This window comes from Siniperca chuatsi, linkage group LG16 (assembly GCF_020085105.1).
Source record: "Siniperca chuatsi isolate FFG_IHB_CAS linkage group LG16, ASM2008510v1, whole genome shotgun sequence".
Lineage (NCBI taxonomy): Eukaryota > Metazoa > Chordata > Actinopteri > Centrarchiformes > Sinipercidae > Siniperca > Siniperca chuatsi.
In genome coordinates, this window is record NC_058057.1 from 26,829,243 (window position 1) to 26,890,190 (window position 60,948).

At 41.0% G+C, this 60,948-nt stretch overlaps 3 protein-coding genes and 1 long non-coding RNA gene across 7 annotated transcripts; 2 read left to right on the forward strand and 2 right to left on the reverse strand.

Moving 5' to 3' along the window:
- Positions 1-2,972: 2,972 nt before the first annotated feature.
- snx14 (sorting nexin 14) lies at positions 2,973-28,212 on the reverse strand. Of its 3 annotated transcripts, none has more exons than XR_006375034.1 (30): positions 28,016-28,212; positions 27,688-27,828; positions 26,085-26,205; positions 25,834-25,907; positions 24,579-24,657; positions 24,268-24,311; positions 24,095-24,182; positions 23,755-23,839; positions 23,088-23,244; positions 22,785-22,860; positions 22,359-22,403; positions 22,071-22,151; positions 21,732-21,846; positions 21,244-21,399; positions 20,203-20,327; positions 19,456-19,514; positions 18,962-18,988; positions 17,251-17,383; positions 16,557-16,743; positions 14,548-14,631; positions 14,303-14,403; positions 13,581-13,692; positions 11,570-11,610; positions 9,848-9,967; positions 8,395-8,518; positions 6,343-6,507; positions 5,834-5,929; positions 5,319-5,410; positions 3,839-4,887; positions 2,973-3,793 (listed from the first exon to the last, which is right to left on the reverse strand). XR_006375034.1 is itself a non-coding variant. In XM_044170133.1 (30 exons), the coding sequence occupies exons 1-30, from the start codon at positions 28,033-28,035 to the stop codon at positions 3,210-3,212; spliced, it is 2,832 nt and encodes a 943-aa protein (XP_044026068.1). In that variant the 5' UTR covers positions 28,036-28,212; the 3' UTR covers positions 2,973-3,209. The 3 variants fall into 3 exon arrangements, 2 of the variants coding, with proteins under 2 accessions (XP_044026068.1, XP_044026069.1); XM_044170133.1 differs by having other exon boundaries at positions 2,973-3,236; positions 4,831-4,887; XM_044170134.1 differs by lacking the exon at positions 18,962-18,988 and having other exon boundaries at positions 2,973-3,236; positions 4,831-4,887.
- Positions 28,164-32,396, forward strand: LOC122863561. Its single transcript, XR_006375035.1, has 2 exons — positions 28,164-28,298; positions 28,521-32,396. It is a non-coding gene; the product is annotated as an uncharacterized LOC122863561 (long non-coding RNA).
- On the reverse strand, positions 30,039-42,917 carry LOC122863557 (heterogeneous nuclear ribonucleoprotein Q). 2 transcript variants are annotated; one of them, XM_044170136.1, is made up of 11 exons: positions 42,731-42,914; positions 41,841-42,000; positions 39,365-39,483; positions 39,007-39,228; positions 38,186-38,362; positions 37,672-37,807; positions 37,329-37,534; positions 36,921-37,070; positions 35,028-35,149; positions 34,514-34,895; positions 30,039-32,759 (listed from the first exon to the last, which is right to left on the reverse strand). In XM_044170136.1, the coding sequence occupies exons 1-11, from the start codon at positions 42,731-42,733 to the stop codon at positions 32,718-32,720; spliced, it is 1,719 nt and encodes a 572-aa protein (XP_044026071.1). In that variant the 5' UTR covers positions 42,734-42,914; the 3' UTR covers positions 30,039-32,717. The 2 variants fall into 2 exon arrangements, with proteins under 2 accessions (XP_044026071.1, XP_044026070.1); XM_044170135.1 differs by lacking the exon at positions 30,039-32,759 and having other exon boundaries at positions 33,666-34,895; positions 42,731-42,917.
- A 1,625-nt stretch (positions 42,918-44,542) lies between these two features.
- Positions 44,543-60,533, forward strand: bub1 (BUB1 mitotic checkpoint serine/threonine kinase). Its single transcript, XM_044169734.1, is given in 25 exon segments — positions 44,543-44,745; positions 44,913-44,972; positions 45,807-45,948; positions 46,065-46,261; positions 46,951-46,991; positions 47,095-47,168; positions 47,258-47,307; positions 48,162-48,346; positions 49,139-49,257; positions 50,170-50,630; positions 51,473-51,513; positions 51,601-51,720; positions 52,057-52,167; positions 52,475-52,556; positions 52,830-52,908; positions 54,189-54,366; positions 54,520-54,586; positions 55,457-55,976; positions 55,978-56,275; positions 56,844-56,944; positions 57,526-57,687; positions 57,809-57,966; positions 58,147-58,324; positions 58,613-58,719; positions 60,100-60,533. Coding segments are annotated over 25 exon segments (3,753 nt in total). The 5' UTR covers positions 44,543-44,722; the 3' UTR covers positions 60,299-60,533.
- The last annotated feature ends 415 nt before the right edge of the window (positions 60,534-60,948 follow it).

The following is a 60,948-nucleotide window of genomic DNA, read 5'->3' on the forward strand; positions in this document are numbered from 1 at the left end:
CATCGGTTTATTGTTACAATGTTACACTGCGCTGAGTCCATGTTATTGTAGTTTCTGTTAGATTTATTTTCAGTGATATAAAACTGTCAGTAGAGATATTTGCCATTCAATATTATGAACCAAATGCTGCTTAATGTTTGAGCAGACACAGATTTTAGTTCACATGAAGCTGCTGTTCAAACTTGAACCTTACCTTTAGCGGTACAAACAGTATAGGTTCAGGGTTTAGACAGTCGTACACCTTGACTCATAGACTTTGTTATTCTTCCTGGTTCTTGTTTTTTTATTTTTATCAAACCTTTGTTGCTTGTACAGATGAAATTTTTAGTACAAAGCACTTGAAAACTGAAAACCCCGGGTTTAAGTTACGAGCGGTCCGAACCCGAAATTGCGATGCGTAAAAGCGAAACATTTGTGTTCATCAGTTTTGCAAGGAACAATGCACAAATAGTCCGCTTCTTTGTGTTTCTCTTTCATTGCTTTTCGCGCATCTGTTAAACGGTGATGACGCTGAAAGACAGCATTTTCAGATGTCCGTGGGACAATTTGAGACCCTTGTGGAGATGCTAGGTCCTCACTAGTCCCAGTTTGTGCCTCTCATGTGTCAGCATTACATTCAAGTCACAGCGCTAAGCATCTGTTTTTGAAACGGCCTGACAAACAGGACTCTGGAAATACCTTCAAAACAGCAGTAAGTGTTAACAACCTTCTGGGTTTTCCATTAAAGTGACAACAAACAGTGTTTCCAAGTGGTGGTATTATTATTGTTGGCGCAAAGACCAACTGATTGCTTTCCGTTTTCCTCAGAGCCTAGCGACTACCAACAACACAGGACACACTGCATTTGTTTCCACATTTCCATGAGGAAACAAGACAGAAGGAAGAAGCATGTTCACTGAAGAGGTAAAGTGAAAGTTGACCTAATAACAGCCTGGCTACTGTCCAGAGCAAGAAACAATCGTAAAAATCCCAATTTGAACTAGAAACCCCGATCTCAGTGCCGATAAAGGCAGAGTGAAACACCCTGTAGTATTAATAAGTAGGCAGGTTTTGTTACTTATTGATCAGTTATTCCCGGTTGTTGGCTACCAATAGCTACTGGGGAAAACAAAAACACTCTCCTGTTGTGTAATGGGCTGACAGAACTGCATAGAGAAAACGAGGCTTTTAGCTGCTAAGTTGAAACGCAGATGTTGTCGTTATTTTATAGCCATTACATTGTGCAGTTAACATTTACTTCATAATGAGTTAAAGCAAAAAACTTTTATCGATGGGTGTATATTTTTAGGAAGCTTTGCTCTGTGACGTAATGGCAACACCTGAGGAGTCGGACCCAAAAGCAGCGACTAAGATCGTGTTTTTATTCGTTTACAGGAACACTAAATGTCACTAACGCTCATTTCTGGCAACACAACTGTCGCACAGAATTACGTCTTTGGTGTGCAAGAACAGAAACACTATCGTTTATTACAACGTGGGTTTTATCTTAATGGCTCGGACCATTGGTTCTATCAGTAATAGTTAATATCTGCGAGCACAACTACAGTAAGTACAGTAGATCAAGGTCGAAGCAGGGAGTGGGTCTGTAATGTTTGTTTCCAACATGGACCTGTTTTTAGGGATGCCACTGAAATTACTTTGAGTACTAGTTATGATAACACAGATGGCTACGACAATAAAACCCAAGTTGTAATAAACTCTAGTTTTCCTGTAATTTCATGCTTGATCTTGCATGTTAATTTGTACTTCAAATGAAAGTTAGTATTTGAGTGGTGAGGAATAATCGTCTTTCTGTATCTGACCCTGAACCTCTGAACTTTCTGTGGAGAGAGGAGAGGATTTCCCTGCAGGCATCAATCAAGAATCTCACTGAAGCTGAACCATAACATCCAGAGTTTTTTAACCGCAGCTCCTCTCCGAACAAGGCCTCCTCTGTGTGAGGGATCTCCCAAACAGCGCTCGCTGCACGTTAATGCTCGAGAACTCCTTATTAGTCAATTCACGGAGAACCAGCTGGAACCAGCCTGCACCAACATGAGCTGCCAAGTACTGGAAAACAACCACGAGGACTCAAGGTCAAAACTGTCTGCTTTCATTTAGTGCAGTTCTGAGAAGAGACGGGGACACAGTCAGTTTTTCATTTGTAGCTTTTTATTGTTTCATATTTAGTTGCTCAACGAAAAGAGCTTCCAGTTTAACCACAGTCTTGAGTTTAGAGCCTCGCCCACAGGAGTGTTGACAGTGATTTACTCATTCACTTTAAAAGTATCCGTTCACCCAAATTACATGTTTTCTCCCTTAACTCTGGTAGTATCTATCCAGGTTTTCAGATATCTCTGAGATTTCTGCACCATGTCTGCCCAGAAACAGTTTCCCTGTTACTCTGGATAATCCTAAGTTCAAAGATTCGTAGTCACATCACAACGGTAAGTGAACGCATCACAGTTCAAACGCACTCTTTGGAATTAGGAGTGCCATGTTTTTGTGAGTAACCATGGACCTTTTGTTCCGCTGCAGGTTTAAGAAAAATAGATCTGTGAAACAATGCTCGTCTCTAACGCTTTCTTCTTCTTCTTGTTTTACAGTTTCGAAGTCCCTAACACTACTGCAGCTTCAGAATTGACAGGTGAGATATTTCCATTAACAGGTGTCATGAAGTTTGCACAACGAACTGTGAGGCTCAGTCTCAGATGGGCGGACGTGTGATGTCCTCATAACCAGATCCAGAAGTTTTTCTAAGTTTCATGCCAAAGCAAGAGAATAGCTGGCCAGCATCTGCTCTTGCAAAATGATTCTTGGCATCAAAGTGAGTTTAGCATTTCGCTGCAACAGTGTGATTTCAAAAAAGTAGTAAGCCAGGTAATGATGTTAAACCTGAACCTAGAGTTGACCTGTGACCCTACATTTAAACAAATGAAAACAAATAATGTAATCCTCGAACGCTGACAGAAACGATACTAGAAATATTAGGATAGATTTCAAACATGTTTAATAACACTTTTGGATTTTCCAAAGAAATGTGCAAATATTGTCAGTGGTGGAAAGATGATGATGATAAACAACATTATCTGTAGTGACATCAATAAATATATATCTTTTTATTAGTGCATTTATATACATTGGAATGTAAAAATGTTCCCAGCAGATCTGGAAATAGTGGAGTATTGCACTTCCATAACCCAGGATGTCAGAGACGTACATCGTCTGCTTCACACGACGGTCGCTTCCGTCGCTCCCTGCCGAGGAGGAAACGTCAACATCAAACACCGGCTTCACTTTGGTGAGTTAATCTGACGATGTGCACAGCAGCATTTCAGAGAGTAGTTAAACTGTCTCTAGTCTTAATCAGAGCAAAAATGCAAGTAATTCACTGGTTCCAGCTTTTCAAAAAGTGAGCGTTTGCTCGAATCGGCTGAAGACGAGGACAGCTGGCTTGGTTTATTTTCATTGTGGCCTTTCACACACGCTGCGGACGCTTGAATGTTGTGTGAACGCAAAACTAAAAATAGAAACTGTGAAAAGCCTCGTCTTGAACACAAAGTGAAACCAGAGCTGGGCGGTTCGCTCGTTGCTGTGAAGGTTTTAGTCGACTGAACTGAAATAGGAATCTTAAGTTGAGCTTCAACCGCAGAAGTGTTTCATTATCACAGTTGAGACAGCACACGAAACATTTCTTCTGTCCTGATCAACGTTTTGTCTTTCTCAGAGTTAGATGATCACGTCTGTATTTAGCTGAAGTCGGGTTGTGGTTAACCTGGCTCTGTCCAAACTTCATAAATACACGTACCAACACCTCTTAAGCTCACTAATTAACACGTTACATCTTGTTTATTTAAACCGTCCACAAACAGAAATGTAACAAGAGTCTACAGCGGTGCTTTGAGCTAAATGCTAACAGGAATAATGCTTACCATCGTATTTTAGTGTGTTAGCATGCACATATTTGCTAATTAGCAGTAAGCACAAAGTACAGCTGAGGCTGATGGGAATGTCATTAGTTCTGCTGGTACTTGGACAAATTAAAACATTGTCCTGATGATGGCGCTAGATGAAAAGTCAGAGGATCACCGAAGTTATGAATGTCCGAGCCACTAGGATTGCTAAAAACAACAATTTGTGTGAGGTTGCCAAAACCTGAACTCATTCACCATATCTGGCAACGCAGCATGTTAATACAGATCGATACAATGTTGTTCAAGCACGTAACTCTCTTACATTTCTGTTTGTGCTCCGACGAAACAAGTGAGATATTAATCAGTGAGTTTTAGAGGAGCTGGTAGGTGTATTTTTCGAATTATGGGGAAAGGCAGGCTAGCTGTTTCCACCCGCTTCCAGTCTTTATGCTAAGCTAGGCTAACCACAGCCTGAGTCTAAAGAAAGAAAGCGAATGAGCGGATTTCAGCTGTTTTTTACCTGAAATCCACAGACCTCAGTTACCAAGTTAGTTACACTTCGATAGCAGCAGGTGGATTTAGGGATTCAGCTTATTCTTGTGCTATGAACTCCAGAAATAAAAGCACAAAAACAGACTGAACGTACCGTACAGTCTCAAACAACGGGCAGGGCCTTTAATTACCTCGACTGCAGAGAGCGACAGGCCTGATTTATACTACATTCAGCCATGTTACTGAATTTATTCCTCTGTTTCACATTAAAAGCCTTTCCTTGCTGGGATGAGTTTGTACTCACAACATGATTAATCTCCCGTGTCAGATATTGTCGTACTCTCCTGCCCTTTTTAAGAGCTCATGGTAAACGTTCCCAAACAACACAGCGAGCTGAATCTCTTCCTGTATTATTTCTTTACATTCTCCGCCGTCACTCGCTTACCACGCTGAGTTCAGGGAAAAGCTCCTGCACGGCGATGTCCAGCAGGACGTACGTCATCTGAGGAGACACAACAGCAAAAACAATGTTTGGCTTTATTCAGATAGATTTTTGATCCTAATTTTGCCAGTTTTAAACTTATTTTATTTGGGCAAAGTTCTTGTACGGCTGCTTGTGTTCAGACAACATAAAATTTTCTGGAAAAAGCTGTTTATATTTCTCAAAGAAAGGTGTGTAATCAGCACCAGCCCTGCCTTCAGCAATCATTTTAAGGCCGTAACCTCATGATGCGTCATTAAGTAAATATACCTGTGTATCAGTACAAAAACAAGGCGTGAGGACGGCCGAGAGACACTAGAGGTGTGGAGGTTTTTGAGTGTTGCTGTGGTTCAAGGTAGAATTGAATGTCCTTCTCGCTGATTGACAGGTGGTAACGCGGCAGAAGGCAGAGGAGAAGACCGCTGGCCGATGTGAGCGTTTTTTCTGTTTACCTGCTTGTTGAGGAGAGGCTGCTGGAACCCGTCGAAGAGGAGTCTGATGCCTTCGTATTTCGCCTCCTCGCCGATGCACTTTCCCACAAAGTCTGAAATCAAAAACACACACGCACACTTTGTAATGCAGTGAGCCTTTGTAACATGAAACAATTCATGGCCTGTCTAAAGTCTTGGCAGAGCATGTTTGGATGTAAAGTTTTCACATTCCTGAGTATAGTAGTAAGGAGCGGTATTGTTTGGTGCGTTTGGACGAACACAGACATCCCAGTGTTTTCATGCAAGATGCACCTAAAGCACATGATTGGAATATTTCAGTGCAGAAACAGTTTAAACTGAAAATTGTCTTCTCGTTGATGTTGGTTACCGTCTGTGGCAACCACATGCTTTGACATCTGTTTCAGCTTACAGGATAACACAAGCAAGATGTGTTTTCTGATAAACACAAGGCTGCAAACAATCTTAAATTTCCTGTGACGTTTTGACATGGCGAGGTGGTTGATGTGAAAACTGACCTGGTAAATACTTCATCATCTCCTCAAACGTCTGCTTGGCTCTGACTTGTTTGTCCTCTGCGGTTCGCTCCTCGCTGTTCTCACAGAAGACGGCGTCTGCGGGAATAAATCACAACTTTAATACATCAAGCAGTCAGTTCAGAGCGATTTATATTTCTCTCTTTTGCTGCCATCTATTGTTCTTTCTGTCTCTGCAGTTCAAAGACAGAAGACGAGAAAACAACTGCACAGACTTTAACATTCAAACGTGGATGCTGTTAGCAAGGCAGGAATCTAACTTTTTCACTTCATGCTACATCTCAAAGTCTGCTGTCCGCTTGAATATACTTCACCAGAAAACGTTCATTATAATATTTTATAACTATTAGAGCCATACACAGGAGGATTGCCAAATAATGTGTGTCTAAACAAACGTGTATTTAGTGAGCATCAGTTTTTACATGTGGTGCATTTCTTTCTAAAACAACAGGACGTACTCGTGGTCTACGAGAGGAAACGCAGACACACACCTCTGAGCTGCGTGATGAGGGAGACCGTGTGGTGCTCCTGGAGGACCTGCTCCAGTTTGGACAGCATGTACTGGTCCATGTAGGCTTCGAAGGTGTTCTTGAACAGGATCCTCCCTGCGGCCAGGACGTGGTGCAGCCAGTTGGGCACGTGGAACACCACCCGACCTGTCAGTCAAAACACCAAGACAGACTGAAGAGGATGTTTGTTGAGTAGTTTGTGTTATTTTGTACTGAGCTGTGTCTCTATCTGAGGCAACAGTTTCCCGTAAACATGTAATATAACTGCCGTACATATTTCTGTCGTTTTAACATGTTTTTGTTATGTTTGTTTAAATTAATTCATGCATATTGAGTGCTTATGTTAAGTAGGAACTAAAGTACATATGCGTTACACACGGACATTTTTGAAAGGTGCAACAGGAAAAAACAGACTTTTGGTGAGAAGTTAATATCTCTGCATAAGACGGTGTAGTCCCTCATTCGTCCAGGAGTGTTCTATCGTAGAAAAGGTTTCAGTCGTAGTCATCTGGACTCTGTTTTCAGAATCAAGACGTTTCGGCTCCCATCCAGAAGTCATTCTCAATTGTGAACAAATGGGACGGGAACTGGAAATTTAAGCTACTCTGTGCTACTTAAGCCCCGCCCTCAGGAGGGAATCTGCCTGAGTATCTGTTAATAGCTAGTTTCACCTGAAACTGACCTAATTGTTTCAAGATGGCCTGATTACTGATCACTGGGCCATCTTGAAACTATTATTAAATTTCCAGTTCCCGTCCCATTTCTTCACAATTGAGAACGACTTCCGGATGGGAGCCGAAACGTCTTGATTCTGAAAACAGTGTCCAGACGACTACGACTGAAACCTTTTCTACAATATCTCTGCATGTGGATTTAAAGTTATAAAGAAGTTGCAAAGAAGAAAAGATGTTTTTCATTTTTGTATTTTGATCAGGGTATTTCAAGAACTCCTTCCCTCTTGGTTATATGCAGCCAGCGAGGTATGTGAAGTATGTTTGTGTATTTGTATAGAGTTTATTGCAATATATGTGTTTATGTTTTACATTGTCATACTGTAGTTTGACGGTGAACGTGATAGCGGAGAAAAGAATGATAAAGGCAATAAATCTATCAGTATCCAGAATCATGGCGTTGTTTATTTCCTGTTGCACCTTTTCAAAAATGTCCGTGTGTAACGCATATGTACTTTAGTTCCTACTTAACATATGCATGAATTAATTTAAACAAACATAACAAAAACATGTTAAAACGGCAAAAATAATATGTATGGAAATTATAGAACATATTAGTTGAAAGAAATATGTACAGCTCTTGCTTGATGATTGCTCTATTTTGAGACACTGGATGTTTTTTAATAAGTGAAAGCTAAAGTATTTTAAAGGATGATTGCAGAAATGTGCCCACTGAAGTTCACTGATTTGTACATCAGAGCAATCGAGACCCTTCAGTGTCTTTATCAGCACGTGTGGAAACATCTGTAAGAACAGTGTTTATCTTTGTTGTTTAACTTCTAACTTGCAGCTCTTTTGATTTCAATTTTCAAGCCTTTTCTTCTGCTATTTAACTGTTGGTGTGTTTGTTACTTAATCTGTATGTGATTTCATTTAATTTTCCTCTTTATTGTGGTTTTAAATTATGTTCTAATACATTTATTTTTCAAAAGTAAATCATGGACTCACTCTGTGTTTTATAAAGGCACTGTACAAATAAACTCGCCTTGCCTCATCACAGCTGTGAAATTCTGATTTAGTTACTTGGTAGTCCTTTCATCTGGGGTTACGGTGGTTGGTTGTTTCACTACCTCTTTTACAGAAACAGCACTCACAAATGTAGTTAATAAACCTGCGTCTTCCTGTGCAGCTAAAGAGAAGTAACTTCAAAGGTTGGATCCTGTCCAGAAACAAGGCCCGTTAACTCAGATGTTGATGACATTTAGTTGTTATTGTTCAGCAGTTTCATATTGTGTCAAACCCGCAGGGCGGTACAGAGGGTCAGTACGCTCCTCAGCTGTTCGACTTGGTGGCCATCACTTACCGACGTACATCATGTAGTCATACATGCCGTCGACAGTGACCATGTCCAAGAAGCAGTTGTGGTTGTGTCTCCACTCCGAACTCTCCGACAGGTTTGCGTTGTTCTTGAACAGGTCGTTGAAGAGCTGCGAAGTGAATCATCAGCGAGCGGCGTGAACATTAGAGTTACACAACACTGGAAGTGAATCACAAAACCGAACAGGATGATCTGTGGAGTCACACGGAGTTAACATACATTCAACTTCATGAAAAAATGTAGCATCGAGTTGTGGCATGAATGTCTGTGATAATTTTGTATTATGTGTTTTAACACCTTCATATATTTCATATGTTTCCCCCCTTAAGCAGCTTTTAGCTTATTAAAATGATCTTGTTCCACTGACTGGGCAGATAATATACTTATTCTGTATCTTTTTTTTTTGAAGTTACATGATAATAAGTGTTAAATTTAGCAAATCCAAGACATTTTTTACTGCTGCATCATTCCATCAAAATGAAATATTCTAAATGTCTTTTGCAGGTTTTAAATAAAGTTCTGTGGTTTTAAATAATGTTTGGTTTCGTTCTGGTCAGCATTTTAGGAGCTGGTTCACTTTATTATTTTCCAGTAATTATTTAGCTGTAATTTAATTATCAACACAGACAGTTGCAAACTACTTAAATATCTTTATGAATGTCAGTGAGGCTGCTTTTACTCTACTTTTTTTTGTCTCGGTCTCATGAAGTTTATCTTTGCTTAATTGTATGATTTGACTGACTGTAACAAGTGATCTGTCGAGTTAATAAAATCCTTTTCTACTTCTTCGGTTGTCACGCTGTGCGCTGAGCTGAAGAGAACTAAATAAAGGCAGCGAGATACACTTTTAAAATGCAACGCGTCTCTCTGGACTGGACGTGAAAACGGGATTAAAATCACCCAACTAAAGCGGACGTAAACAGAGGTTTGAACAGTCTCTATAGTGCTAACAATTGTAGTTTCCTGCCCGGCACATTATGGTTTATCGTACTGTGGAGGTGGGCAGAGGGAGAGGTGATTGTCGCAGCTGAAACTGGTTGATTAATTATGCTCTCCCTGGGACACACACACGAACCTGTGCGTGGACTCTGCTGATGCTGGGTGATAAGTTGTGTAAAAATGAAACAACAAAGCGTTGTCTCAGAGGGAAGGGAAGGGTTAGCACGATTTCGCTACACATACAAACAGACAGACCTCCCCGAGGACAGAGGAAGCGCTTTTCCTCTCGAACCTGATAAAATGGGACTTTTTAAACTCTCTGTAGACTGACAGGACAGCTCAAAGCTTCAATTTACTTTTGATAAAGTGTTGAAGTTAATTTGTTTACCCCTTGAATCTGACAGAGTGCCAGAGAGCCTGAGGACTTTGGGGATTTACCAGCAGCAATGACACGAGACAGATGTTTAGTTTGTGCTGAGCAGAACTTATTCTGTTTTACCTTCTTGTTGTTCTCGGTGGAGGGGCTGAGGATGGTCAACTCCGGTCTGCTGGGTTTGGGTTTGGGCGACTCGCAGGAGTTGAAGAAGGACTGGATGAAAGGCTCCAGGTTCTGTCCTTTCTGGAAAACACACGTCAGTAAATTTCACAGTGTTTAATATCATCAGCGTCATGTTGAACTGTGTTCCACTTTAGATGATCCTGCTAGGGTTGAATGCTGGTAACTGAGATCCAGGCGTTTCCCGGGAAAAATACCTGCGGGATGTGTGCTTGTGTATGTGTGTGCACGCCTGTGTGTTCAGATACTGAGATAATGACACCTTCTCCAAATCTCATTAGCCACATAACTGTCAAGCTATGTCCTGACCTTAAAATGGCGTTATTATCGTGTATAAATGCATCAACTTCAACAGACCAGCAGGTCGGTTCAGTATTCTTTTCAGGGGTGTTAACTGTCATGTGTTTTGCGTGAACTGCCGGCACCGTCTCTCGCCAAATAAGAGAAAGCCGCTCCTTGATGAAAAATGTAGTTATAGAGGTTACATAAGCTTCTCCTGCACACAGGACAACATCTCAGCACCAACACTGGTCCAGTACCATTACAGGGAGCGCAAAAGGCACGCGCACACTTTTCCAAAATCACAAAACAATTCAATTCATGTTGAGTTTTGCATCTTTCATTTAATTCTGCATCGATTACAGCTTGAAATATCCATTAAAGTACAACTTTAAATGAGTCTCTAGCAGGCCAATTACGTCGTTTACACGTCACTGAATTAAACGGGTGTTGTCCAGACTCGACAGGTACTGATGTTCTGTTCGATTCCCCCGAAATGTTTGCGTGTAGGATTCTTTCCTACGGGTTTATTGAATACCTGTAGCCATCACACAGCAGCAGGATCAATACGTGCGTGTCCAAATTCAGAGAGGCGCTGTGCACATTTTACGAGTGCGTCGTGTGAGAAGAGTGTGACACATTTTTAGGACGTAATCATTTTAAAATCACAGCCTTATTGTTCCTTATTTCTCCTGGACTGTATTATTATGTAGGAAGCTCCAGCAGCACTTACTTACTGAACAGCACTGAGAGAATAAAGACACCCCAGGCGCCTGTAGGTTTGCTGATTATTTATCTTGTACTGAGGTCCTCAGATTAAAAGGAAGTCTCCACCCGTGCCCCCATTCCTCCCTGCACACCCTGTTATACACATCATCCACAGTGACCTTGTGCTGGGAAAACAACTGCTTCATTCAAGAACAAGCAGAGAGTTCCCTTTCTGCAACAATGTTGTAGTTTTTGGCTCACAAAGGCTTCACCAGCAGTCACATAAACTCCTTCAATGCAGCGTGACACGTTTGCTGGTTTAACTGAGATTAACTCTTACAAAGAAATGTCTTACTTACTTACATAAAGCCGTGGTATTAAAAAAAAGGTCTGTTTTCCATGGAACCGGAGGAGTTACTGATATTAGCCAATACCTTTAAAGGAGTAGTTCAACAGTTTGGAGAATACGCTTAATCGCTTTTATGCCGAGAGTTAGATGAGAAGACCAATACCACTCATGTCTGTACTGTAAATATGAAGCTATAGCAGGCAGCTTGTTAGCTTAGCTTAGCATAAAGACTGGAAACTGGAGAATATACTGTAGATAGGTAGGTGTACATGGAAATAAGGACAAATATCTACATTATTAATAATCATTTCAGCTCAGGAGGGACTCACCTCTTTCATCAGCTTCCCTGGTACGGACTTGAATATTTTTCCTGTAAAACAAAAGACTAAAGTTAACAAATCGACTGAACAGGGAAAGGTTCAGATTACTAAAAGAAAAATGGTGATATTTAGAAAAGGCAGAAGGAAGGAGCAGGCAAATCAGATGTTTAAGACACACTGTCCAAGTTGCAAGCGATCAGATCGATCTGTGTGCCCGGCGGTGACGACGTAGGCGGCACTAACTACGTACGCTGGTGACGCGGCTTTCCAACACGGAAGCATGAGAAACGGAGCTCCATCATCTCACCCTCCAAACAGTCGGGCTGTCCTCCGTCGCAGCAGTCAAACTCAGAGACGGAGGAGTTCGGCGCCCAGCTTGGATTCTGCTCAAGCACTCTGATGCACTTCCGTCACTCTGAGTTTGACGTCGTCGTCATGTGAGTGACGCAAAAGAAATCCGATTGGAATCGCACACTTATTTTATACTTATACCCACCTGGTACTTAATGTATTTTCTGACCTGTTTTTATAGTGTTTTTATAGTGTATTGTATTATATTGTTTGCTAGTACTTTCTCCTGTGTGCACTGACGTAAAGGCGAGCTGCTGTAACAAAGAGCTTCTGATTTCTGAAACCACCTCCAAATGTGGCCTGAATCCGATTTGCAAAAATCACATTTCATGTGGGTTTTTTTTGCTGTCCGTACTTTCTAAAATCAATCTGGAGATGTGCCAAAAAAAAAAAAAAACGGATTTGGGCTAGCGCAGGGATGGGCAAACGTTTTGACTCACGGGCCACAACGGGTTCTAAAATTTGACAGAGGGGCCGGGCCGCCCGTTCCTGCGCTGACTGCTTGCTAGCGTAGTCGGCGTGCTTCGTAGCAAAGTGACGGCTGATATCTTTGAAAACCGCGACAGTTTCTTGGCATATCAGGCATACAGCCTTTGATCGGACTTCAGTGAAAAAATATTTTGATGTCCGCTCCGTATTAAACACTCGGCGCTCATTTTTGCAGAAGGGCTCATAAGAGAAGAAGAGAGTAATACACGCGAACAAGGTCAATGTAGCTGAAGTGCGCCATCTTTTGGGGAAACGTGGGCAGTACAGGAGAACAAGGTTTACCCGTACCTATTTTAATATAATTTGGTCACGTTCGGCGGGCCGGATTAATTAGCCCAACGGGCCGTGTGTGGCCCGCGCGTCTGGGCTAGCAGTCTGAACAAGGCCTGAGTCAGGAGGTCTGCTTTAGATATAAAAAAAAAAAAGACCTAGTTTATTAATGGACTTGTTTTGAACAGACAGAAGTGTGGATGGACTGATACACGACATATTTTGAAATTAATCACAACCAGCTGAGTTTGCTGAGATGGATATTTAGGAGTATATAAGATTTAAATGTATACGGTGGTTACGTGAATATAAAAGTATAAGCTTTGTGGATATTCTTGAACAAGTTAGGAGTTTTGGGAGATCTGTACCCCCTTTTGACTCAATCACCACAGGGTGAAGACTTTGGTTCAGCTACACCTGGCCAGGTAGGGGTGTAGTGCCTTGCTCAACGACACCTTGATGCAAAAACCAAAACTCATTTTGGAGTGGCAGGGCTGGATATATGATTGGAATCAAAATACACAGGACATGTATGCAAAACCACATATAAAATTAACTGTGTTCCATTAGACCTAACTCGTTATGTGTGTAAAACAATAACTTGAATGATAATAATTGAATTAGTTTTGACATGATAAATTCATACTTTCCCTAAAAGTTGATAGAGGATTATTATGCTGAATTATGGCCCAGCTCTGCGTGGCAGTAATCTCAGAGAGGACTGTCATGTTGCTCATCAAAATGAAACGGTTAAATCGATCTGGATGGATCTGCGAATGTCGTCAAAAGCAGTCAGCCTCTACCTGCTGCAGTGACCAACAGGACAACACTGGAGATTCACACTCTCACTACACTTTTACCTGGATAAGTAATGCTTCGGAAAAAGAGGAAATGCATTATGTTTACGTACCCAGGTTGACATCAGGCAGCATCCTGTCCAGGAACTGAGACTCCATGCTGTACGGAGACAGGAAGTCGGCCAGCAGCTGACTGTTACTGAGCTCTGGATGCTGCAGGAGTCTCTGCACACACACACACAAACACACCAGGAGCTTAATACATTTACAGTTTAGGTATTTAACTGCTATTCTTCTCCAGAACACACACTTAAATTACTAAATTTGATAATCGGCAATTGCTGCCAAGCCAAGTATAAACATAACCCAGTCTGTACATCTTGTCGACAGAATATATGTACTGGTTACAAAATCAGAAAAGGCCTGTTTCCACTAATCATGACGGAGTTCCTCTTTGTGTTGAAAACCTTCACTACATTTTGGATTTACAGTTATATAGTTCCTACATGAAACTGCTCACAACAAATCTGTGGATTATCTTGAGTAACCGGGTCGTGATTTCTGGAAAGAGACGCTGCTGTTGGCGCTTTGAGCACCACGAGCCGAGCGCCATGTAGTCCCATTATATTCAAAAAGGCAGACATCTCTAAAACTCTGCAACTCACACCAAAAAAATCAAAGTAATTCAACTTATATTCAGTCCATGAGAGCTATTTGGTTTGCTTTCTTTAACACTTAAAATCTCATTCCTCTCACCCAACTCAGCACCAAAGACAAAGACAACAGCAAAATCTTAGCTACTGAAGTAATTCCTATTTCTATCAAGGCTGAATACCTGTAAATATTCCTCAAATTCTTCCCTTTTTGATGCGAGGAACTCATAATTCTTTGGTCCAATAATTCTTTTGGATGGAAGCTGTGCATCTGCAAATGTGCCTGGGGGAAAAAAAAGATTGGATAAAAAAAACATTAACGCAAACAACAACACTAGATTCATATTTTACATAACTGCGAGCTAACAGAATATGGAAATCGTCAGTTATTTAATTTAAGTGAGTTTGGTTAAAGGCCCAGCGTTACCGTGGAACTCCGTGAGTTTGGATTCTAGTACGTAGAACTCCAGATATCTTCTGTAGACCGACAACTTTTCAGTTTCATGACCAACTGCGAGAACATAAGAACAAATTACAACATGTCTGACTGATATGAAGGCTGATGCTAAAATTGACATTGCACACAAGGTACAGACTCTGTTTGGTTCGAAAGTAAACTAAAATCTGATTAGTTATTCAACTGTCTGCTGCTTATATGAAGTCTCTGGATCACATATTGCCTTTAAGGTCAAATGGAAATTTTGGCCAAAACCAGGCGTTCATGCATTTGCAGTTGACAAACAAGACTGAAAGCATCAAAATACAGTGAATTAAGTTTTCAGTAGACTTGCCCTGTTAATGTCCTAATTATTAACACACATACATTCAGTGAGTGATACATGTTTTAAGGTTTACCTACTTTTTTTTTTTGCTCCATATGCCTGCTTGTTTATAAGCAAGAGGAAGAGGAAGTAGCAGTTTGGATAACATTTATTTGACAGTAGGCTCTGGCACGGTTTGATTTTGTTGACGACTGTTTTAGTCTTTGTTCAGGTGGTGATGGGAAGATCAAACCAGACCCGCTGAGAGAGAGAGAGAGAGAGGAGTTGCGACACTTGCCACAGACCTCTGTCATAACCGGAAAAGGCGGAAGCAACGCGTCGCGGGGCAACCAGTAGTTTCAAACACTGCAAAGTTCCAGCATTGAACCCCACTCATGTTCAGCGTTTCCCAAGCACGCTCGCTGAAATGAAATGACTGCACTGTTTTTCACATTTTATCACATTAGCTGACCTCTCAGGACTCTAGTCAATAGTGATATTTTATGTAGCCGGCTTTAGTTAATGTTTATCGTTAAGGTAATAGCTAGTTAGCTAACGTAAGCAACACTTTGCTAGCTACCATAACCAGATGTCAGTTGGACTACACTGCCTCAAATAAATTGCAGTTATTGGCGTTCGTTGGCATACAAAGTTTATCTTCGGTTATTAGACTTATTGTTAAAGTAAGCGACGCTTGAGTGCGACCGTATCACTGCATCTGATTACAGCGAATGGTGGCTAGGTTGTTCCTTGGTTAATTCTGTCATGACACACATCTTTTGTTAGGCAGTGCATCAGTGGCAGGTGATAAGATCAGCAGCGTAAATGTGGATGATCACAGTAAAAAGAAAGTATAACTGGAGGTAGCTAATTACGTCACATACTGTGATGGGTATGAAACAGGTACATTTGATATTTCACCCACTATAATGATGTGTGTGTGTGTGTGTGTGTGTGTGTGTGTCCAGTCTGAGGTTTGTGAGTGGTAGACCATGAGTGGGGGAACAGACTGGACGTGAGTGCTTGGCTGCGGGGGTGAGGTGTAAAAACCTCATCCATGACCAGGTTACAGCCCAGGTCTGGCCTCAGTATGCCTATGAAACGAGACTTGCCGTAAAAGCAGCTAGTGGAAGAATGCAATAGCTATGTTGTACACTTGTATGCCTTTCCTGGCCTGCTTTCTCTTCTACATTATGGGAAAGGTCCAGAGAAAAACTGATTAATGCTGCACATTATGCGTTAATATTTAGCGAAAAATTGCTGCAAATAGAGTCGCTGCTGCTGTCCGCACCGCTGGAAACCATTCAAACAGGTCGGTTTGTTTGGAACTACTGAGAGCGGCCGATTAAAGTGTGCCGCGACTCTCTCTTTCAGCCGGTCGGGGACTTCCAACTTGCAGGGTGTAATGTACAACTGCTGCACAAACGCTAAAAACATATAAAACATTATATTATATTAGCTGCAGCTTTGCAAACTGTAAAACTGTTTTGCGTTGGTGTGATGTGTGCGCTCCACCTTAAGTGTGAAATGAAGTCTGGAGTTAACAGTATTTTCAAGTAAGAAGCTCGTATCTGTGATTTTGAGCTCAGCATTGTAGAAGATCTACGCTCATGTGATTCACATACCAGATGAGTCCAGCGACAGAGGCTTGTGTTTCACCTCCCCGCTCACTCACCGTCCTTCCTGTCGTTGCGCTCCACATCGATGCAGAAGACGGGGATCTTCTCCCTCTTGGCCTCGTCGTCGTAGATGTCGATGTAGGGGATGGTGATGCTCCAGGCCGACAGGTTCCTCAGGGCGCCCGGTGTGCTGGCCGGCTCCGCGGGGGAGTCGTCCTCCATCACGACCGTCGCCTCCTCCACCTGCAGGGACACAAAGAGCCAAACCAGGGAACAAATAATGTTCAAGTTCCGTTTGCTTTTAACTTTAGGTTTAACTTTAACTTTAAATTCAATTTCTGTGTAATTTTCTAATGCCTAAATTAAAAAAGTCAAATCACATCACAGACTATTCTCAATCTCCAAGATATTGATGACAAGAGAAAATGTGTTTTTAACACATTTAAAGTATAATACAATATGTAATAAACCAGTTCATGTGGCAAAATGATGTTATTGAGAAACAAATATATCATTGTGTATTTTTGTTTAGATTTTAGATATACTGTGTGTGTGTGTGTGTGTGTATATATATATATATATATATATATATAATATATATAATGAGCAGCAGATGGATGGATGGATTGAAAGAAAGGATAAATTAATGTGGATGCATGAATGAGGTTGACCCACGCCTCGCTTTGCAAACCAGCAACATGAGGCAGAGATCCTCATCACAGCTCAACACTCTGAAAAAGAAACACTCACCAAATCATCGTCAAAGTCGTTCATGGCGCTGGGTGGCAGCATGGCTCCCTCCATGGTCGTGCTCTTGAACACACCTTTGATTTTGCTGCCAATTCTGCTGATGCCAAACGACTCCCCTCGTTTTGACGTGTTTCTAGGGTGAACAGGGGAAAATGCTGTTACAGAGTTGTATACATCTAACCCGCATTAATACTACACAACCCCAAAAATCACATCTCATCTATTCGGTCCAACTATTCTGAAGCAATTCCTCCTACCCCCCCCTCAGGTTTTAAGGAGTAAAATAGCATATTCATCTATCACGTTTGTCAAATGACTTGCTGACAGAGCATTTCACTTTGTATTATAGCAACTGACACGGGAAGAAATCATTTTCTCTGTGCAGTGCATCGGTCATGCAGCAGACATGCAGTAAAAAAAAAAAGGGCGACAGCTACATGCCTTTTTCATCCGCCGGCCACAGCAGCTTGTACTTATCGAAACCTCATTTCTAATGTTTAACCAGGCGGTTTGAACTTTCAGTCAACAACGATTAGTCGGTTTTAGCAGTTATTACTTTCACACACCCACCAAATGAACTTCTGCTATTTTAAAAGGGCAATAAGTCAGACTTTTACTGCAGCTGGTGGCGGATCAGTGACTGCTTTACCGGAGATGTTCACCTCTAAAACTTCCTTAAAAACTCTCACGAGTACAGGCTTCACCCAGAACGTTAATTACTGTGATCGCTTCAGCATTCATTCTTCTCTCCTCCATGTTTGAGAGGACAACGGCTGCTACGTGCCAATGCTCGCTGTATGTTCAAAATATTTAAAAAAAAAAACAAACAAATAAGTTAATAAACTAGTGTCTTAAATCTATTATGTGTAGAGTTTGTGTGCGATTATAGCATTCAATATATTCAGATTGTTCTGAAGTTTGTGTTTGTAGAAAAATGACACTTGTCTTTTTTGTACTTTGAGCTGCATTTCATGCATTAAAATATGGTAAAGAAATGAAAGAAGGCATTAAATGCTTGGTCAGATTCTTGTTTCATATTCTTTGATTAGATATTTACTGATTTAAACACAAATCTTGACTGTATTTTATTAAGGGAAAGTTCTTTTGGTGCAAAACAAAATTAAACTCTGATGCATTTGAGAAGTTATTTTGCTAAATAGAGATAAGGACTTAAGTTTCCCTCTATGTGAGGTAAGGTATTACTTTGGTATCATACTGAAACTCAGGTATCGTTTTGGCAACGTAAAAGAAGTGAAGGACAGAGGACAGTGATGCAACATGATGCTGCATGTCAGACATGTCAGCATCAGTTTGAGGCTAAAAGCCTCATTCTCAGGTGAAAGAAAACTACCGATCCCCGTCAGAGACAAACGTTTTCATCGCTGTAAATTCTCATCAACAGACACCTAAAAGGACTGCTTCATACTTCTGTAGTGTTCAGTACTGTCTTCTTTAACAGGTCGATCATCTCAAGCATGAAGTTAAAATCCAAGTGCAAGCATCAGCATAACATGTAAACAAAGACAAGCAGTGGCTCGTGATGTTAAGATTTGTTAAACAAGGACTTGTTTCTTACGCAGGCAACATTTGATTCATTCACAGAGCCGCCTGCACTGCGACGTACTGTATCTGCATGCATCACACTGTTTGCATCCAGTATCTCTCAGGCAGCAGACTGTGAGGACAGGTAACATGCCAAAGACCTACTTACCTGTTTTCTTCCAAACTGAAGCTATTTCTGGAATAAGATGCACAATTGGACAACACATCTTCAAGGGATGTGAGCAAAACTTAAAGCTGCGTATTCAGAGGGCTATTCTCACTACTAGATACAGGTACAGTGTAAAAACGCCGCCTACAGTACCATCATCAGAGGCGTTTCTTTGGTGGCTTGCATATTTCTTTTTCAAGAAATTTTCTTTTTAAGAAACTGAAGAGTAACTCCTTCCACTGGTTGGTGTGCACAAGACCAAATTAATTTGGCTATTATTATATCAATAAAAATACTCGTGGCGTTGATCACTAAGATTAGTATCCGTTAAGAACAAACTCCATCAGTGAAAGTATGTTTTTATTTTATTTTCAGGGGAGGTGTTTTCATCAGCTCCTTGTTTAACTCAGTTTTTTTCCTTCTGTATACTTTTATTGTCACGTGAAAGATAAATTAAAAGCAAACTCAAAGTTACAACAATCCATATCACAAACCTGTTGATTCTTGAGTTCCTTGGTGGAGACTCCGCCCCCCTCAGCAGGTGTCTGAAGTACTGAACACAGAGAGGAGACAGTCACCGTACAAATTACAACTAATCTATGATTTGAAGTTCTGGATGCAGAAGATTTCAACTGTCTGTGCTTTTTCTATTCACAACAAGACCCGTGGTGGAAGAAGGATTCAGATCCTTCACTCAAGTAAAAGTGTAAAAATTCTTGTGAAAGTGTACTTAAAGGATCAAAAGTAGAAGTACTCATTGTGCAGGCAGAGCAGCCCAGTTACACTATTATATATTCTATTGTTGCTGAAGCATTAACATATAAACAGCTTTTAATGTTGTAGCCGGTCAAAGTGGAGCCAATTTGAACTACTTTATTTACTGTTGGGTAGTTTAATCAATAATAATCCATCGTATTTCACAATATGATCATATGTTTTGTTTGTAAAAATCTAAATATGAAAGGTAACAAGTAACTAAAGCTGTAAGATTAACGTAGTGTAGTTAAAAGTACAATATTTCCCTGTAAAATGTAGTGAAGTAAAAGTATAAAGTAGCATTAAATGGAAATAAAATGTGTCTTTGCAACACTGAAATAGACTAAATACTCTACATTTTGAATACATGGTCACACAGTACCTTCGTTTCTACTCTCAGCCATTCGTAAAAGCAGATGTATTTGTTCGGCTGTGTTTGGTAGAACCCTGCAGATGTGTGGCTGACTGAGTTTTTGAGGTCTTACTTCGTCGCTGTGACAGAACATCGGGGTGAAGACTCTCTCCAGCAGAGACAGGACGTGTTCGTACGCCTCAAACAGGCAGCGCATCGTCTGCAGCTTCACCACACCAGCGTACGGACCTTTAGCAACTGAGAGGGAGACAGCGCGTGGTTAAACTGCTTTCACGCTGTGTTTCTGTTCAGAGGGTTAGAAAAGTTTCCACTGGAGACAAACAGGAAATTACAACACAAGTTTGTGCACAAACAGCACTACACTCTAAACTGTTTAAAAGAGTAACTCAACACCGGGCTGAGAAGTAGCGTTTCACTGCCCTAGGTGGTTGAAAGTTACATGTCTGTTTCACCTTTGAAGCCACCTATGGGTGTGGTCAGAAGTGCCTGTAACCACACCCGACAGTGATGTCACAGGGTGCCAAAGTACACCTGTACATCACTGCATCAAGGTGTTCAGGAGTGTTCAGTAAATTTCTCTTCTTAACAAGAGCTTCAAAGTGTATATTGTGACATACTGTGTCCACGTGTACTGAGCAAGGTTAGTTTTCAAACTGTCAAGGAAAAGTCATTGTTTGCAATTATTGCTAAACTCTTACGCTAAACAGCGGAAAACAATTCTGCTGAATTATGACCAGAACTTCAACAACTGCTGCTACAAACAAATTCGGACATGTTAGTGTTTAAAGGAAAACTCCACCGATTTGGAATTGCACTTTCGTAAGGTTGGGGGACTGGGAGAGACAGATTTTAAAAAAAAGGAATCGAAGCAGCAGAGGCCAAGATATCCTAATATGGATCAAGCTCCAAAAACACTAGATCCTACAATTCCCATAATGCAACTCAACTGTGTCTCTTCATAAATGCCTACGTCTTTAAATTATAATTTGTAGTCCAAAGTCAAGCTGAGACATAATCAGACTTCTCCACAGAAGACATTTTCCAACCGTCTCTACAGGCTGACCGGTACTCTCCATACGAGTAAACTGATGTTAAGTTCTGAGGTAGCTGCACTGACAGCGCGGTGATGATAATGAATGATATAGCCTCTTACTGTTCCTTATCTCCTCCACGATGAACTTGTCGAAGCTGATCTTGTCGATGCTTTCATCCAGGCAGTAGGTCTCATAGATGTGCAGCACCTCACCATGTAGGCGCTGCAGCTCAGCGTCGCTCAGCTCCGGACTCAGGATCTTGTCGTTAAACTCCTCTGGAGGAAACAACAACAGGTTTGAAACAGTCAGACTGAAAGGGAAACCCTTCCCGAAGCATGTCCAGAGTCCTTCTCTGTAAAACAAGAGCAAACATGTGTCGTCTACATGTAAAGCCCCGATTGGACCCCTTGAGCCTCTACAGGATAAGCGGGTTAGAAAAACAATGGATGGATGAATGGTAATGAATCTTGGAGGGCCAGTGGGCTAGCTACCTAGCTTACTAAGATTGCTATAGGCTTGCAAAACTAGTTTTAAGGTTAGCTAGGCCACTGAGCTTAATCAGAGGATTACGTGTGCAGCACGGTTTACGTATGATGGTTCCTCTTACCCACGGTGAGGCAGAACTGCAGCACGTGCACAGCTCCTTCCTGCTTCAGGAAGTTCATGAAACGAAAGAGGAGATCCTGCTGGTCCCTGATCTCCTTCAGCTCCAACTTCAGCACCTGCACGACCAGAGAGAGGAGTTTGGTTATCCTCATTAAAAGGAAATACTCAATAAAAATAGAGAGAGACAGATAAAGACGTTACGTAGATACACTGTATGTTGGCGGCTAGGGGGACAAAATGGTCAGAAACTGCAGTACAAGGTAAGAAATATTTATCTATTTAATTTTTCTAATAACAGAAATCTGTCGGTCTGTAGTGAATAAGGTCTCTCTCTACTCACAGACGGCTTCTTGTTGCTGACGTCTGCATATTTCTGTAAAAATGGAACCAGGGTAGACGGAGGCTCTGTGGCTGGTTCTGGCTGGAGATGCAAAAGAGATTTAAATAAGCAAAGTAATTAGTTGAAAACCCTGACTTTTTGTTACTAAAAGAAATATCCACAATTAAATTTTTTTTTTTTTTTAAAGTAAGGTTTCTTTTCCCAACTGGATGTACAGTTTCTGAACTTTTCACTGATCCAGATGTAAGGTAATGGGATCAGTATTCCTGAAATGTTCTTTTGACTTACTGGAGTGTCATCAACAAATATCAGCACCATGAGGTTCACAATATCCTGGAAAGCAAAGAGAGACAGCATGTCATCTTAATGTTATAAAACCTTCAATGCCTGTTTTTTAATTGGTTATTTTATATTAATTTCATGCTGTGTCATCTTATCACTGCATCCAGTTGGACCCATCTTCAAATTTAAACAAAGCAAAGAAACATGAAGAATATTCTGGCATAACTTGAGGCTTCTTGGTAGTTATTAAGTCAGATTAAGTTTCTTCAAAAGTAGTCCCTCTCCAATGTCTGATCATTTGGTAAAGCCAAATAAATTCCCAAAATGTTTTACAGTATTTACAGTATTCAAACAGAGCAGTGTGACCTGCTCATTCACTACACTACAGCAGTCTTCACACCGACAGACCGACATTAATCCTGTTCTACTCACAGGGTCAGCCATGAAATCCATGGTAGGTAATATGACAGACCCAGCCATCACCTCCCGCAGCAACAGAGCCAGAGACCTGAACGAAGCCAACACACAACCACCAGTTACAGCTTTTAATGCACGATCATTTGGTTTCATCATACAGTCAGCAATTTTGGGATTTAACAGCCACTCAGGCCTTTAGATACAAACAGTTAGCTTCCTTATCTGAATGTTGTGATTGTAGTTTACATGTGGAGCTAACTAAATCCAGTCCTAGATGTCATCCAAATAGTCTCTGTCAGCTGGTTTGCGTCTGCCTACCTGCAGTCTGTTGCTTTGGGAGGCATGACGTAGGGAAACAGCATCTCCGTCAGCGTCCTCAGGTAGAGCAGCTCGTCTTTTCGGCTGTGCAGAGCGATGTGGAGGTCAGTGCCGTATTCATCCAGAGCTGCCTGTTGTAAACCCCCCACATCCTTCACTGCAGACAAACACATATAATAACATCAGAACACAGCGGATATTACTGTATGTCTCTGAACGCACACCCAGTTTCACCAAACAACTATGCTTAAAGGGCAGACGAACACCTCCAAACGAAGGTTACCTGCCACAGTTCATACCAGCATTTTCCACCTAGACCAGAATAGGAAATTTGGATACAAGATTCCAGAAATACGTCTTTATCTATCCCAGCGTAAATCAACCAAAACACGATAAGCAGTACGCCCATGGAACAAACACAAGAGAGACCAGCTGTAGTTTTGGGAGGGGAAATTTCTAGATTATCTGGGCCATCTCTAGATTGTATTTTCAAGAAATTGGTTTTATAGCAGAATCACTGGCAGGGTAGCTTCAAGTTAAATGTAAAACAAACACATACATTCATATAAATGAATGAAGGAATGAGTGATATAAATAACTGAGTAAATAAATACTTTCAAATGTGCCAATTTACAGTTAAGACTGTAATGATAACCTCTGTCGATACCTTTTTCTCGAGCTTTTCCAATAATTTCAATATGCTTCATTGCAGCTTTCATCACTTTGTCTGCAAACACAGCAGGAACATCAACCTGCCAAACGTAGTGAAAGACAAAAAAAGAAACAAACATTTTGAGCATATGTCTGTCTGAGATCCAGCGTGATCCTGCCTAAAGCATGAAACTGGCGTTTAATGTTCTGCTTCTTCTTCATCTGTAGTGGCTTTACTGACGCTGGTTAGATCTGATGACAGCCCATCAAGGTGAAATGCTGAAACAGAACGAGTACAGTACATCCTCCGGTCTGCAGCATACTTAACTTAACAATCAAGTACACAAGACCTTCACCTTCTGAGCCCGGCGGACAAGCACTGATGCGAAGAAGCGAAAGGTCATCCTCAGTTCATCCACACACGCCTCGTCATCTGTGATGTCTCTGAAAACCAGAGGAGGGAGTTTATAACACCTTCTTTATGCGTGTCTCTATAAAATAACTTTCTTAAAGACAATAACACACTTACCTGTACCAGGGGAACACAAAGTTCTCGAGAACTAACTCAAACACCTACAGGTCGGGGACGGGAAAGTTAGAAGAGGTCAGAAATAAGTCCGTCTGTCGACTTAACTGATGACATTTACATGCATTGAGAGTTTAATTCTGCAGAGACAGTTAAAATGTAATTTTTGTAAGTAAGTGTCAGAAGACAGACAGATAATAAATTAAAAGGGTAGATAGTATGTTATTTTTTCAGCGTAACATCCACACTTTTTCAAATAATTAATCATTCATTTTAGGATAAAACCGTCGACGTGTATCCATCCACTGAGGTACCTCTGCTATTGAAGCATCCACTTTTGAATGAACTTTCAGGTCCAACCATGGCTGGTAGTTTTCAAGGAGCAGCGTCGGCCTGCAAAGAACAAACTCGGCTCACCACACTTGGAAAATACAAAGATCACAAGCAGCACCAGGGTGAAAACTCACTCCAGCTATGATCCAAATACTAGTGAGTGGTGTCCATGTTCTTGTCAAACATCTCTACAGTCCTATCTTGTCTTGCTGCAGTGGTGGCACTGGATTTGTGTAATGAATATGTTTTTGTAACGACATACAACAGCGGCCCCTTAGTGTACTAAGGTTGCCTGTTTTTTTGTGTGGTTTTTCTTGTCTTTGAGGGCTGGAGCTGGGTCCGGAGAGACTGATGTTGTGGTTCTCTAAGACTCACTGAGACGTTATTTATGGCATTAAAACTATACAGATAAACAGACTTGACCACAATTCCTTTATCAATAACATAAGTTATCCGTCTGGTGCAGTACTGCTTAATAATATCCACTAGATGGCAAACTAGTGTATGTAAAATAATGTGTCCTCACAAAAATACATTATCAGCTGGATTAATTAAGTAAGGAAAACATGCTGACTGTACCAGGAGTAAATAATAAATGTCATTACAAAGCAATGTGCTGAACACGCATGCCTCACCTACTTATACGTAATAACACAAAATGTACTTAAAGTATCACAAGTAAAAGCAGTAAAAAAGGCCCCTGAGAGTGGCAATTATGATATGTTATTGAATTATCATTGATGCGTTATTGCAGCATTTTGCTATTGTAGCTGCTTGAGATGCTCATTTTAACTACTTTATATACTGTTGGGTAGTTTAATCTATAATAAATCATTGTATTTTATAAGCAGGTTATATGTTATGTATGTAAAATATTTAACTATAGTTAAATTAATTCAGAGGAGTTGGACGACCATGAACTGCAATGTCAACAGTTCGAATCTGAAAAGGGAGTTTTGGTCAAAAAACTATCTACTTAAAAGGTATAAAATGCACAAAAGATGAATGCCCGATATTTCCCTCTGAAATGTAATAAAGCAGAAATGTAAAGTAGCATAAAAAGGAAATACTCAAGTAGTTAAAATAGTACTTAAGCACAGTACATGAGTAAATGTACTTAGTTACGTTCCACCGCTGTAAACAACAACAGAGCGGATTTCTATGCATTTGTTAAATACTCCCTGCCTGTTCGCTACACGGTAAGTGTTTCTCCGCTCGGAGATCCTGTGAACGTACCGGTGACGTTTGCACTTGACCTTCCCGCACACGGCACAGCTGTGGCCCAGAGGAAACAGCTCCTGCTCCTGCCGCTGTTGGGGGGGGGGGGAGAAAGAATCGCCCGTTTCCTTAATCTTTCATATCACACACTGTGAACTGCCTCCAGAACAGCACACTTAATCGCTGAATGCAAACACCACACTGCTCCGCGCAGGGATTCAGATATAAATAAAGCTGCATCAGCTAAATGCGTCAGGTGTCTGGCTTACTTTGTTCCTTGGCTTTATGGTGAAAAGGACATTTGGGAGAAGGGACTCTGGTCCAAAGGAGCAATAGAAAGTGATGACACCAGCCAGGAACGACCAGAAGACCATCAGGATGTGGATATACCTGGAGGGAGATTGTTATACAGCGTTAAAACTCATGCAAATTAACTAAAAATCGGTGTTTAATCTGGGGCTTCTCCCTCTGTTCACTGCATGTGTACTGCAACTATAACCGTTTGTGCTTTTTAGATAAAGTTATATAAAGGTGTAGCTTTTATTGTCCCATTTATACAGCATCTCTTTTGCTGTGTGTATGATACTTAAGTGTCCAAAACATTACATGTCCAGGATAAATTAAATGTGCTTTCCTCTTTCTTATAATGTCAAATAAACTAAATAAGAGACATTTCCCACTGAACGCCCACCTCACTTCACGTTAATGACAAGAGTGGGTGGAATCTGTTTTCAGCACCGCATGGTGAAACGTCCAGAGCACAGCATGAGCATTGCACACAGACAGACAGAAATATAACGTATCATCCAGTAAATAATCATCACAATATTTCCAGGTGGGGCATAGAAAGCTGCGCGTTTCGGAGCATGATGCAGAAATGCAGGGCATGTTCAAGAACTTGCCTGAAAGCTAATTAGGGAAAACACCTAGTGCGTTGATCGACGTTTAATTATTTCGCATTATCTGTAAATCTGACGATCACAACCTCACAGACCCCAAGGTAGCGTCTTCAAATGTCCAAAAAACCCAAAAGGACTATTGTGTGTGACAAAGAGAAGCAGGAAATCCTGCTAACGTGTAGCGTTTGTTTCACCGTTTTTGGCTTTAAAAATGGTTGCAGATTATTCTCCTGTCTATATACTAATCGTTTCAGCTCTAGTTCACATATCATACACCTTAACTTCAGTGCTGCCATATTGTTTTTGCACTACCGGACTATTTATTTATACATATTCTGCATCATCTGCACTCCAGTACTCTGTACTGAACACTGCAATAACTCATCAACTATTTCCATAAACTGCACTACTTAATATTCACTGCACTGCTCTTCTTATTGTACATATCCATCAGTATACTTCTGTTTATAGTAACGCCATCTGTATATAATGTCCACAGCACCACTCGTAAAATATTTTTATAATAATTTATATCCTGCACTTCTGGTTCGACCTGAACTGTATTTCGTTGCCTTGTGCTTGTGCACGTGCAATGAGAATACAAGTTAAATCTAATCTAATTAAAGTGATTTATTATTGGATCAGGAAGGAGACTTTTTGTTTTGGACCATGTACTCTCACTACAACTAAAAAAAAGTGATTCATTTAGTAATCAATGCAATAAATAAATCATTTCAGGACGGATTTGTTATTTTACATAATCACATAATTAATTAATCTGGTTTGACAGCGTGCAGAGACAGGGAGCACCTTATCTTAAAAAGGTGAGAGCCCTGATTAAACACAGGTAAGGTTTCCACTCAGGTACACAGCTCTGCCCCGACATCACATGACCCACCCGGTGTTCAGAGATAATCCGGCACTCTCCGGCCCCAAAATAAACACGTTGTTTTTTTAGTTTTTTAGCGTTTACCTGTTGAGCAGCACAGTCAGCGAGACCATAGCCAGCAGCAGGAAGCAGAAGACCGGATACTGACGGCCAGCTTCTCTCAGGACGTCCACCTTCAGCCCCCGCTTCAAATACGTTAAAATGCCTGCCATCGTTTCAACGGACCTGTTGACGGGGAAGGATAAACATGTCCAATAAACAAGTTTCGGTCTGTTTAAATGAACAGCAGCCGGATAAGAGTTAAAAAGTTTAAACTATGTCGAAGTTAGCTAGCAAGAGCCGTTGCGGCTAATTTAGCTAGCTAACGGTTAACGTTCGCTTTTTGAAGGCAGCGGATAACGCTTCAACTTACAGCGACGGTGCTATCTCCATATACTAAAACACATTTTTATCCACGAGCATAGTCTTCGGCTGTCCTTAGTCCCAAATCCAAGTTACTTTCTTCAGTTTCTAAAGTTTTTACTTCATGTTTTTTTTTTTTGTTTTTTTTAAAGTCCCGACCGACTTCCTCGACAGATTGAACGTTTTCTAATCCGACCAGGGTTGCCAGATCCGTCAGAAACAAGTAATCGCCCCAACAAGGCGGGGTGTGTTTAAAACCACGACCTCTGTTCACCTTTTAATGGGATTATATGGTAAACAATAAAACACACTAATCTAACCCATTCTTCTGAAAAAGAGATAAAATGAACTGATTAACTTGTCTTTCATTGAACCTTCAGTCGTTGCGTTCATTTGCTACAATTTACAGTCACTTTAAACTTGAATTTTAAGAACTGAAACTTTACATTATTTTTTTTTACTTAAAATCTTTTATAAACGTCGCTTGTCGTGCTCTATATTTATATATGTTATAGGAAATGTCCCCCTGAAGATGTGTGTGAGGCAAGAAGGCTGACAAGATTCAGAAAAGGGGACGAGGAGGACAGTAACTCGGTGTGTTTGACTTTTGAGGGGCAGTTGCCGGAAAGAGTGGATCTAGATTATGTGTGTTACAGGGCGAGGCCGTATGAGAGAGCTCCTCTCAGGTGTTTCTGCAGGACGAAGAGGAGGCAGGAGATGTGGGAAGGATTGACTGTAATGTGGAGAAAGAGCAAGCAAAGTGTCTGCACTGCGTACGGGATCAGCACAGAGCCCAGAAAGAATTAAGGAAGTAAAAATGAATAAGATCAGAGCAGAAAAGGGAAAGTCATACGCTGAAGCTGCTAAGAGGATGGAGAGGAACGGTGAAATGGTGGCAGTGCAAAAGGAAACGGAGATGATCAGAGCATCAGTATGGACAAGAAACGATTTCTGGCATTTATTGCCATGGTTATAAACTGTGCTGCTGAAATAAAGGGGAGGATAAATAAAGGATTAAGATGGTGCTGGAAGCTGCAAGATGATTCTTGAATGTTGTGGACATTTCTGGAGAGGATCTGGATGTTACATTGAGGGAAGGAGCTGCACAGACTCAGACAACTGGGTCTGGGGTTGTAGAACGGACACGAGTGGGAGCACTTTGGGTGGTCGCAGTAAATAGTTTACACTGTGAAGCTGTTGCAATCCAGCACTTGGCGGTGACGCAACACTTATGGATGCCGACCGCCATAAAACTCAACAGAAGAAGATTTTCTCGATTAATCGTTTAAATCAGTCTGTAAAATGTCAGAAAATAGTGGAAAATCATCAGCATCACAATTTACGACAGCCCAAATTGACATCTTTAGATATTGACTGTCTGTTTTGTCCAACTAATAGTCCAAAAATATTCAGTTCACTATTTATTTATTTAAAAGACAAACGCGTATTTTACTAGTCGGACATGGCAACCCTGAATCCAAACAACGCAACTTCCGTTTGGCCGATCCGCGCGCTCAGTGACTGCAGTTATTATGAAATGATCAACCTGTTTTACTGTTCAAAATATATTTTAATTGATTCTTTTAATTGATTATTCCTTTGACACGTTGTGTTACCTCTGTGGTTTGTAGATGAACTGTGTGCACTGGTTTCTCAGTTCTTACTTTATTTCTCTAATTATCTTTTTTTTGACTGAAATTTGTTCTTTGCTGCTTGTTATTTTGGTCTTATTTGACAATGGGTGTCTGTAAATTTAAGGAAAGCCAATTTATAAACTGAAAACAATTTCATTGCCATATAGATGGTTTAACACCTAGCACTAAAGAAAACTGAAATGTAAAAATATTAAAGTGCACTAGTAAACATTTTCAGGACCTCTAAAATGTACACCCATTTGTTCTGTACCACGTTATTTAAAATGCTAATCTTAAATTCACGATAAGGAGCGTCACAGACCGAGTCCATGATCCAAAATTATACATATTTACAAGAAATTCAATTGGCCGACAAAATCAAATTACACAACCCCCGGATCAAAGTCAATAACTTTATTAGAAAAATAGGTTTAACTCACCTCACTGTACAGTATAAAACAATTCATTTGCAAAAATGCAAACACACTTGTTAGCAAAAAAAACAAAAAAAAACAAATACAAAAAAAAAAAAAATCATTCTTGACCCTTAAAATTGGCGATCCAACAGAGTCAATACTAGTGTGAAAAAAAGTAATCAGGCTCTTTCATAAATCTGGTAAAAAGAGAAAGAACAAGCTGCACAATCCTGTCCGAACTGGAAGAATGCTAAACACCGCGTTTCGTGGCAAGTGTCAGAATAGGCTAAAAGACGCACTAAAGGCTGGAGAAATCCAACCTCAGAAGCTGCTTCGCCATTAAAAACCACGTACGTCTGTGATGTACAATGCATTGAAAAAGTTACTTTGTGACGAAGTAAACTCAAACTGCTTTATTCTGTTATTTCCTACAATTCCCAGAATGCCTTTCACCACCCCCAATAAAGAGTTAGGGTTATATATAAAACAGCTATATAGCCATGGCCACATCCCGTACTTAAAATTCAAACATCTCGTGGATGTGCTGCATTATGTGGGTGTAGAAATTGATGTCTGTGCAACTGATTTCTTCCCCGTGTGATTGCTAAACACTGGTGCAAATTGGGAGAGTTTAAAAAAATACTCCACGCACTAGGACTTTGGGATAACACCCACCAAAAACCTGACTGTAAATATCTCACATCATTGAAAGGACAAGTCTGGTTAAACGCTATAATTTTGTTGTCAACAAATTCCATAAAAAGCCCAAAACCAGCAGTGAACGTCTCTGCTAACAAGTGTTGTGTGAATCACAGCCTGATGGATCTTCTTACTCACTAGTGGATTCATCCGCTGCTGAAAATAGTCCCCAACAAATGCACTATTTCCTCCTGTTAGTCTGATAAAAACTACAGCGAGCAGCTGTTTGAGGAAACTACTGAGCCTTTTTTTTTTATAAAAGAAATAAAACTACATATTTGTGAGGTGTTTTTAAAGATTTGCATCTTTACTAGGAAACAATGTTATTGGCGCTGAGAGCCACAGACAGGAAGTCAGAGACAAACTAACACTATTGGTTTTGGTCTTTTCATTAAATTTGTTGACAATAAGAAAAAACAGAATAACGTCCGACTGATCCTTTACGTTTTATACTGGCTGTGTTTCACATTCAAGGTGAATTTGTCTTTTTTTCTATTAGCTAAGAAGCACAACGGAAAACGCTCACTGAGAAACTCAAGCTATTGAAGCTGTTGGAAGTGTTGTGGGTAGTAACTTGTGTGGCCGCATCTCTAACAGCACTCTGCAGGTAAATTATTACACACCCTGTAAAACAAGATGTGCCCAAAAATGCCAAGGTACATCACCAACGCCTGTTATTTCCCACAACGTTCGAATATGTTAGGATGGGTCTGCTCCTTTAAACTCTTAACATTTTGACTTCCAGTATAATGTGTACACAGATAGTGAAAATACATGAATTAACACCAGTTTACTCTAACCAGGACCACATATACGGTGTGATAATCAGTCTACAGTGACATACAATGTGAAATGTATAATCATGCTTTTGCAATGAAAACTTTTTCCATGCCATGTTTAGTTTGATTCCTAAACTTTTCAGGACACGGAAATAAACTCACATTCTTCCAGACCTGCTTAGAAACCCTAAAATAAAAAGCAGCTTCAATAGATGTCAGTGAACATTCACGTTGTGAACGAACACAGATGTGTGTGCAGAGCCGACAGCCTGAGACATTACTTTGCAAACATCCTTACATCCATGGGTACAAACAAAACAAAAAACAAAAAAAAAAAAAGACTGTTTTCCCATTGTGGAAGACAAAGGATGACAGGGTTGCAGGCATTTAAGAATTTACAGTCATAAAAACAATTTCTGCGTGTAAACTACATCATCACTCAGTTCATTTCAAGACAGCAAAGCTTGTTCAGGCTCATTTCAGAAGGATCAGCTAACGTGCTAACAGTAGCTGTAGCCTACGTCAAGTCTCGACTGAAAACTAAAAATTCATTAAGTGTTCTGTTGCTGCCTGTGCATATCTCTGAGGTGGAAGGGTGGGGGTCGAACCCTGCCTCAGTTTCCTCAAGTACAAAACGGGGCAGAGCAGGCGAGTCCTTGAAACGGAGGTAGTTAACGGACCCATGGTGGCTTAGGCTCTTAAAGCACCATTTTCCTGGAATGCCCGACCTTCAACACCGGGTGATCACACCTCAACGCCATCGCTGAGAATCATAGATTATCGTGTCTAGTCCATCACAAAAGATGTAGTTTAAGAGCACAAAGAAAAAAAAAAAAAAAAAATTAGCATCAAGTTCCACTAAACCACTCCAAACTTAAAACAAACAAAAAAAAGTGCAAAGACTTTTCCAGAAGGACGTCCATCATGAACTCCTACTCAGGATATTTGGGGGTGGGGCTTATAAACTTAAAAGTCTTTTATATTAAAAAAAAAAAAAAAGAAAAAGAAGAAGCAGCAGCAAGTTCTGCTCTTCTGATTATCTTCGAACGTGGCAGTTTCAGGAGATCTGCTCCTTAAAAAAAAAAAAAAAAGGCTGGAGGAGCGCCATTAGACCAGAGTCAGTTGACCTTACCATTCCTTCCACTGGCAGCCTGCAGTGCGTAACGCCGTACGCTGGTCAGTCTTCATAGCGACACATCAGGACCGGCCTCGACCCCTTTTCCCTGCTAGTCAGGTAACAAAAGGAAGCAATTAGAGAATGGAAAACAGGATCACATTACATCTACACACACATCTACTGTTTTGTGTCCCTCACGCTCACACACTCAAACTCAGTGTAACTGTAGAGGGAGAACTGTGTAACAAGTAAAAACATGAATTTGCATACATTAGAAGACAAAGCATTCGCACGCCCTCCGATTTAACATGCACATGTCAATGCCTTAAAGGAGGACGACAAGCAGAGAATCGGCCTGGTTTGGACCATAAAAACTTAATTGAGGTGCAGCAGGTGAAACGTGGACACGCTCAGACAGGCAGAGAGGAAAGGAGGAGGGGTGGGGGGTTAAGAGCAGCCAATATATCTATAAAAGCAAACTGAACAAAAACCACTACAAGCGAGTCATGCATGGCAGTTATCTTCCACAATAGCACAATATTAAACCTCCAGATAAAAACATGCAAGATTAGTATCCAGGCCTTCAACAGCTAGGTAGATCCTTCTGGGACAAGGAAAAGCTTCACTTTGAAATTAATAAATCAAATTGTGCTTTTTTTATTCCCCCACCCCCTCACTAGTAACAATTGGGACTTGTATGACAGACTTTTTAGGGGTGGGGCTTACTCTTGATGCTGCATTGACAGTGAATTTAGGACACCAATTTGTGAAACATTTATATATTTTTGGACATGAGAGGAACTCAAAGGATGAAGTATGTCACTACATACATACAGAGCACTTGAGAGATGCCAACTATAAAAGTAGGTGATTTGGAATTTGATGGCATGCAAGGTGACACTGTAGCATGTGGCCAACATTGGCAAACCTTTAGTCCATTTTCTTCCACAAGGAGCCTTAAAATTTGAAGGCAATTTGAAGAGAGAATTTGCCGAAACATGAATTTGCAACACAATTTGAAGTTTTGTACACGTGTGCGTGTATGTTTATTAAAGCAGACAAACAGCAAAGAATACAAGCCAAAATGTAAAGCCAAAAAATAGGACTACGACGGTCCTTTTTTTTTTTTTTTCTTCTTTTCAATAACAAGACACGTATTACTTTGTGACAATACAAATTGTATTTTCATTTGTTTTAAATACATGTTTAGGAGACATATGCTTTGTTGCTGCTAGCTACTTAAAACATGGAAACCAGAATTTCTAAAAACATACATAAAGCTATAGCCAAATAGACAGCTCGAGCACATATTTGCATCTAAAATTTTTTCAAACTTTGTTATGGAAAATCTTTTAACGACCATCTTAAAAAAAAATAAAATAAAAAAAAATGAAAAAAAAATAAAAATAAAACCAGTTCGCCAGAAACAGGTGGGAGTGTGACTACTGTTTGAGTCCAAGCGGATTATTAAAATATGTACAAAAAGATATCTTGCCAGATGTCACCAATTTTTTGAGGAAAAAAAACGCAGGCAACCGTATGGGATTGAGGGCCAATCAGATCAAAGTCTCTAAATAAAAAAAGACAAAAACAAAAAACAATAAACACGTATTTTGTTATCAAAGCCCTACTGGTTTACTTCCACTGTTGCCCAAAAGAATCCTGATAAAATTCCTGGTTGTCGGATTTGTAACCGGAATAGTTACCAGAATGATCACCACCTTGGAGCGGTTGCTGAGCAATAGGTTGAGAGCCCCAGTTCTGATTATTGGTCTGGCGACGCTTGGAATCTGGCTGGTTGTACCCATCAGCTTTGCGCTTTCCTCCTACATTTCCACCGCGGCCACCCCGAGCACCACGTACCCCTCCTCGCCCTCTCGGCTGTACGCCTCCTCTTGCGCCCCGTCCGCCGCGGCCTGGTCCGGGCCCGCCACGCTGGGAGAAGTTGGCCCTGCCCCTGGGTGCCCCGGCGCCACCACGTCCTCTGGCTGGAGAGGCTCCACCCCGGGCGCCCCTGTTGCCACCCCGCCCTCGGGCTGGGGCCTGGAAGTCGTCGTACCCGTAGTAGGGGTCATCGTAGCCGCCGCGGTAGTTGTGATAGTCATAGCCGTAGTAGTCGTAGTAGTCATCATAACCATAGTAGTCAGGGGGGTAAGAATAGCCGCCCCGGTTGCCGCCTCGGCCCCGGCCTCTGACAGGAGGAGGCATGTGGGGAGGGGGAGGGTAGTAGTAATAGTCATCATACCTGATGAGTGCGAAAGAAAGGAAGGAGTGAGAATAGAGACAACGAAATGATGTGCACAACCTCAGAGGATGGGATCCTGATTGGCTTATAATTAGAAAAAGTAACGGATTTCACTCGGAAGACGTCTCTTACATTTGCGTTTTGGCTGCTTGTCTCTGTGCTTTGCGCTCCTTCCTTTTCTGATCTGGTGGCTTGGCAAAAACAATCTCAATCGGCTCTCCCTCCAGCTCCTTCCCATTCATTTCCTCCAATGCCTGAGAAACGCAGCAAACCAGACACATCTGTTAACGTTTCTGCAAGTGTCGTTTGGTTCAACAATCACAAGTTATTATTTAGAATCAAGCTGAGAAACTAAAGTACAGTACAGACCAAAAGTTTGGACACACCTTCTCATTCAAAGAGTTTTCTTTATTTTCGTGACTATGAAAATTGTAGATTCACACTGAAGGCATCAAAACTATGAATTAACACATGTGGAATTATATACATAACAAAAAAGTGTGAAACAACTGAAAATATGTCATATTCTAGGTTCTTCAAAAGTAGCCACCTTTTGCTTTGATTACTGCTTTGCACACTCTTGGCATTCTCTTGATGAGCTTCGAGAGGTAGTCACCTGAAATGGTCTTCACTTCACAGGTGTGCCCTGTCAGGTTTAATAAGTGTGATTTCTTGCCTTATAAATGGGGTTGGGACCACACAGCTGATAGTCCTACTGAACAGACTGTTAGAATTTGTATTATGGCAAGAAAAAAGCAGCTAAGTAAAGAAAAACGAGTGGCCATCATTACTTTAAGAAATGAAGGTCAGTCAGTCCGAAAAATTGGGAAAACTTTGAAAGTGTAGTCACAAAAACCATCAAGCGCTACAAAGAAACTGGCTCACATGCGGACCGCCCCAGGAAAGGAAGACCAAGAGTCACCTCTGCTGCGGAGGATAAGTTCATCCGAGTCACCAGCCTCAGAAATCGCAGGTTAACAGCAGCTCAGATTAGAGACCAGGTCAATGCCACACAGAGTTCTAGCAGCAGACACATCTCTAGAACAACTGTTAAGAGGAGATTGTGTGAATCAGGCCTTCATGGTAGAATATCTGCTAGGAAACCTCTGCAACAAGCAGAAGAGACTTGTTTGGGCTAAAGAACACAAGGAATGGACATTAGACCAGTGGAAATCTGTGCTTTGGTCTGATGAGTCCAAATTTGAGATCTTTGGTTCCAACCACCGTGTCTTTGTGCGACGCAGAAAAGGTGAACGGATGGACTCTACATGCCTGGTTCCCACCGTGAAGCATGGAGGAGGAGGTGTGATGGTGTGGGGTGCTTTGCTGGTGACACTGTTGGGGATTTATTCAAAATTGAAGGCATACTGAACCAGCATGGCTACCACAGCATCTTGCAGCGGCATGCTATTCCATCCGGTTTTGCGTTTAGTTGGACCATCATTTATTTTTCAACAGGACAATGACCCCAAACACACCTCCAGGCTGTGTAAGGGCTATTTGACCAAGAAGGAGAGTGATGGGGTGCTGCGCCAGATGACCTGGCCTCCACAGTCACCGGACTTGAACCCAATCGAGATGGTTTGGGGTGAGCTGGTCCGCAGAGTGAAGGCAAAAGGGCCAACAAGTGCTAAGCATCTCTGGGAACTCCTTCAAGACTGTTGGAAGACCATTTCAGGTGACTACCTCTTGAAGCTCATCAACAGAATGCCAAGAGTGTGCAAAGCAGTAATCAAAGCAAAAGGTGGCTACTTTTGAAGAACCTAGAATATGACATATTTTCAGTTGTTTCACACTTTTTTGTTATGTATATAATTCCACATGTGTTAATTCATAGTTTTGATGCCTTCAGTGTGAATCTACAATTTTCATAGTCATGAAAATAAAGAAAACTCTTTGAATGAGAAGGTGTGTCCAAACTTTTGGTCTGTACTGTATATGATAACTCTTCAATAAAGTCACAGAATTCAATGTCTTATCAACAATGTGGAAAAACCACAATAATAAACTACAGAAGATCAATACCTTCACTGCACCATCCCTCTCTTCAAAGTGAATGAAAGCGTAGTCTTTGAGCTTCTTAACTCGCTCCAGTTTTCCAAACTGACTAAAGGACGTCTCCAGGATCTCCTCCGTGACACCATTGGCAAGGTTTCTCACAAATAAAACCTTCACCTGCAAAATGGACAGAGGAGGTCAACTCTCACGTCAGCCAACAAGCTTATTATGTGTGCCATAATTGGATTTTTAGGGCGAGTACTCCAGAGATGCAATATTTTCCAGCTCAGAATCTTGATTACATACAAAGATTTTGGTGCCGTTAAGCCATTAACACTGTTTGCCAAGAAGTGCCGAGTGACATTTCAAGACTATGCAATTACCGTTTCTTCTTTCAATCTTCTATCATGTAACAGCGAGACTGCTGAAGCTCACCTTGGCCATGACCTCTGGGTCAGGGTCTTCGATGGGATCGGCCCACTCCACCGTCACCACGTTGCCCCAGACCTTCACCTTGCCGCTCATTAACCGGCGGCGAGCCTGAGCAGCCGTTTTGTGGTCTTCATACTCCAAAAAGCAGAAGCCTCGGTTCTTCTTTTTGTCATCGGGTTGATGGTACAGTATGACGTCACTGAGGCCCTCTGTAAGTAGGCAGAAATAAGTACTTTACATCAGAATGAGAAGAATAACCAATACAATTTCAAAACTGCAGCAGCAGGGTATTACAAAGCACAACTGCATGAACACGATGTATAAAAAGACTAACAGATATATTTACCTGTGACTTTAGCAAACTCTTCAACAATCTGTTCCTTTGTTTTACTCTTGGGAATGGAGCCAACAAATAGCCTGTTGTTGGCGACAGATATACACACCCCAATGTGCTTGCCAGGGCGAATCTCATGATTATTACACTGTAAAAAAGACAATAAAAAAATAAAAATACATAAACCATATATATATGATGACAGAGATGACAAGAAGCACATAGAGTTCAACTGCCTCCAACTTTTTGCTTATAGAAACAATATTTTCACAGCTAATCTAATACTTTACCTGAAAACAAGGGAATTTTTCATCTACATGCTGGTAGTTGTTTTACTCTGCTGGACAGTTTAGTTCCAAACTTTTCGTTTATTGTTAGTACAGCACGCAGGCAATTTGCACACAAAAGTTAACTTGGCTGCTGAACAAAAACTACAGTCCTAACTCGATCCTTGTTTTGTCAGTTCGCTTCCGTTTCCCAGAAGAGACGACCGTTCTGCTGAACGGCGCATTCTTAACCAACTTACCAGTTTCACCGCCTCCTGGGCCGCTTCTTTAGTGCAGAACGTGACAAAGGCGTAGCCCCTGTTTAGGCCACTCAGTGGGTCCATCATTAGCCTGAGGTCCCAGATAGGCCCAGCCTTCTCAAAGAGAGGAACCAGCTCATCTTCAAACAAGTCACGGGGAATCTTCCCGACAAATATCTAGGAAAAACAAAAATAATAATAATAATAATAAGAAGTCAGAGTCATTTTATAAAAAATAACATTCATAAGGACGTCAATGTTCCCCCTTAAAACTATTTCTACTGATACAAAATCTAGTGTGGGTTCGTTCTTTATTTATTTATTTATTTATATATATATATATATATATATAGTGGCCACTAACCACTTAGGAGCTGACAAACAAGAGTTCATTTGTTAACAAGCTCAGATTAACAACAAAAAAAATAAATCCAACCACGCCTTCCTTTCATACAAACAGTCTGAAAGGACTAGAGCCAAGTAAAGTAAGAAGTTGTTCGGAGAGAAACAGTTACCTTTGTACCAACTCGTGCCATTGTTGTTTACAAGGCCCATCAACGTAACATTTGGAGAAGATATGCAAAATATTCGTGGATAACATCCCAGTAGGCATTCTGCCAATGTTGCTTAAAATGTATAAATTCTGACGAGCATCGACGCTAAAGATGACGAAAAATAATGCTAATACTACTGTTCTTAGTGAGAAATAAGACCACAACAATTCATATCCGCATTTTTCCCCAGTTAAAGAAAACACAAGTTCAGTTTCCATCCTGGGCTGACAGTCTGATTTTCTCTTAACACAACATGGCAAAGTGTACCTCTGTTCCAACATTGGGTTGGGCCCCTGAGTACACCGACTCAGGCGGGGGCCCGCCATACTTTCGCTGGCCTGTTGTTACGTCAAGTGTGTAGTTGGTTCTGTCCAGGAGTTCTTTGATTTTAGCCTCATCTGGTCCTTTAGTGGAATCTGAAACTTTAGTCCCTTGTTTCTCCCTCTGCCTGTAGGTCTTCATTACCCCACAGAGAAAGGCACTTTTGTTCTGGAAGAGAGAAGAACTGCGTTATAAAAACGTGGATATTTTCCTACTCTTATCGCTTTTTAAAGTGACAGTAGGCAACACATATATTGTCTTACAAACAACACCGTAACAAAGTCTTTCAGATGATTAAACTTACTTGCACGTGTGACAGATCACTTTCTTTGAACTGGACCAGCACTTGCAGGGCTCCCTCCTCATTGAATTCTTTCAAAGCTTCAATAGCCCTTTCGTCTAGGTCGCTGTGTGCTACTAGGCCTGATGAGCACAACAAAACAAATACTGTAAATTTGGTGTTTTAAAAAACAACACAGGGTTAGCACTGAGATCAGAGGACATATGACTCATGCAGCTATGAAGCAGTTTCACAATAGAGGCTTAATAATAATTGATCTGTACCAAAAAGGAACCAAAGAAAACGATAGCTGAACGCACGAGGCCCTGATTGCGTCCAAGTCATTATGTATTGATGTGTGCTGGTACAACTGACACTGTCAAACATTTAAACTAGTTTTTAAAGACTAAGATCCTGTAAAAACACTTCAAAAACAAAAGACACCTTTTATATTAACGTTCCAATTAACCGTCATTTTTAACCACGCTTTGGAAAACCTCCTTGTTGCCCCTCCGGCTCCCGTTCAAAGAGTACAATTCACCTGCTGCAGTCAGACAGCTGCTCTATTGTTTCGGTGTATGCCACAGTACCAGCTGGCTTCAAGCTACCTTCCTTGAACCCTGTTTGGCTACACCAATCCTTTTACCCATTCAGTCTGCTTAACAGCATGACAATCCTTAGACTGAGACCCGAAGCGACTTATCGATGTGCAACTAGGAAAATATTTTATTGATTTCTGCAAGCAAATTAGCCTTTGAATGTTGGCTAACTTATTATTGCACTTAACACAAAGCAGGAAATAAGATGCATATTAAAACCAGCGCTTACAGAAATTCTCTTTTAGTTGCAAACTACCTACTCCCTCTGTCATCCTGCTGCTACAACGATTAGCTTTTAACTAAGCCCTCATTTACAGTTATTAGCTGATTATACTACAGAGGAACTGACAATGAGTGAGTGGCGTTTCATTTCCCCGGTCACCATTGATTTAAGCAATCAATATTAAAAAAAAAGGGCAAGCCTGGATTCTTACTGTCAACGAATCCCTTGACCAAAAGCAACGATGTGTTAGTCCGTCTCTCAGTGTGTTTTGACTTCCCTGCCCCGTCTGCGGTAGCCCCAAGCCCATTGGTTTCTACCAAAGATGTAAATCTTTGATAGCATGTCACAAATATATAATATTTGGGGTTTTTTTTATAAAGGCTAAACATTACTAACATTGTTCACAATAAAAACACTCAGACAAGCGTTAATAGTGCATTTGTTGTCGACTATTTTCAATCCACATTTGGTGCTCTAGTGAATATTCACAATCTGATTGGTGTGCGTGGGATTTACTCAAAATAAAATACACTGTGTTCGTGGTAATGAACGAACAGTGCGGCTCATTGGTGTGTATTTAATAGTGTTTGGACAACAATGGAGCTCTATGGCACAGAGGAATAGGATACATCAAGCTTTGGGCACAAACGTTACTCCGTTTGGGGGCATTGGCCCTGCACAATACAAAAAATAATAATTTTTGACTCATCCCCCCAAAAAGCACCACAGGAAGTCATTTCTGCCTTCAGACTCTTTAACTCCTCCCTCTAAGTGTCAGTCTGTATGACGCTAGGTCATTAAACTGGACATTGGATCATTAACATCTCTGCAATACTTAATAATAATTGTGCAAAATCCTGTGTTAATACTCCTGTGCAATATACTCTTTTCAGTTTAAAATTCCCTCTTTATTGATATTGGTATTTAGTCATAGCTCTGTTACTGCTGTGCAATATCCTCCGTCTCATTATGATCTTAATAAGCTACACTTAACCTGACAGTTCATGCACTATTACTTTCTACCGTATTATCATCATCAACCGGTGAACCCACTTTGTACTTCACACTTCTCACTTAATTTATCTGACCTGTATTATAGTGTATTATTTTTTTTTTGCTCAGTACATGTTTCGGAGATAAAGTCAGAGAGGCCAGATCGAGGTGGTTCGGACGTGTTCAGAGGAGAGACTGTGAATGTATTGGTAGAAGGATGCTGAGGTTGGAGCTGCCAGGCAGGAGGTCTAGAGGAAGACCAAAGAGGAGATTTACGGATGTAGTGAGAGAGGACATGAAGTTAATTGTTGTGAGTGAAGAGGACGCAGAGGACGGGGTTAGATGGAGGCACATGATTCGCTGTGGCGACCCCTGAAAGGGAACAGCCGAGAAAGGAAAAGAAGAAGAAGACTTCTCTTCCTGTGTGCACTGACTTGAAAGTGAGTTGCTGTCACAAAAGAGTTTCCCCTCTGGGATCAATAAAGTATTTCTGATTCTGATTAGACACAAAAGTTACTCCCTTGGGGGGGGCACAATAAAAAAAAAAAAAAAAAAAGTATGTGGAAATGTTAAAGAATACTAGATAATCATCAATTATCATCTCTGACACGTGTGCCCCCCCTCCCAGCAGGTAAAGGCAGTGATAATGGCAGTACACACCCCTTGAGAGTAAACTTCTGCTTACCTGCTACGTAAAGTTCATCTAGCTTCTCGGCAACTTTCTGAGGTAAACCAGCTTCCAGTAGAGCTGGGAAGTGTTCAGACTGGGTCACCGCCGCCGTAGTGTCCATCGGTTCCTCCGTGCCGTTCCCGTTTACATGATCTGTGGCCATGTCTCCAGACATCTGTGCAGATGAGGTTATCGCACAGTTACCCAAACAGCACCACTGTAGTTTATTAAAAAAGATTAACTGAAACTCCTAATTATTAAAAAAGTGTGAGGTTTGGCGCGATCGTTCAAGACCGGGCACCGTTGGATAACGTTATCCGAGCCGTTAACGTTGCTTAAAACTGAAACAGCATTTTGTCTCGCGCGTTTGGCCAGCCTTAACGTCTGATAACTTACTCGTTGAAAACGGGGGGGGGGGGTAATACTGTTAACGCCACACTACCACTATACAAAATAATAATAATAATAATAATAATATAAAAAAATGATAATCCGGCTAAATCCAGCTGGTTTCGAAACGTCCACCACGCCTCTGTTAGCGAGGGTCGCGGGCTCGTGCAGATCGCAGGCCCCAGTCTTCGCCGTGCGCGTGGAGATGCAAACTGAATGAGGGTAACATTAAAAAAAATATATATAATAATAATCTCAGAACTAAATCCTTTTGAGCATTTGGGTTCTCTATAAATTTGGCGCACATAAGCCTTGCGTACCGCATCTGTTTAACCAGCCGTCAATCAAAGCGGGCCCATTTTTCAAAATGCCGGCTAGCCGTGTAAACGAGCTGCTCTGATGCTAACACTGGCCGGTGTCGTGCAACGCATCTAACAGTGGTGTGCTAAGAGCAACAAACTCAACAACAAAACACACGCTTCCGTAGTATGCCAGTAAGCTCGGTGTGTACGTACCATGCGATTCTAAACTTGGGTGCACGATGCTGATCTGCCGTGTTGAAGGTGCTTGAAATAAAGGAAAATATTCACGCCGGTGCTTTTCAGGTTGGTTTCTTTACTCCCGGTGAAACAAAATGGCGGCCACGTAACGTCGCGAGTTCTGCTTCTTGACTGCATGTAAGGGGTTTCTTAAACGGCTTCTCACGGGCTGCTCAGTTTTCATACATCCGGTCAACAGTGACTTTATTTAGCGCTTTTATAGCTGGCATTGATAAACGTAGACTTTAACAAAGCTACATATATCTCACACTACCGTCGTGGTTTAGCCTTTGCTAGCTTTACGATATTTATAGATTATTGTTGCTGCATTTTGCTTATGTCTTCACCCTTACAGTCTAACTGGTCTTCACTGGCAACAACACCCCTTTTTATTATTTTAATTTCTGTATATATTTTGTATTACTACTTTTGTGCTATACATCAGAGGTGTAAATTAAACATCACACTGCTTTTTCAGTAAAGAGTTCGTTTTCTCTACGAGCAGGGACTTTTACTTTGAAAACTCAAACCGGAAAAGGCGTGTTGTTTGAGGTGAACTGCTCCTCACCTGCAAAGTGGACCAGATCAGGTGGCAGCTATGAAGACATTATTGGTGCAAAACAACTGAGCACCTGTGACAGTGGAATCTGTAGTTGTAGAAAATAGTCACACGTGTGTATCAGTAAATTTGAAGTTAGAGAAAAATACTTTTACCTTCTCACATTCTTCATTGCAGGTGCACAAATCCTATGCCAGGAATCACAAATTAAGAAAAGCATATGCTCACATTTTTTTGCTACAGTTGCTGCAGTGAATATGGTGCAAAACATATCAAAAGTGTTACAGAAAAGCATCTTATGGAAGAAAAACAAAAAGATTAAAACTGAGCTTCCTTGCCCAAATATGCATATTTGTCCCTCTCAGTGTTTGTAAAACAAATGAAAATGTCTCTTCCTCCACACATCAATCTAACAATGAAAGTAAAGGTTTTCCTTTTTCAGTCAATGGGAATGTCAAAATGTTCAATATCCAACCTAAAACCTCTTAAAAGCTGGATATAATAAGGTGAAGAAGTTGCCTTTAATTAGCCTACTTCTGTATTACTGACCCAATATCACAGTTTAACTATATTTTGTGTCAGCTCAGTTGACTAAAAAGTGATGGATATAAAATTTAACGATGTCAGCTTACACTAAGTACAACTATGCTATCATCTTTTGGAGTTTTTTTTACCTTTTTTATCTTTTTTATTTTGTGTATGTTTTGTGTATTTTTACCCCGGAAATGTCGTCACACCGCGGGGGCGTGGCTTTCCGGCACACAGCGGAACGCTCTAGTGATGGCATTTACGGCTCTTTTAGGGGAGCCGGATCTTATGGCTCCGTTCCTTTCTGAGAGCCGGCTCCTTCGGTTCCCAAACGGCTCTGAATGTAGTGCCACTTCTGCTGGTCGCTGCCTAAAGTTAGTTTCTTATTTGTTGCAAGAAATAAACATGCAAGATTCTTCATCTACAGTGCATTGAAACATTCTGTCATATTGATGGTTAAAAAGTTGGATATTTCAAGAATAACTAGTTGTATAACATAAATAACATCCCTACTAGTGAAATAGTATGGTTAATAATTAATTACACAACTCTATACAGACACATAAAGTATATTTACCTTTAATTTATGATATAATGTGGAACAAAAAAATAATATTTAATTTAATTTAAATTATTCTGCTTTAATCGACTCTCGGACGGGAGCCGGGAGTCGGCTCATAGAACCGACTCGTTCGCTCGCGTTGCTATTGGCTGAGCGCGAAATTTCAAATGTATCACGAACAGCAGCACCTCGGAGGAGAGAAACAAAGCTAACGATGCGAGTTATCTAGCGAAAAAGATCTGTAAAGCCAAGCAAGCACACAGTCAGATAGATTGGTCGGGTTAGTTTACTTCACGTTTTGTTTTTAACTCAGTGCCAAATGGATATTTCCACTTATTTACAGTAAGTCGGCATTAGCTACTTGAACATTGACGTTACCCGGTGTTAGCTTCATGCTAGCGGTTAGCTTAAGCGCTACGAATGTATCGCTGAATTATAACTAATTTATAAAGTGCATAACTGTTAGACACTGCCTTCATTTTAATTTTGCGTACATTCACCCCTTGTAGGTGTTTTGAAAGCAGTTTGAGCTCATATACAGGAGACGACCCGCTGGATCCGTGGGACAAGTAAGTAATTTGACGTTAGCATCAGCTAGCATCAGCTAGCTGTAGTGTTTTTAATTGATGTAGGAAAACGTTACTTATGTATATATATATATAACAAAGCTGACTAACAGTAACACTTTCTTTAAATATTCCTTATTAAGTTACACATATTAGTAGCTCAAGTAGATTTCTAGTGGTATTGTTGAGTCTTTTAACAGAAGTCATACATTTGGAAGATCCTGTCTCAGCTCAGTTATTTTTATTTTTGTCAAAACAGTTAAAGTATAACTTCCTAAACGTTCCCTACAACTGCATTTCATTGTGCAATCCTGTATTGTATAATGACAATAAAGCTGAACCTTGAACCTAAACACAGTAGATCTCGCACCCCATTTAATTCTTTTGTTTACCTGCTATATTCATTGTTTGTTTACCTGCTTATATTCCTTGTTTCAAATATTCACAGGACAGGAGAGATCATTACAGCTTCATACACTTCCACCTTGTAGTCTCATATGTAATGGTTACGTAACGATGCTCTTTCCTTGTTTTGTTTTATTAATACAGCCTTGGCCATCAGAGTAGGGCTGTGTAGTGTAAGCAAACTATTAGATCGTGACGTATTTTAATAGAAATTATTATCAGTGTTGCTCACATCCCGGTATGTTTTGCAGCCCTACTTTGCACTGCCTTTTCTTTCCAGTTATTTTCCTTTCTTTGTTAGTACTCACTCTGCAATACTCTATCTGTCCAACTTGTTTTGGTGCAAAAGTAGTACAGGTAACTGCACTTGAATAACAAATGCATGACAGCTGAGAGAGTACTGAAAGCACACTTCCCTGTATATTTTCCTAGGTTTGTGGAGTATCTGGAGCAAAGATTACCTGCAGATGGCGGCAGCGGGATGTCACTGGTGTTTGACAGTCTTGTGCAGAGATTCTTGAATGTCGAGAAATACGCAAATGACATCAGATATGTGAACTACTGCATCAAATGCGTAAGTCTGGCTAAAATACTACATTATAATGCAGCAGTCGCACAACTAGAGTTGGCTTGTTATTCAGACTGCTAAAACCTCCCATGAGCATTTCTTCATTTTAACTTGTCTTACAGGCGAGTTATTATTCGGACCCCATTGCGCTGTATAGTCACATCTACAGCAAGGGCATCGGCACCAGGACCGCTGCCCTCTATGTGGCCTGGGCACAGCAGTTTGAACAGAGGGGAATGAATGAACAGGCTGATGCCGTGTACCAGAAAGCAACTGAGAACCAAGCCCAGCCGGCCGACACTGTTCTTACTGAACACAGGTAACAATAAAGAAATAGATATAGTATACTATACTATAGATACAGCATAAAGCTGCTGCCAGGGGTAAATGCCTCAAACTCCAATTTGGCTGTTTTTTTTTTTTATCTGTCTGTTCTTCAGTCTTCTGGAGAGTCAGTTGAATGGCCCAGGACTGGTGATTGGTTATCAAAAGCTATTATAACGTTTTAGGAGTGCACAGCCATCAGTGTTTGATTGCTGATTGTAGTTGCTGAAGCTGGCCCATATATTTGTTTTTTTTCCTACTCTGCGATATCTTTCACGCCAAAAACACAAGTACTCTGTGTTTCCGCAAAGCCATCTATACTAATGTTATGGGCTGTTAGTGGCTTTTGTGTATGTGCACTCTGTCAAAGGAAAAAAAAAACTAGATTAGATTTTGTGAGGTGTTGTTTTTGTTCTTTTCTGATCACAAATGCTCGTGTCCACAGCCTGTAGCTATTAATTTAGCTTTATTTAGCCTACTTGTGACTACATACTTAGGAGGATATCTTATTGTCTGCAGCCACACTTGAAAAACAAATGTTAAATATACGAATGGTAGGCTTATCTTACTCCTTACAAGGTGTTACATAGTTGTTTGAACGTGTGCTATACGCTGCAGAACAATATGTCACCAACATTCACAACAATAAGTTTAATGAACTAAAAAACAAAATCTGATCTGCAGGCAGTTTCAAACAAGAACCCGAAGCCAGACACCAGTATCAGGTAAGAGTGTATTTACTTGGTTGTTCGTTTATTAAAAAAGATTAGTTTCTTAAAAGTGTTGTACATATTGTCTGAGCTTCTAAATGTTTTATTTTTTGTAAAGCGGGAGGTCGAAACCCGTTGCAAAACTCCCATTTAACCAATCAGATGTCATCCCAGCCTGTAGCTCAAAACAAGGTGTGTGTCTTTGAATTTCCATAATAATCATTTAATAACTCCAGTGTCTGCTTTTCAAATCCACAAATAATCTTTGTCCTGTGTTACAGGCCTCTGTGGATTGTCTACCCAAACCACCCACAAACAGAACCACCATAATGTAAGCTGCTTTTCGTTGTCGTTTGTTTTCTGTGAGGTGGGTTTATGCTTCTGCATCAGGGGTGGTTGCAGAGGCTCTGTAGTGCCATGTGAGGTACCCCTGAGCTAAACTTCATCAGAGTACCAGAGAATCACGGCCAGTAGATAACGTTATAAAGCTGTTATTAAAAAGTTAAGTTTTGGTTCTAACTGCGTCACAGTTATGATAATGACTTGTCGCATTATGGGCGAGTACCATACATAAACTTCCATAAGTGTTTGTGTCTCTGCTCCTAAATTCTAACGCCAGAGAGGTGCCCAACCAGCAGCCGTCAGTAGATGGCGCACTTACTAACAAAGATAAGATGTTTTGACTGGACGGACAAATGATGGCAAGGAGTTGTTAAAAGACAGAGACTCAGACACAAAATCAGAATAAATCCATTATATTAAAAAAAGACCATAATATTCATATCAGTATTCGCATAATGAATGCATACTTCTTTTCTTTTTTTTTTGATATTTTAAATATCTTAACTTTGCAGTGTCTGCAAAAGTTGATGTTGAATGTGATTTAAAAATCGAAATGTATCCCTCCTCTGACGTTTTATTTTGAAGTAGACCCCTTCCTGAAACAGAATCTGTTTTATTCACATTATGGGCAGAGATTATTATTGTTTAATTTTAACTATTTTTATATATATATATCCATCCATAATTTATTTTCTGACTTATTTCAATTATCCTACTTAACTTACACCATTTTATTATCTTTATTATCGGAGCACGTGCACTGTGGGAATTGTCAAGTGCTTTAGAAATATGCATCCACCAAAACTAGAAATGATATTATCTAATCTCTTTTCTCCTCCACAGAGTCTCTCGCTCTGAGACGTCAGGGGCGATTCCCTCAAGTCAAGGCTCCAGTGTTCAGACTGTGTCAGAGTACATGAAGGATGAACTTGTTTGTGAAGGATCTGAATTATGCTTTGAGGAGGTCCGAGCAGAGAAATACTTCCGTAAGCTCCGGGGGAAGCAGGAAACGAAGCACAGAGAGACCAGTAAGCTGATGGTTTATAAATTCAACTGCAGTGGGACAGGAACCTAACATGCTCTGAAATAATTAAGGGTTAAAAACAAATCCCAAATACTTAAAGGACCAGTGTGCAGGATTTAGTGGCATCTAGAGTTGAGGTTGCAGATTGCAACCATTTGAATACCGCTCGCCTCACCTTCCCCTTCCAAGCGTGTAGGAGAAACTACGGTGGCCACAAAGCTCGTGAAATACATGAAAGGCCCTCTCTAGAGCCAGTCATCACAGTGCGGTTGCCAGGCAACCTTTGCCAAGAAATATTTCTATCACGTAACTACCCATAAAACCACGACTTCTTGTTTTAACAGCTCTGTTTGTGTACCAATATAAAAAACAAGATTAGGGCTGCAACTAACAATTATCATTATTATTATTATTATAGCTACTGTAGACTCCTTGGAAGACAACGCACTCGTGAATTTGCGAATCCTACTATGGCGAAGACATGACCCGCCCTACTCTGCCTCTGATTGGCTTCGCCATAGCAGAATTCGCAAATTCGCGACTCGCTCCCTCTGTAGATATAAAGGGCTCGTTCTAAGGTAACGAAAACACAGCGATTGTTATTTTCAGGTGATTCTACACTATTGAAAACATACTTATAAATATTATATTCCATTTCTGCCAATAGCTCCTCCTAAATCTTACACACTGGTCCTTTTAAACATTTTTGTAAGTAAGACTGCGTTGGTAAGACTCACAGCATGTGTTTTATCGAGTGAGTTATAAGCTGTGTTATAACATCTGTTTTTGATTTCAGCGGAGAAGTTGCTGAGGCGGCAGGAGGAGGACGTCCTGAGCCTTCAATATATGTTGGAGAAAGTAAACCAGGATCTGGAGTCCTGTAGAGGTTTAACCAGCCAGCCTTCATCACAGCGGGTGAGAATGCAAATTCAAGTGTTTTTCTTTTTTCTTTCTCTAAAAACCACATTGCACTGAAAGCCATAGTACACTGTTATTGCTGTCAGGTTACACCCCAAACACAACCTCTAAATAAGTAAATGTAGCAGTTGTGTACTCTCTCTTCTGTTGTGTGACGAATGAGGCACAAACTGGCACTTTTGGCTCTTACCAGCCATTTAATCTGGTAACAATGGAATGATTTTGGGTCCTTCACAGCCATTTTTGTGGAAACAAGACTGGAAATTAACATGTAAACAGAACAAAGTGGCAATACATTTACCTGGTCACAGAACGGTTGGTCTCCCACAACCAACTTAGTGGTAACAAGCACTAGAAAATACTGAAACAAAGGAAGAGATCATTTATACTTGTAGGATAATTAAAGTTTTTTCTTATGAAGCCACACAAGTCATGAAAACAATCAAGCTAGCAAAGTCACAGATATCCAACCTCCAAATCATAACTGCAACCGGGAAGCTAATTTTTCTGAAAGCTTCTATTTATATCAGACATGGCACTTTAATAATAAGGAAGTGCCTGAAAACCAAGCAAACATTGACACCACGTCGGCCAGCATCTGTCCTTCAGGATAATTAAACCCAAGTTTAATGGAGATCGTCGTATCATAGAACCTTCTTGAGTTGTCGGATGACTTGACCGCTTGGAAGTCGTTAACATGGGAATCTTTTCCATATTTACCATCCATCCCTTATTACGTGAACACGGCATTAGACCCTGGTACACCTGTTTGCAGATCTAGTTATACATTTCAAATGTAACATTTAAAGAAGGAACGCAATGCATTTTTGTGGGTCAGTCTCAATGGTTTAACATTGTGAAAACAGGATAACTTACATGCAACCCCGTCCTTTGTTGTCTTTGCTACAGCTGTCTGTAGTAGAAACAGCTACCAGTCTGAACCCTAATCCTACCCAGCAGTCCTTTGGGCGTCCTCGACCCTCAAATCGTCCGAGCAGCAGGCGCTCTCTTGGCTTGAGATTACACACCGAGCCGACCTTCATCCAAGACGCCGCCGCTGCCGTCCCTGAACCTCCTCAGCAGCAGAACAACACCAGGGCTGCTGACACAAACACTCTGAGCTCAGAGGCGTCCCTTCATCCCTCTGTCCTGGCTGACAGGAGCGCTCATTTACCAAAATCTGCAACGACTTCCATGTCCACAGACCGAGCGTCTGTCGTCCAGACCTCGATGGTTCAGCCTGTCAGCTTCGAGCAGATGAACCTGTCGCTCCACAGACCCGCTAGCATCTCTGCTGCGAACACTGATGTTCTCTGCCAGGACGATCGAGTGGAGAACTGTCGACCTCTGGAGCACACCATGACACATCAGTGAGTAGCCTCTAACTCTGCACGAATGTTTTCAGGGGTTTCTGCAACAGTAGCTTTTGAATCCCCAGCCACCTCACCGCATCTAAAGAAGCAGAAAGACGTGACCAACGTTGTTGTCAGGCTTTTGTGTTTATATTGTTTTATTCTAGGACAGCGGTTTTTAAACTGTGAGGCGCCTCCCAAGGGGGGTGCGAGAGCACTGTAGGGGGAAACTGTGAAGTGAAAGGGACAGCTGAATGCTGGTGTCATAAAAACAACTGGGATTTTGTTATTGTAGTTTGGCCCAATGATTTGACCCGCTCACCAACACAGTGAGCAGTTGGAGCTGCAGCAGTGGCTGTGACGCGCAGCTCACGGAGACAGTTGCTTTAAACCTCGTAGCAGCCGATTGCCGTCATTTGTGTCAAAATTCGCACTCCTCCTCAAAGTCATAACTCAGTGAAATCTGAACACGTGGACATGATACACCCGTTTTTAGATTCGGTGTGTCTCACACTTCCCAGAGATGTCATCTCCATTGTCCATTGTGAATAAACGTCCATAAATCAGCTTATAAATCATAGAAAAAGACGCTCCTTTATAACTCCAGAGCTTGCCTGAGAATCATTAAGTTTTCTTCAGTATCAAAGTAATCCAACCACTGTTCTAGATTAATTATACAACTGCATACAATTTTATAACAACAGTGGCTAAGAAACTGTTTGTAATATGGACAACTGGGCGATACCGATATTAATATGGTCAGCAGTGGTGCCGATACCAGATCGGTGCATCGCTTTAGGAAAAAAACCTGTAAATTGTATTATTCTAAACTGCTTTCTCAATCAATTCTTCGCCCTCAGGGATGTCGGTCACCCACCAGAGCCTGAGGAGAAACTCAATAGTAAGTAAACCAGTTGTTCACAAGTAAGCCCTCCTACTCATAGCTTCTCCTGAATGTTTTCAAACCTTCTCTTTGTGTGTCTCTCAGTGTCACAGGGAGGTACGGGTAACCTGTCTCACATCACTCCTAACTCTTCACTGGGCTTTGTTCAGGCCACGCCATCGAGGGTGCTACCGTCACCCACTGTCAACACACGAGAAGCACTGGGTGAGCACAGCAACCTCTTTGCTTTTGGTGATTTGTCAGTTTCTTGATGCTGTAGGGTTTTTCTGTCTAACCAGGTAGTTAAAGAGAGAGTGAATGAGTGTTTATAGCACCCAATAGTGCTTTTCTTCCTGCTCGCTTTTGATGTTTTCAGCTGTTATGATTGACGACATCAGGTTTATTCATGTTATATTCCAGGTGCATCAGTGTATCCTACAGTTCGTCAAAGTCTACCGCGCTTCACCAGTCCAGTTTCTGGTGGTAATCCACCAAATTCTGTCGCACTTTAAATTCCAGTCTTACAGTGAATAACATTTAATCTGGTTTTGTATCCTCCAGATGTGATAATGGACATGTTCCAGGCCCCGACCCTCCTAGAGGACCCATTCAACAACACATCAGTGCTCCACGCTGCTGAGAAGGAGGTTGAGCCCGGCTACCCAGGAAACGGTAAATATGCAGGTTTTATTCAAGCTGATCGAAATGTGTCCACAGCTGTAAACCAGCGTCTAAAATTAACTTCACGACTTATTGGCCAAGGGTGTATAAAAATAAAAAGTTTAATGTAGAGAAGCATTTTTACTTGTCAAAATCATTAATTTAGATTATTCACAATAAGAGTGAATTTTATTTGAAAGACGAATTGTATCGTGGATGATAGATTCTGAAACTGTCATGCTTTCTATTCCTGCAGCTTTCTGCCAGTTAACTAAATTCTTCTTTCATTGATTTTATTATTTTTATTTTTTTTTTTAAGGAGGCGTCGTCTCTTTTACCAAGCCCTCAACCGCAGCCCCGTTCACCGTCTTCCAGGATGACACTGACAAAGAAAATGGCAGGTATATATGGGTTCCAGGTCACCAGAGAGCTAGCAACACACAATATGAACATCTTCAATATGGGATGTAAAAGTTAAGATTTTCTAATTCTGTCAGGTGTTATCTAGAGTTGCATTTCTATCCGAAATACACACACACGTACATCTTTCATTTATAATGACCTATTATATGCTTTGCTGTGATTCTATGATGAAATAAACAATTAGAATGAACATTTATATGAATAATGTTCCTGTTATTATTGTTATTTTGTCCCCCTTTCATTCTGTTCAGTGTTGCTGTTCCCTCTGCGGTGGAGAAGTCCAAACCAATCAGAGCTCTGGTCGAAATCCCGGTGTCTAACAAACCTAATGTGAGTCTGAAGATGTTCGGGTTAGAATCGCTGTTAGTGTAAGCACAATAAAAGGTGCACTAGTTTGTGTTTGTATTATTATACAACTCGAATATTAACTGTGGAACCTGGTTTGACAATACAGGGACAGCTGGGCCTTTAATAGCAGAGCAGAGGGATACAGTATATGGTGCTCACTATGATTTCAGTTCCATGCAAATGTTTTGAAAATATCCCGCCACCTTAAATTCATCAGTATTTCCAAAACAGCACTTCAACGAGGCAAAACTTTGGAAAAGAAGCTCAAAGCAAATTATTTAAGTCCACTTTTTCTGTGTCTGTCACCACTAATATTATTAATACTAAGTCTGCAAAGTATTAAGCTGATAACTTCAGTAATTTCCAGTAATGTGCTTTACCTTCATGTCAACAACCAGCCCTTTTATTTATTTAAGTGCAGGCATCAGTATTTCTATCTATCCATCTATTTTTATCTGATGTCTTCTTCTTTTTTTTTAAAGCCCCCATGTCTACAATTTGAACATTTCTGGATTTGACTACTCTTAGTGGTAGTAACACTGTGGCAGACAGCGGTGCTCAGTGAATGGCTGAAAGCAGCACATAAACTAAAAACAGCAACCTACGACATCAGTATGGAAGCCTAGAGAGGACTATATTAAAATGATAATGTAATTCCACAATAGCATTATAATTTTCCACATGTGTGTGTGTCATTTGAGTTAAAATTAAATAATCCAATTTTCATTTTCACATACTCGTATGGGCGTTCTATGACTGTATTAAAATGAAAATGTTAAGTCTTTGAAAATAAAATACATCAAATGCCATTTTTATTTTCAAATTGTTAGGAAAATGCATTTTAATTTTAATTAAATTTTTAAAAGTATTGCTTGCACAAATGGAAAATTAGGCTACATTGTTTATATTTCATTTTAATTTTCGAATTTGAGTTAACATTTAAATATTGTCCATTTAAATGTCAAACAGCTTTTCCATTTTAATTTTAATACGGTCATAGAACGGCAATACAAGTATGTGAAAATGAAAACTGGATTATTTCATTTTAATTTTTACTCAAATAACACACACATATATGTGTAAAATTATAATGCTTTTGTGGAATTACATTTTCATTTTCAAGTTGACATTATCATTTTAATATAGTCCCCTGTAGGCTTCCATAACATCGGACTAATTTGAAACATGCTGTGTTCACATAAATATTCTGTAAACTCGGTTCTTTCTGTTTTAAACACATGGTGTGTGTGTTTGCTGTTCAGGACACTCCTTCAGATCTGATGCCAGATGAGAGCACCACGTGGGGAGCTCGCTACAACTCCCTTAACTCGCTGGCTGCTTGTCCCAACAGCACCACAGACTTCGCCATGTTGGCTCAGTTTGTCTCCACCCCGTTCGCACACAAAACGCCACAAAACGGCAACTTTTTCGGGGACCAAGGTACGGGTTCAGTCTCCACCGGTTATTTTTCTTTTTTATGTCAGATACAACAGTCAAGCACAAAGTTACAACTTACACACCTACTCAACATGGTCTTACTCGACGATGCGTACATTATTAATTAAAAAAATGATTAACTTCTCTTCTCTCCAGAGAACAACTGTGATGGTGGTGATGTTGATGACGATGCTTTTATGAGACGTCAGACGAAAAAACTCAGGTAACCAATCTGTCCCTGCTCGATTCTCAGGTATTCAGCGTATCAGCGGCAGCCCTTAGAAATCTTAAAAGGTCTTCAATTAAAAAATAATCTAATTTAATTGTTAATTGTTTGTAAGCAGAGCTACATTATCATAAAATCAATGTACAGCCCACTACACTACCTCAGAAAAGACTACGCCATTGATGATTTCCTAATCCTAAAGGTTTAAAACCATTAAGTTAAAATAATTTTAAATGTGGTTTTGTGTTTGTTATATGGAGATATATATCAATATTCGGAAAATATCCATATTAATATCGTGATTGATTTCAAACATATCGCCTTGATTGTTGAGTTCTTAAAAGGTCTTAAAGCATTATATTTGATTTCAGAAAGTGTGCAGAAACCCTGGTATTACTGTTTTAAAGAAATGCCTTACCTAGTAGTAGTGGTTTGTAGGAAACACATTGGGTCCAAGGTTCTTTCCTGTAAGTTATTGATCTTGCCAATAGTCTGCAACAGAAATTAAATTGACCAATTTAGAAAGTTTTAAAACTGTTAGTGACCCATAGATAAAATTTGCCAGTTTTATTGAAAATGATGTTAAGGTCTGACCGAAAGGACAACAATTTGGATAACTGCTTAATCATTGAAGTTACTTATCAAGCAAAAATCCAGTTTCATGTAATGATGATTTTTAATGTCATCGTAAATTTAATTTCTGGGTTTTGGATGACAAAACAAGCAATGTGGAGACGTCACCTCGAGCTCTGGGGAATTTGTGCGGTGCATTTCTCGCTATTTTCTGACATTTTATAGACTAAATGTTTAATTATCAGTTGTGGTCCTACACAATATGACATGTTTGTTCTCTATTCTCTCCCTCAGCCCCATCTTGGAGCAGAGTCCGTCTAACGAGAAGCTCTCCGAAACAGCCGCCAGTCAGCTCGGGCCTTCCTCTGAGAGGCACGGCACCATCGTCGGTGAAGGGCTTCCCACAGCCCAGCTCTGCTTGACCACGTCCTCCATCACCATGGTGCAGCCTCCCCCTCCCGCTGTACTCTCCTTCAGAGACCAGACTATCTGTCCCACCGACTCCTCCATCCCCAGGACCACGGCGCCCGGCTGGGAAGTGTACACGAGCCCCGAGCAGGCCTCGCCGATCTCGCAGCAAGCCGAGAGTTCAGTCAGACCCAAAAGCGAGCCTTTCACAGTCATGGAAGATTTAGACGAACCCGCCCAGAAACAAGTCTACGATGTTCCCATGAGCCCAGAGTGTGCTCTCAAACCGGACTGGCTGGCCATCAGAAGCCCTGAGGTCACGGTCGAGCCGGACCTGGACGCCTTCCTGAGTCCCCGTATGCTCAAGAAAGGCCCCAACAAGAGCCCGGACGTCCCCATGAGTCCAGGAACAGCCGCAGCTCTGTGCCGACGTGCCCATGAGCCCGGGGCAGCCGCCACAGTTCAGCGCTGTGGATGAACCTATGATGAGCCCGGACCGAGGGCTGAGGCTGAGCGCCAACGTGTCCCTGAACGCAACAACACCAGCCATGACAGCTGCGGTCCAGCTGGTGTCAGATCCCTGGGATGATGAGCTGATCTCTGATCTGCTGTCGAGACTCACCCCGCCGCTCACTTCTCACCCCCGCTGCATCACCTGGCAGTGCAACGTGCCCAGCATCACCCCAAAGATGACCATCAGCATGGGTAAAGACAAGAGCCGCGACTATTATTTTTATTTGATAGATTGATTGATTTACGTATTTATGATTATTCACTTTCTTGCTGAGAATCAGATGAGAAGATTGATACTACTCTCGCGTCTGTGCAGTAGTTATTGAGCTACAGCCAGGAGGCCATTAGCCTAGCTTAGCATGAAGATTTGATTTGATTTGAAGAGAACATTTGTACTTTAAAAGCTGATAAGTGGAAATTACATTTATTGATTATTGATTTTGGTAAAGAAGTCTTCTTTAATGTAACTCGTTGCTGCTTTTCTTTTTGGGTGTTTTTATAGTGTAAATGTGGACTGAATCCAAGCCAACATTATAATTAATGAAAAATTCCATTTGCAACATTGTTATAATCAAATAATTTCATAATCTTATTCTTAGTGTGTTTGTTGGTCGGTGAGTTACAGCCAGACACTCGATCAGTCAGATTGTCTGGTTTGATTCCAAACATAAAGGCGTCGTCGAACTCTGCGGCGAAGTGAAGAAAAGTGTCCACCAGAGGACAGAGTTGTGCTGAATTGAAAATATTTGCCTTCTGACAGGAAAAGCGTCCCTGCGAGTCGACTGTATCCTCGGAGAAGGTGCTTTCGCAACAGTCTACCAGGCTACTGACCCCATGACCTCGGAGAGGATGGTGTTAAAGGTAAGATGGTGATGCTTGTAGATGAAAACCCAGCCCCGTCTGTGGCTTCAGCACTCCGTTCATCTTCACGATTCGGTCACACAGCGTCACATTTTTATGGGTAAAATCTACGCAGGCTGTATCTTCAACGGTGTTTTTGTGATGTCACGGATGTCTTCTGTCTGCCCCGAAAGGAGAAACACCAACATTCACACATTTAGGTCACAGAGGGGGCTGATGAAGGTTTAGTAGCGCTAATGTAGACAGATCGCCAAAATGAAAAGTCTCAGGGAATAGATGGATGGAATAGTTCATGTGGCTCGTGATTTTTGGGATTTGCCCCCCCACTGTCACCTGTATACGAACACTGCAGTTTCACAATTAGAGCATTTTAGTTTTAACTGAAAACAATAAGAGGATTTGTGTTAAAATGTATCTGCAGCTAAGGGCTGAAAATGTCTATTCTTTCTATTAAATACTCACAAAAAATAGACCTTTCATCTCTCTTTTTTTTTTTTATTAAATGTTATTCTCAGTAAAATTGGACCAAATTACTTCCTGCTTCGTGCCCACTCTTTCTCTCTTTATTATTGTCACTGCAGGTCCAGAAGCCAGCCAATCCCTGGGAGTTTTACATCAACACTCAGCTGGACACTCGGCTGCAGCCCGACGTCCGTCACCTTTACAGCAGCATCCGCTCAGCTCACCTCTTCCACGACGGAAGCGTGCTGCTCGGCGAGCTTCATAACTACGGCACTCTGCTGGTACGTTCACATCAATGTGACATCACCTCAGAGACCCTCTGATGGATTCCCGCCTCAACGCTATCTTATGGAAAATGTTTCTCTTATCCTTTGTGTCCCGAAACTGTGACCCCACTTTCAGAATGCAGTGAACATCTATAAAACCCTGAGCGACAAGGTGATGCCGCAGCCTCTCGTCATGTACTTCTCCATCTGCATCCTGCACATGGTGGAGCAGCTGCACGGCATCCACATGATCCACGCTGACATCAAACCCGACAACTTCCTGCTAGGAGAGCGGTAACAATCAATAACCGCATTCATTACCTTTCTACAAGCTGTAGAATGTAAAATCCCCCCCCAATTTAAACCGGTTTGATTTTTCACCAAAGAGCCATGCAGCACAGTTACAGCGGGACAGGAAGTGTGCTGCGCAAACACGTCCTTGTTATCGTCGTCATTACTGTTGTCGTGTTTCAGGTTCTTGGAGAACAAGTGTTTTGAGTCGGAGAACGCGGACCACGGCCTCGTCCTCATCGACCTCGGACAGAGCATCAACATGGAGCTTTTCCCAGAAGGCACTGCTTTCACCGCCAAGTGTTTGACGTCAGGCTTCCAGTGTACCGAGATGCTCAGCGGGAAACCCTGGAACTATCAGGTGAGGACATACAGGATGTCTAATCGCAATTATTCAATTTTATTATATTTGTTAAATTGATGATTGATTGTTAAGCCGCGCATTTTATATTAAAACACTAGTACAGAAAGAGTTCTAACGTTTTTGTACAGCTCTTATTTTAGTGCTGACAATGTGATCTACAGGCTGCAAAACAAAATCAATTAAAACACCAATTAAGAGACTTTTAGGCAGGTTTCATTTAAAGGTCTCACTGTGTCCTGTATTTTGCCCTTGTGTGTGTGTGTGTGTGTGTGTGTGTGTGTTTAGACGGATTACTTTGGAATAGCAGGGACTGTCTACTGCATGCTGTTTGGGACGTACATGCAAGTCACGAATGAAGGCGGCGCGTGGAAGACAAACGGTGTATTTAGAAGGTAATCCTCCGGAGAGGTTTGACTTCTCCAGTCCAGATTGGAATTAATACATTTCTAATAAATAAAACACACCTGTATTGGCGGTCCACGTGGTATTAAACAAAATAATTCTTACCAAGGATAATTAAAAATGATGCAGTTGCTTGTGGATAAGGTCCTGCCAATTATTTTTTCCATTCAACTCAGCAACCACAAAGTAAATTTACTGCAGCAGGGTTTCTGTAGAAGAAATTAGCAATTTAGCCCACAAGTCTCGCTTCATCTCGAGGCACACCCACCTCTGTTGTTCTGTTTCAACAGCAGCGAGACCCGCTCTGTATCTGTCTTTGGCTGAGCGTAATCGTCAGGACACTGAAATGTAGAGAGCATATTGAAAGACAAGAGTTTAGCCAGATATAATCATAACTGCAGCTCTGACAGTTTAAAACCTGCATGATTTACTCGTGGTAACAGCGGGTTGTTAAATGCTGGTTTAGCAGCTGCATCTGCTGACAGTGCAGCCAGACAAACTGATGTTTTAATGAAGAAGTCGGTCAATAACTGCAGCTGCGATCTGATTTCATGCTGCACGTGGCGCCAGTGCTTTTCCTCCCAGCAGCAGGACACAGTAAAGTTTAAACCTCGTTGAGAAGTTGAAGGTGAGCAGCTCGTCACTGTTCATTAATCCCTGACAGATTTACAACTCACGTGCTGTCAGAAAATAACAAATGAAATGAGAAAATGTTTTCAATGAGCAGCCGCCGTCAGCGCTGGTGACAAATACACTGCGCTTCCTGTGACTGCTTCACAATAAAAGCCACTCCGTGTTTTTCCCCACGTAAACGCTTTTAATGTGAAGCAGCAGCAGGATGTTCTGTTTGCATTAGCAGTAACTCGACCCAGCTCTGATACGACTGTAGGAGAGTGAACAGTAAATAATGAGGCTGATATCAATCAGATCAAATTACAAACAGTGAAAACTACTATGTGAAGAGGTAATTACTGGATGTAAATACATAGAGTAGCTATTGCAGAAAAAATGCCAACCATACGATCAATACTATCAAACACAGGGTTTGATTTATGGAGAATCTTAAGGATTATAACTTTTAAAGGATAAGTCTGGTGATATTCCTTGGAAATTATCAACAATAAGCAAAATATAGAATAACACCAGTGTTATACTTTTTAAAAATCGTGATTTTTGGTAGAAAATGTAAAATTTACTGAATAATCTTTAGTCTTGGTTTGCGAGATGGGTCACAGTGAAGTGGAATAAATAATCAGAACTGGACCAGGAGAAGAAAATAGGATCATGCAGCTTTAGGTTGTATCTCCATTCAAAGTGTTAACACAACATAACAAGATCTTCTGTCCGTCTTTTCCATCTCCGTTCCTCAGAAACCCCCACAGCGACTTGTGGCAGGAGTTCTTCCACGCTCTGCTGAACGTGCCGGACTGCAGCTCTCCGCCGAGCCTGCGGAGCCTCCGCTGCAAACTGACGTCCGTCCTGCAGCAGAACTACAGCAGCAAACTGCCCACGCTCAAAAGCCGCCTGGTGGTCCTGCTGCTGGAGAGCCGCAAGGCAGCTCGGAGATGACGACAAACGCCGCCGCCGCCGCCCGACAGCCTGGGACAGATCTCATTTCCTTCGCTTCACAGTTCGTTATAGGTGATGTGAAATGGAGGACGATTTGAGCCTCTGATCAGGTTTTGTACATAAAAAATGTGATTATATTTAGTTGCTTTTTTTTATTTTTTATTATTCTGGAGTGATTTATCCATTACCGTTACCTTTTTTCTTTGGTGAAGAATAAAATTTGTGTTTAAGCGTCGTAGATTATCTTCATTTGCTCTACAGGTGATGATGATGATGATTCGACTGTTTTTTCTGGGGCACCACTTCTTCCAGAATTGGTGCAGTTACGATATGAGGTATTGTTCTAAAATTGTTTTATAAGCAATTTTTATTTTAAGGATTACTGGTTTTTACGAGTTAGATTTGGCTACGATTTGTTTTTAACAGACTTTTAATGTGAGCCTCTGGAGGCCTCTACAAAATGCTAATTTTAAATTATTTTTTTCTCAATTTTTTTAGTATTTAATAATTAGTTTTTTTAACACTGGTTTTATATTAACACTTTCTATAAAAAGGAAACTGAGCAGAGGATTTTGCCGTTTTTGTGTCTCTTTCACAGAATTGTTTATCGCTCATTTAAAGTAGGCATGTGCAGACCAGAAGTCTGGCTA

Bases quoted from the DNA above. Each gene is read 5' to 3' on its own strand.
- snx14 (XM_044170133.1), bottom strand. From the start codon at position 28,035: ATGGAGATAGCACCGTCGCT. The intron at 24,312-24,578 runs GTACCTCAGTGG...CCCGACCTGTAG, and splicing joins TGGATGCTTCAATAGCAGAG to GTGTTTGAGTTAGTTCTCGA. The intron at 13,693-14,302 runs GTATTCAGCCTT...GTGTGTGTGCAG, and splicing joins AATTTGAGGAATATTTACAG to AGACTCCTGCAGCATCCAGA.
- LOC122863557 (XM_044170135.1), bottom strand. The intron at 39,229-39,364 runs GTAAGTTTAATC...TCTCTCTTCCAG, and splicing joins GTGATCTGTCACACGTGCAA to AACAAAAGTGCCTTTCTCTG. The intron at 34,896-35,027 runs GTAAGAGACGTC...CGCACTCATCAG, and splicing joins CAAGCAGCCAAAACGCAAAT to GTATGATGACTATTACTACT.